This window comes from Rattus norvegicus, chromosome 1 (assembly GCF_036323735.1).
Source record: "Rattus norvegicus strain BN/NHsdMcwi chromosome 1, GRCr8, whole genome shotgun sequence".
Taxonomy (NCBI): Eukaryota; Metazoa; Chordata; class Mammalia; order Rodentia; family Muridae; genus Rattus; species Rattus norvegicus.
Genome location: NC_086019.1, coordinates 148,889,076 through 148,954,270, shown reverse-complemented (window position 1 = coordinate 148,954,270; position 65,195 = coordinate 148,889,076). Strand labels below are relative to the sequence as shown.

At 36.7% G+C, this 65,195-nt stretch overlaps 1 pseudogene; it reads left to right on the top strand.

The window, feature by feature from the left end:
• Positions 1 to 26,273: 26,273 nt before the first annotated feature.
• On the top strand, positions 26,274 to 45,378 carry Vmn2r116l-ps29 (vomeronasal 2, receptor 116 like, pseudogene 29; annotated as a pseudogene).
• Positions 45,379 to 65,195: the final 19,817 nt, after the last annotated feature.

Genomic DNA, 65,195 nt, shown 5'->3' with positions numbered 1-65,195 from the left:
CCTTCAGACTGTTGAATCTGTAGAAGAGCAAACAAGCTGTTGTCTTGTGTGAAGCTTTCCTCCAGAGGGGACTACAGACTCTTGTGTCTGTTTCTCTGTGTGCAGTATAACTCCATGAGATATTCAGTCTTCTGTGTCAGTTTCCTTGCAATGACCCAGAGCCTCTGGGAGTTCTTCAGAATGTGGTGTCAATTGCACAGTTGCTTCGTGTACAAAGGAAGACCTGGAATGCCTTCAAGCTGGTGTGTCCTGCATACAGTGGATCTTCCAGGATGTCTCTGGCTGTATAGTCAGATGCTCTGAGTGCACCAGATATCCTAGGATGGCTCAGGATGTGGTATCATTCTCTCAGTACAACACATCATTGACATGCATCAGGATATGGAGTCTTCTGAGGAGCACAGTAACTAGCAGTCTGTCCCAGGAGAAAGGAAAGCACATAGGAGGAATCGATTCTGTAGGCAGGGATTTTAAGGTGTTATGAGTCCTAGAGACCATTGTATTCCCAGTGGCAGCTTTGGGACTTTCAGAGAGTTCTTACCAAATGCTCTGCATGCTGTGTAACTTCTGGAATACCTCAATATATGCAAGTCTTGCAGTGAGTAGCATATTTATGAATTCTTAATTTTAGAGCTGGAGCATTGGAGTTCTATTAAGAAAACACTGCTCCCACCACCCACCCCTTTGGCAATGAGTTCAAGGCTCTTTCCAACTTTCTCTTCTATTAGTTTCAGTGTATCTGGTTTAATGATGAGACCCTTGATCCACTTGGATTTGAGCTTTGTGCAAGGTCACAAATATGAATCTATTTTCATTTTTTACATATTGATTGCCAGTTAGATCAGCACCATTTATTGAAGATGCTTTCTTTTTTCCATTTTATATTTTTGGCTTTTTTTGTGAAAGATCAGTGTGTATAGGTGTATGGTTTTATTTCTGAGTCTTCAATTGTATTCCATTGATCACCCTGTTTGTCTCTGTACCAATACCATGCAGTTTTTAATCACTATTTCTCTGTAGTATAGTTTGAGGTCAGAGATGATGATTCTCCCAGAAGTTCTTTTATTGTTATGAATTGTTTTCTCCATCATGGTTTTTGTCGTTATTGTTTTTTTACCATAGAAATTTGGGGGTTTTGATGGGTATTGCTTTGAATCCGTAGATTGCTTTGGTACTCTGGCCACTTTTTCTATGTTAATTCTACTTATACATGGGCATGAGAGATCTCTTAATTTTCTGATGTCTTCTTTGATTTCTATTTTGAGAGACCTGAAGTTATTTTCATACGATTTTTCATTTCTTTGTTTATAGTCACCCCAGGAAATTTATATTATTTGTGACCATTGTAAGGGGTGCTTTTTCCTAATTTCCTTACCAGCTTGTATCCCCTTGACCTCCTTTTGTTGTCTTTTTGCTTTAGCTAGAACTTCAAAGTAGCATATTAAATATATATGGGGAGAGCAGGCATCATTTTCTTGTCCTAGATTTAGTGAGATTTCTTCACATATTTCTCCATTTAAGTTGATATTGGCTGTTGGTTTACAATATGCTCATTTTCATGATCTGTCCAATACTTTTAACATGAAGGGGTGTTCTGTTTTGTTAAATGTTTATTCAGCATCTAAGGAAATGACCATGTGATTTTTCTTTGAGTTTCTTTTTTTTCTTTTTTCTTTTTATTAACTTGAGTATTTCTTATTTACATTTCGAGTGTTATTCCCTTTCCTGGTTTCCGGGCAAACATCCCCCTAATCCCTCCCCCTCCCCTTCTTTATCGGTGTTTCTCTCCCCATCCTCCCCCCATTGCCACCCTCCCCCCAACAATCTAGTTCACTGGGGGTTCAGTCTTAGCAGGACCCAGAGTTTCTTTATGTAGTGTATTACACAGTAGATTTTTGAATATTGGACCAACTTTGCATCCCTAGGGTGAATTTTACTTGATCATGTTAACTGATGATTTTGATATGTTTTGGGACTCTGTTTGAGAGAATTTTTTAAGTATTTTTGAATTGCTATTCATAAGAGAAACTGGTCTCAAATTTTCTTTTTTTCTTGGGTTCTTGTATGGTTCAAGTATTAGAATAATTGTGAATTCATAGATTGAATTAGGGAGTGGACCTTCTGTTACTATTTTCAGAAATAGTTTGTAGAGTGTTGTATTAGATATTCTTTGAATGTATGGTATAATTCAGCTTGAGAGGTTTTGAATGTGTTCTGCTTACTGAGGAGATGTGGGCACGTTTAGATCATTTATCAACTATTGGTTTAACTTTGGTATTTGTTAACTATCTAGGAAATCATCTATTTCACCTACCTTTCTGAATATTTTTTGAGTATAAGTTTTTGTGGTATCATATATTTTTTTGGATTCCCTCAGCTTCTGTTACATTTCCCCTTTCATTTCTTTTTCTTTTCTTTCTTTCATCGAATATTGTTTTATTTACATTTTAAATGTTATCCTCTTTCCTGGTTTCCCATCCAGAAACTTACTATGCCATACTCCCTCACCACTACTTCTATGAGGTTGGTCCTTCACCACTTCACCACTTCATCCACTCCCTCCCACCTCCCCAACCTGCCCTGACATTTCTCTATACTGGGGCATCAAGCCTTGACAGACCAAGAACCTCTTCTCCCATTGATGCCCAACAAGTCCATCCATCCCTGAGTTCTCTTGGGATAGTGGCTAAGTCCCTGGGACCTGTGGTGGGTCTGGTTGGTTGATATTGTTTTTCTTCTCCTGAGGTTGAAAGCCTTTCAGCTACTTCAGTCATTTCTCTAGCTCCTTCACTGGGGACTCTGTTCTTAGTTCAATAGTTAGCTACAAGCATCTGCCTTTACATTTGTCAAGCTCTGGCAGAGCCTCTCCGAGGACAGCTGTATCAGGTTCCTCTCAACATGCAATTCTTGGCAACTGTAGTATTGTGTGGGTTTGGTAACTGTATATGGTATGGATCCCCCAGTTAGGGCAGTTTCTGAATTTTGTTAATTTGGATACTGTCTCTGTGCCCTTTAGTTAGATTGTCTAGGGGTATACCTATTTTGTTGATGTTCTCAAAGTACCAGCTTTTAGTTTTTGATTCTTTGTATCATTCTCTTTGATTCTATTTGGTTGATTTTATTCATAAATCTTGTCTTTTTCCTGCCTTCTCCTCTTGAGTGTTTGCCTCTTTTCTTTCTCAAACTTTTAGTTGTGCAGTAAAGTTGCTAATGTTAGATATCTCTAAATTTGATACCAGGGCACTTAGTGCTATGAAAACTCCCCCTAACACTGCTTTGTGACCCTAAGTTTGGTTATGCTGTGTAATTATTTTCAGTGAATTCAAGGAGTGTTAGATAGTATTCTTTATATATCCAGACCAAGTTATCATTCAGTAGAAGTTACCATTTGTATGTGGATTTTCTTGTTCTTTGTTGTTGTTGATGCTGTTCTTGTTATTAAAGTCTCGTCTTAGTATGTCACCACATGGTAGGATGCATGGGATTACTTCAATCTTCTTGAATCAGTTAAGCCTTGTTGTGTGACCAATTATATGGTCAATTTTGAAGAAGGTTCCATGAGTACCTGAGAAGAAGGTATATTCTTTTGTTATAGAGTGAAATGTTTTATTCTTCACTCTAAAGAAAGAGCCAAATGGCACAAACTATTAAGTACTCCTGCCTGCTGTGACATGAACATGTCCCCTCTTTTTTATTACTTTATCAATGCTGAGATTAAAGGTCTGTACCAACTCACATGGTCTTAAGGTTTTCTTCCCTTAGAACTTGTTCTGTCCCAGAACAAGTTGAACTTGAACTCAGAGATCTGTTTGGCCTTATTTATTGGGATTAAATGTGTGTACTGCCATGCTTGTATCTAAATTTAGCTGGATAGGATCTTGCCCAGAATTCCCAGTTTCTTAATATGTTATGTTCTAGACCACAGTATTGGGCTCCATTTCACTTCCTTTAAAAATTGAATGAAATATTTCATATATTTCCTTTATAAGCTTGTTATGTTTTTTGAAAATGCTCTTCATGAAACTTAACTAGGGCACAAAGTCTCTGCTCAGCTTTTTGTAAGACCCCTTTATCACTGCAATTAATATACTATCTTTACCAGAAGTGCAGACACTCCTGAGAACCCAGAGTCGACATAAACTTTCTGCCCACATTCTACAAGGGGAAATGTCCTAATGAAATCTGTGCCCCCTGTGTACAGGGACCTAGCTGCAGCCAGGTGCTTGACTCTTCTGGCTTCTGCATACACGGAAAGCTGTAAGTCATTCACAGGGAGGACCTACACACCTAAGAACAGAGGTAATACCAAATATTCTGTTCTATGTGACCTGCCTGGTGGCATCCTTGACACACAAAGGCAGAAATCCTCTGGAACATGAAACTTCCAGTTTCTGGCTGTGTAACTAGAACTGAACTGAAGCAAAGCCACAGCTCCCTGTACAAAAATCACTTGGGGGAGAGAGCTGAACTCCCAAAAGTGTGGACAATCCTGATACCTCAGAACAGAATGCCACTACTGCTCACATCTGCCCACATTCTCATCTAAGAAGAAACTGCAGAGTGCCTTGGGATAGAGAAAGACAGGAGCAGTTTTACTGTGCCCAAAACTGAACTAAACCACTACCAAAGCTCCCTGCACCAAATGCTATGTAAGACAGAGCTGGATTCTCGCAAGTGAGGACACTCCTGAGAACCCAGTATCAACAAAAACTTTCTGCCCACATTCCTGACCCAAGAGGAAATTGCCGAGTACCAAATGTGCCCCTTGCACAGGGGCCTAGGAGCAGTCAGTAGCAGAACCCTTCTGGCTTCTGCCTGTGCTGACAGCCAAAAACCAGTTGCCAGGAACGACTACACCCCTGAGAGCAGAGCTCTCTGTTCCCAGATCCACCTGAGAGAAAACAGGATTAGAGGAGTCCTGTCACAGAGGTTTACTGGAAAGCCAAGCCACTTTCAGAGTCAGCAAGACAAGCCAACACCAGCGACAACCTGATGGCAAGAGGCAAGCACAGGAACCTAAACAACAAAATCCAAGAATATTTTGTAACCACAGAGTGCAGTTCTCCCACTAAAGCAAATATTGGATATCAAACATAGCAGAAAAGCAAGATTTAGATATAAAATCACATTTTATGATGATGATGGAGGACTTTAAAAAACATAAATAACTCACTTAAATACAGGACAACACATGTAAACAAATAGAATTCCTTAAAGAAAAAATGCAAAAAAAAAAACAAAACAAAACAAAAAAAACTTAAAATTACAGGAAAACACAACCAAAGAGGTGAACAAAATGGATAAAAATATCCAGGATTTAAAAATGGAATAAAGAAACCACAAAGGGAGACAACCCTGGGGATAGAAAACCTAGTGAAAAGATCAGGAGTCATAGATGCCAGCATCACCAACACAATACAACAGATCGAATTGAGATTCTCAGACTCAGAAGATATCATAGAAAACATCGATTCAAGGATCAAAGATAATGTAAAATGCAAAAGGCTCCTAGTCCAAAACATCCAAGAAATCTAGGAAACAATGGGAAGATCAAACCTAAGGATAATACGTATAGAAGAGGGTGAAGACTCCCAACTTAAAAAGCCAGTTAATCTTCAACAAAATTATAGAAGAAAACTTCCCTAACCTAAAGAAAGAGATGCCCATAAAAATACAAGAAACCTACAGAATTCCAGATAGATTGGACCACAATAAAAATCCTTCTGTAACATAATAGTCAAAACAACAAATGGTCAAAACAAAGAGCAAACATTAAAGGCAGTAATGGACAAAAGACAGACCTATGAGAATTATTACATCAGACTTCCCACCAGAGACAATGAAAGCCAGAAGATTCTGGGCGTATGTCATACAGACAAAAAAAGAACACAAATGATAGCCCAGGCTACTATAACCAGCAAAATTCACAATTAATTCTGAAGGGGAAACTACTATATTCTATGACAAAACTGAATTTACAAAATATCTTTCTACAAATCCAGCCTTACAAATGATAATATATAATATAACATATGGAAAACTCAAACATATGGAGGGAAACTATACCCTAGAGAAAGCAAGAAAGAAATCTCCTAACAGGAAGCAACAATAAATACTCCTTAATATCTCTCAAAATCAATGAACTCAATTCCCCAATAAAAAGACATAGACTAAGAGCCTGGATTCATAAAGAGGACCCAGGATTTTGTTACATACAGGAAACATACTTCAGAGGCAAAGACAGACACTATCTGAGAGAAAAAGGGTGGAAAACAAATCTCCAAGCAAATGGTGGCAAGAAAAAAGCTGGAGTAGCCATTCAAATATTGAATAAAATCAACTTTCAACCAAAACTTATCAAAAAAGATAAGAAAGGACACTTCATATTCATCAAAGGAATATTCTACACAGATGAACTCTCAATCTGAAATATCTACACTCCAAACAGAAGGGCAATTCTAATCATAAAAGGAACCTTACTAAAGCTCAAAGCACACATTGTAACTCACACAGTTACAGTAGGAGATTTCAACACTCCACTCTCATCAATGGACAAATCATTGAAACAGAAAATATACACACACATAGAGAAACTAACAGAAGTCAGGAAACAAATGGACTTAACAGATATTTATAGAACATTTCATCCTAAAACATAAGAATATAACATCTTCTCAGCACACCACAGTACCTTCTCCAAAATTGACCATATAATCGGTCACAAAACAGACCTCAACAGCTACAAGAAGATTGAAATAACACCATGCATCCTATCAGATGATGACAGACGAAGACTAGTCTTCAATAACAACAAAAACAACAAGAATCCCATGTTTACATGAAAGTTTAACAACACTCTACTCAATGATAACTCGGTCAAGAAAAAAATAAAAAAGAAATTAAAGACTTTTTGGAATTTAATTAAAATGAAGGCACAACATACCAAAACCTTTGGGACATAATGAAAGCAGTGCTAAGTGGAAAAATCATAGCTCTGAGTGCTTCCAAAAAGACACAGGAAATAGCATACATTAACAGCTTGACAGTATACCTAAAAGCTCTAGAACATAAAGAAACAAATGCTCCCAAGAGGAGTAGACTGCAGGAAATAATCAAAGTCAGGGATGAAATCAACCAAGTAGAAACAAAATGGACTATACAAAGAATCAAGAAAACAAGGAGCTCTTTCTTTGAAAAAATCAATAAGATATATAAACCCTCAACAAAATAACAAGGGGGCACAGAAAGAGTATCCAAATTAACAAAAACAGAAAGGAAAAGGGAGATATAACACCAGAATATGAGGAAATTCAGAAACTCAACAGATACTACTACCAAAGCCTATACTCAAGAAAACTTAAAAATCTGGAGGGAATGCAAATTCTGTAGACAAATACCATGTATCAGAGTTAAATCAGGAACAGATAAACCATCTAAACAACACCATACCTCCTGAAGAAATTGAAGCAGATATTAAAAGTCACCCATCACAAAAGAGTCCATGATCAGATGGGTTTTGTGCAGAATTCTATCGGATATTAATAGAAGACCTCATACCAATACTGTCCAAAATTATTTCACAAAATAGAAACAAACTGAGCACTACCAAATTCCTTCTATGAAGCCACAACTATGGTTATAACTAAACCACACTAAGACCCAACAAAGAAAAAGAACTTCAGACCAATTTTCCTTATGACATAAAAATAATCCATAAATTTCTTGCAAACAGAATCCAAGAGCCTATCAAATCCCAGGGATACAGGGATGGTTCAATATATGGAAATCCATCAAACTTATCTACTATATAAACAAGCTAAAAGTAAAAAAAAAAATATGATCAATTCATTAGATTCTGAGAAAGTATTTGATAAAATTCAACACCCTTCATGATAAAAGTCCTGGAAAGCTCAGGAATTCAAGGCCCATACCTAAACATATTAAGAGCAATAAACAGCACACTGGTAGCTATCATCAAACTAAATGGAGAGAAACTTGAAGCAATCCCACTAAAATCAGGGATTAGAGAATAACCATTGTCTCCCTACTTATTTCATATAGTACTAAATCCCTAGCCAGGGCAATCAGACAACAAAATATGGTCAAAGGGATACAAATAGGAAAGGAAGAAGTCAAAATATCACCATTTGCAGATGATATGGTAGAATACTTAAGTGACCACAAAAGTTCTACCAGAGAACTCCTAAACCTGACAATTTCAACAAAGTGGCTGGGTATAAAATTAACTCAAACAAGTCAGTAGCCTTCCTCTACTCAAATGATAAACAGGCTGAGAAAAGATTAGTGAAATTATACCAGTCACATTAGTCAAAAGGAATATAAAGCACCTCGGTGTGACTCTAACCATGCAAGTGAAAGATTTGTATGACAAGAACTTCAAGTCTCTGAGGAAAGAACCAGAGGAAAATCTCAGAAGATGAAAGGACCTCCCATGCTCATGGATTGGCAGGATTAAAATAGTAAAAATAGCCATTTTGCCAAAAGCAATCTACAGATTCAATGCAATCCCTATAAAAATTCCATCTCAATTATTCATAGAGTTAGAAAGAGCAATTTACAAATTTATTTGAAATGACAAAAATCCCAGGCTAGCAAAAACTATACTCAACAACAAAAGAACATCTGGGGGAATGACCACCCTGACCTCAAACTTTATTATGGAGCAATAGTTATAAAAATGTATGGTATTTGTACAAAAACAGGCAAGTAGATCAGTGGCCCACCTATGGTCAATTGATCTTTACAAAGGAACTAAAACAATCCAATGGAAAAAAATGATAGCCTTTTAAACGAATGGTTCTGTTTCAACAGGAAGACAGCATATAGAAGAATGCAAATGTATCCTTTCTTATCGCCCTGTGCACAGTTTAAGGCCAAGTGGATCAAGAACATCCACATCAGACTGGAAACACTCAAACTCATAGAAGAATAAGTGGGGAAGAGTAACAAGCACATGGGCACTGAGGAAAATTTCCTGAAAAAAAAACACCAATGGCTTATGCTCTAAAATAAAGAATTGACAAATGAGACCTCATAAAACTGTAATGCTTCTGTAAGACAAAGGACACTGTCATTAGGACAAAATGGCAAAAACAGATTGGGAAAAGATCTTTACCAATCCTACATGTGATAGAGGGCTAATATCCAAGAGAAACAAATAACCCCAGCAAAAATTGGGATACAGAATCTAAACAATGAATTCTCTGCTGAGGAATTACCAAAGGCTGAGCAGTACCTAAAGAAATGCTCAACTTCACTTAGTCACATGGAAAATGCAAATCAAATGAAACCTGAGAAACAAACTCACACCAAGCCAAATGGCTAAGGTAAAAACCTCTAGTGACAACAGAAGCTGGTTAGGATGTGGAGAAAGAGGAACATCCTTCCATTGGTGGTGGGATTGCAAACTAGTACAACTACTGTGGAAGTCAATCTAGTGTGGACATTGCATTACCTTAGAACCCAGCTATACCTTTCCTGGACATATACCCTAAACATGCTCCAACATATAACAAAGAAACATGCTCCACTAAGTTCATAGTAGCCTTGTTTATAATAGACAAAAGCTAGAAGGAACCCAGATGCCCTTCAATGGAGGAATAGATACAGAAAATGTGGTACATTTACACAATGGGGTACTACTCAACTATCAAAAACAATGACTTCATGAAATTAATAGGCAAATGGATTTAACTAGAAAATATCATCCTGAGTGAGGTAACCAAATTACAGAAAAACACATATGGTATGCACTCACTGATAAGTGAATATTAGCCCATAAGCTTGAATTACCCAAGATGCAATCCACAGATCACATGAAGCTCAAGAAGAAGGATGACCAAAAGGCAGATGCTTCAATCCTTCTTAAAAGGGGGAACAAAGTATTCATAGGAGGGGATATGGAGGCAAAAGTTGGAGCAGAGACTGAAAGAACAGCCATTCAGAGCCTGCCCCACATGTGATCCATATATAAATATATATATATATATATATATATATATATATATATATATATATATGATACATATATATATATATATATATATATATATATCCAACAAAGTAGAGAAGATTGATAAAGCTAAGTAGTGCATGTTGACAGGAGCTGGATATAGATGTCTCCTGAGAGATACAGCCAGAGCATGTCACATGCATGTCACATACAGAGGCAAATGCTAGTAGCAAACCATTGAACTGGGAATGGGACCCCTGTTGGAGAAATTCAGAAAGGATTGAAAGAGCAGAAGGGACTCCCAACTCCATAAGAACAAAAATGCCAACCAACCAGAGCTCCCACAGACTAAACCACTCCCCAAAGATTATACATGGACTGACCCATGGCTCCAACTTCATGTGCAGTAGAGGATGGTCTTGATGGGCACCAGTGGAAGGAGAAGCCCTTGATCCTACCAAGATTGGACCACTAGTGCAGGGGCATGTCAGGAGGGTGGGTGGTAAGGGTGTTACAGGGCAGGTGAAACACCCTCATGGGGGAGGGTGAGTGGTTAAGGGGCTTATGAACAGGAAAGCAGGAAAGAAAATGACATTTGAAATGTAAATACAGAAATATCCAATAAAATGATACATAAAATACATACATACATACATACATGCATACATACATACATGCATACATACATACATACATACATACATACATACATACATACATATCTTTACCTTAGAATCAGATACACTCTTCATACAAGGGCAACAAAGCAGGTATGTTCTTTACCAAAATACAAGAAAAACAGTCCCTATGCCACATAGTATAATTGTCCTCTGAAACCTCTTGGATTAGGTGTGCACAGTTTAAATCATTCACAGCAACAAGGTCTTCCACAATCCTACTAAGATGGCACATTATGTCCCAGTTAAAGCATTCCATTGCTTTCCAATTCCAAAGTCCCAAAATTCACATTCTTCTAAACAAAAGCATGATCTGGCCTATTACACCAACACTCCAGTCCCTGGTACTGCCTTCTGTCTTATAGTTTTAATAATGTGAACTGACACCATGTCAAAGACAACTCTTATAAGAAAAATATTTCCCTGGGGCTGCTTACAGATTGAGAGGGTCGGTCCATTATCATCAAGGTGAACATAGCAACATCCAGACAGGCATGGTACAGTAAGAGCTGAGAGTTCTACATCTACATCTGAAGAAAGCAACCAGAATACTGGCTTCTTGGAAGTTAGGATGATGATCTTAAAATACACGTGCTGTGACACACCTACTCTAACAAGGTCCCACCTACTCCAATAAGGCCACACTTTCTAATAGTGCCATTACCAGGGTCAAGCATATACAAACCAAAATACAGGTTATTTCCTTAGTCACTGTGGGCACAGTTCTGGGTAGGTAATTATGCTTGGTTTTTTAAAGGTAAAACATGGTTTGTAAGCAGAAGCCGTACAAAAATCTAGCTTACAAGTTAAATTAGACATAAAGCCCTTCATGACAGGAAATTATCTTGTCATAACTACTAGATGAGAAGGAGTCACTTTCCTTAAAGTTATAGGTCGGTTTGTAACAACAGAACTGGAATAAAATATAGAGAACATCAATAGGACTTGATTTTTTAAAAGATGTGATGGCATGAAGATGGGTATGTAAGACATCCAGCAGAAATTTAAGGAACTGAAGAATGTTGAATATATTTAAAATTAATGTTTGAAATTCCAAAGAATTAAGTGCACATTTTAATAATACCATAATTTTGAGATATAAAAGAATTTCTTCCTTTTCCCATTCCTTTACCCCTTTCAATGACTTCCCTATATATCTCCTTTCTCTATTTCAAATTAATGACTTCATTTTCTTAAAATTTTACATACTTATATACAAAATTACTTTTCTATGTATACACATTTAGTTTGATCAGTCTGTATAACATAGTTACTTGAATATAGGTTTTTGCAGTGGAATGTTCTATTTCTCCTGATTTCCAAATCCTTAGTATATGATAGTTAATTGTATAGCATTGAGGTCTTGTGGGTCTTATTTTTAGGCCATTTTAAATAGTTGTGTTTGTGAGACTTTACAGGTGTAGCTTCTGAAATTAATATGAGACTCAATTTAAAAACCAACTTCATGATCCTCTAGTTGTTAAATTCTTTCTTCTCCATTTTCTTCAAATAATTGAAGTTTACTCTAGTAAAGAAGAAACACTCACAACTTTGGAATTTGTAACTCACCCTAGTATCATTAACAAATTTCAAGTGAAATGATAGACAAAGTAACAATAGTATAGTAAAGATTCACTGTGAACTTACTGATCATTGGATTCTATTAAAAACATTTATGTGCAAATATGTCTATAGGTACAAATTCATGGAACACATTATTCCCCAATGAAATCAAAGATCTTATCATAGTAGTCCAGATATAATCCCAATAATTCCGTTTACTGAAAAAAGCCCAAGAATGCTTATATAGTTGCTATTAAACTGACTTTTGTTCAATGGTTATCTGCAACAATCCTCATATGTATCAGTAGGACTCTGGCAGAGCCTCTCAGGGGACACCCATATCTGGCTCCTGTCACCAAGTTCTTGGCATCAGCAATAGTGACTGGGTTTGGTGGTAGCATATGGGATGGATCTTCAGGTGGAGCAATCTCTGGATAACCTTTTATTCAGTCCCTGCCCCACACTTTGTCCCTGTATCTCCTCCCATAAATATTTTGTCTCCCTTCTTCTTGGACTTCATATCATCTATTCATTTTTTTCTTAGGTATTCCTAGCTGTTGGGATAATGTCCACTTATCAGTGAGTGCATACTATTTGTGTTCTTTTGTGACTGGGTTACCTCACTCAAGATGATATTTCTAGTTCCATCCATTTGATTAAGAATTTCATGTAGTCATTGTTTTTAATAGCTAAGTAGTACTCCATAATGACACAGATGAGGATGGTTCAACCATTGAATTGAACAAGGCACCACAAAGGAGGAGCTAGATAAAAAAACAAAAACTGAAGGAGCTGAAGGGGTTTACAGCACCATAGGAAGAACAACAATATCAACCAAACAAACCCCACCAGAGTTCCCAGGGACTAAACCACCAGCCAATGAGTACACATGGAGGGAGAGAGCCATGACTCCAGCTACATATGTGGCAGAGGATGGCATTGTCCAGCATCAATGGTAGGAAAAGTCCTTGGTCCAATGAAGGCTTGTTTCCCAATGTAGGGTAATGCCAGGGTGTTGAGGTTAAAGTGGGTGAATGGAGCATGTTCATAGAAGTAAGGGAAGGGGATGGTAGGGGAGAGGGTAGAGGGGGAAAAGGATAACATTTGAAATGTAAATTCATAAAATATACAAGAAAAATAAAACTATTTTTTTAGAAAAGTGTTTCATCAAAGTCTTGCTATTTGCAGATGATATAGTAGTATACATAAGTGACTACAAAATATCTACCAGCTGATAGATACCTTCAGCAAAGTAGCTGAATAAAAAAGCATCTTAAAGACATCACTAGCTGTTCTTTCTACAAAAGACAATCAGGCTGAAAAAAATTAGGGAAACAACACCCATTACAATAGACACGAATAATATAAAATACCTTGCTGTAACTCTAACCAAGGAAGTGAAAGATCTGTATGACAAATATTTCAAAACCCTAAGATAAAAAATGAAGAAGATACCAGAAGATGAAAATAACTCCCAAAGTCAGGGTCAGTAGGATTAACCTACTGAACATGGCCACCTTATCAAAAGCTATATACAGATTTAATGCAATCCTCAATAAAATTCCAACTCAATTCTTCACATCAAGAGAAAGAGTAATTCTCAACTTCATGTGGAATACCACCACCACCACCACCACCACCACCACCAACAACAACAACAACAACAACAACAGCAACAACAACAACAACAACAACAACAAACATGATAGTTAAAAGAATTCTCTAAAACAAAACAAATTTTGGGGAAGAATCACACCTGAAATCAAGCTGTATTACATAACAATAGTGTTAAAAACAGCATAGTATTGGTACATATACAGACAGGTTGATCAATGCAGTAGAATTGAAGATCCAGAAATAAACCCGCAGCTATAGTCACTTGATTTTTGACACACCCACATACTGTGGAAAAAATAGAGCATCTTCCACAAAGGGCATTCATCTAATTGGCAGTCTGCATCTAGAAATCCAGCAGTCTCAACAAACCTGGATCCCCAAGATCTCTTAGACACTGAGCCATTAACCAGGCAGCATACACTAGCTGGTCTTAGGATCTGCTGACAAGTATACAGTACAGGACTGCCTGTTCTGGCCTCCAGAAGAGAAGATGCACCTAACCCTTGAGATATTTGAGGTCCCAGAGAATGGGGACATCTAGTAGGGTTATGGGGACATCCTTTTGGAGATGGGAAGGAGGAATGAGATAAGGAACTGTTGGAGGGCAGAAAGGAATGGGAATAACTAGACTTTAAAAAAGGTTAAAGATACAAAATGGAGGAGGAGGAAGAGGGGGAGGAGGAGGAAAAGGAGGAGTAGGAAAGGAAGAGAAAGAGGAGAAACAGGAGGAGGAAGAGGAGGTAGATGAGGAGGAGGTAGAGAAGGAGGAGGAGGAGAGGAAGAAGAAGGAGGAGGAGGAGGAGGAGGAGGAGGAGGAGGAGGAGGAGGAGGAGGAGAAGAAGAAGAAGAAGAAGAAGAAGAAGAAGAAGAAGAAGAAGAAGAAGAAGAAGAAGAAGAAGAAGAAGAAGAGGAAGAGGAAAAGGAAGAGGAAGAGGAAGAGGAGGAAGAGGAAGAGGAAGAAGATGCAGCTATCACTCCTGCCAGTCTGGGCTTGATTTTCTTCTTTAAATTCAGTCTGACACTTTGCATGGATTTGAGTCAAGAAGAATAAAAACATCATTTGAGTTGTTCAAGTATCCAGTGTGTCTATTCTCTCAAAATCCCTTAGTAGATTCAAAATTCAGATAAATAACTTTTGTGTTGGCTCGAGACCCCATATGTACAACAATGCCAAGCAACCAGAGCTTCCAAGGACTAAGCCACTACCTAAAGTCTATACATGGACTGACCCTGGACTCTGACCCCATAGGTAGCAATGAATATCCTAGCAAGAGCACCAGTGGAAGGGGAAGCCCTGGGTCCTGCTAAGACTGAACCCCCAGTGAACTAGATTGTTGGGGGGAGGGCGGCAATGGGGGGAGGATGGGGAGGGGAACACCCATAAAGAAGGGGAGGGGGAGGGATTAGGGGGATGTTTGCCCAGAAACTGGGAAAGGGAATAACACTCGAAAGGTATATAAGAAATAATCAAGTTAATAAAAAGAAAAAAGAAAAAAAACAAATTTTATTCTTGAAAATGAGTTATTGCAGAACATTACTCCAAATAGAATGAATTTGTCTGTTTTGCACCTATGGTAAAGGACCAGTGAAGGTTTTATTCCTTTAATTGGCTATATTGACCAATAAATCTTCTCTTAAATATTGTCTAAATTTGACCTTGATGGTCTGCCTTCATAAAAAAACTTACTGTCCTTTAGAGCTCAATTTGATCTAATTATTGACTTTCCAGTCAGAAAAATGGAACTCTAAGTGATATACTGATTGTTTTATATTATGCAGTAAGATAACATTCCTACAATGGTTCAAATGGTTTATTTCTTCTTGCAACTCTGAGGGTTAGACAAGATCATAGTTACTTATGGCAAGTTGCCTTGTAATGACATTAAACTACAAGGCAGATGCAACACACTCAATTCAACTCCATAAAGTGTCTTTTATTAAATTATTTTATTTACTTACATTGAAATGTTGCAACGCTTACTGCTCTCTCTTCCCCAATTTTCTTATCCCACCCCCTTTCACTTTGTTTCTGAGGGGATGCTCACCCACCCTCACAACCCAAAATGACACCCACCAGCATTTCCTGCCTTCACTGCAGCAACAATTCAATTTCTATGGGATTAGGAATATCCTCTCCCATGGACGCCAGACAAGGCAGTCCTCTGCTAGATAGTTCCCATGAATCGGAGACCAGCTCATGTCTGCTGTTCAGTAGATGGCTTAGTCTCTGGGAATTCTGAGAGTTCAATGTTTGCTGATAAATTTGTTGTTCATGTAGTGTTGCAATGCCCTTCAGCTTTTCAATTTTTTTTTTCAAACTCTTAAATATAGTTCTCCATCCTCAGTCTAATGGTTGGCTAAGTATTTACCTCTGTCTCAGTCAGCTCTTGGTAAAGCCCCTCAGAACTCTCTAAGCTCAATATGACATTAGTAATATTTCAGGGGTTTGGTGCCTGTGCATGGGAGGGATTCCAGGTTGGAACTGTAATTGAGAGCTTTTTGTTCAGTCTCTACTCCAGTTTTTCCCTGTATTTTCTTTAGACAAGAACAATTCTGGATCAAACGTTTTGAAAATGGATGGTGACCCCATGACTATCAACTAGATGTGATATCTTCAGGTTTCATCTTGCATTATTCGGCATTTCAGCTAATGTTATCCCCATTGAGTCCTGGTTGCTTCTCACAACCCAGGTATCTGGGAAGGTTCCACTCACCCTGTAACTCCCATCACCCTAGAGTTACATATTTCCATTCATTTCCCCAGTCCTCTGAGCTTTTCTCAAGTCTCCTTCCAAATCTGATTCTACGCACCCCTTTTTTCCCCTTCCAAACTGCTATCCCACCTAGGTCCCTCACTCCGTTTGCCTACTGTGATAATTTTCCCCCTTCTAAGTAAGATTTAAGCATCCTCACTTGGGCCTTCCTCATTGTTAAACTTCATATGGTCTCTGAGTTGCATCATTCTGGTTATTATCCACTTATCAATGAGTACATATCCTGACTGTCTTTTTTAATCTGGGTTACCTCCCTCAGGATGATATATCTTAGCACCATCATTTGCCTGTAAAGTTCATAATTTTTATTAGTTAAATGGTACTCCACTGTGTAAATGAACCACATTTTCTGTATCCATTCTTCAGTTGAGGGACATCTAGATTGTTTCCAGCTTCTGGGTATTACAAATAAGTTGCTATGAATATAGTGTAGCACATGTCCTTGTGGTATGGTGGAACATATTTTGGGTATATACTCAAGAGTAGTATAGCTAGATCTTCAGTTAAAACTATTTCAGATTTTCTGAAGAACCATTGGATCAATTTCCAGAATGGTTATACCAGTCTACATTCCCAACAGCTATGGAGGAGTGTTTTTACTTCTCCCCATTCATGCTAGCCTGTATTGTCACTTGAGGTTTTTGGTTGTTGTTTTTGGTTGTTGTTGTTGTTGTTGTTGTTGTTGTTGTTTTACTTTGCTTTGCTTTGCTTTATGTCTTAGTCACTCAGGTGTAAGATGAATCTCAGGATCATGTAGATTTGTATTTCCCTGATGAGGAAGTATGTTTAACATTTCATTAAGTGCTTATCTGACAATTGAGATTCTTTTCTATGATTTTCCTAAAATATATTGTGAGTCTCTGAGCTGGGATTCTTTTTCTCTTCTTCCTAATATTCTTAGTGGTGGCCTTTTCATAGTATCTCTTGTGTTCTAGACGTTTTGTGTCAGGGATTTTTAAGAGTTACCACTTTCTTTGACCAATGTATCAATGTATCTACTGTTCTTGAGAGTCTTTCTTCCATCTCTTGTGTTCTGTTGGTTATGTGTATTTCTTTAGTTCTTGTTTTCTTGCCTAGATTTTTTTGCATCTCCAGGATTTGCTCAGTTTGCATTTTCTTTATTGTTTTAATTTCAATTTTCAAGTCATGAATAGTTTTATTGGATTTTTTCACCTCTTTGTTTATTCTTAGCTTTATCTAAGATTTTTTTCTTTCCTCATATTGTTTGTCCATGATTTCTTTAAGAGATTTACATAATACATCTTTAAGGGCCTTTATTATCTTCATAAAAATGATTTTAAGATCATTTTCTTGTGCTTTAGTTGTGTTAGGATATCCGGGGCTTGCTAGAGTAGAATCTCTAGGTCCTAGTCGTAACATATTGCCCTACTTATTATTCATTTTCATCTTATGTTGGCATATATGCATCTGGATTTGTGGTAATTTTAGGTTTAAGTGCATACTTATGAATTTTTCTTTGTTAGATGAATTCTTTCTTCATTTCTATATTCTCTATGGTTTTCTAGCTAGAGTCTCCTGTGATTCTGGAGACACAGGAGTAATTGGGTAATGTACTATGTCTCTGATAGGGTTTTAGTGGCCTGTGTCACTGCTTGAGCTTAGGGTTCTGGAGGTGCCTCTGGGATTCTGGGTTTCTGAAAATGGCATGCCTCTAGATTCCCAGGTAACAGTTTGGCCTCTGGTAAATAAGAGGACTGCTGCAGTTCTTGGTACTTGTATCATCTTTGTGTTTTGAGTGATGGTGTAGTCTTTGGGGTCTGAGGTACCAGCATGGCTTCTGAGAAAACAAAGGGATTTTGCTAGATTTATAGGCCAAGATATGAATGCAAGGGGAATATGTTCTGTTGGATAAATCTGGACAAATTCTGAGGAAACATTGTATGTTTGTAGGCAGGATCTTACTTTGATTTATAGATTCCAGCACAGCCTCTGGTAGAGCAGTGAGCTTCAATCAGAGATGTGAGTGAAGGGAAAGTGAATGGGAGGGGGGGGTTGTTTTCGAAGTTGGGCAGGTATTGAGGAGTGTTGGAGTGCTGTGAGTGTGTCTTACTTAGGTTCTGAGACAAGCATGGCCTCTTGTAGAGCAATTATGAGACTGTACAAGATTTCTTAGTTGTGATATGAAGATGAGGATATGGCAAGTTATTTGGAGAAGTTTAGTAGGCTCTAAACATAATAACATTTTATAATATTTTATATTATGCCAGAGACACCTATTTTCAACACACTTAATTTAAAACTTTTAGTATTAATAATCAAATAAATCATGTTTTCTGTGATTGTGCTTATCCACTCTAGCTATAATCACTTAGGTGGAGTTTTTGCTTAGGACAAAATTGTAGTCAATTGTTAATATAATATCCGTGAATAAAGTTCAAAGTAGAGTAAAATGTGTAGGATGGTGATTCAGATAATACAAAATGAAAAATTAAAAACAATGAAATTTTCAGAAGGATTGTTTATGTTGATTGCTACTCTCTCAAGTATATTCATGGGGATAATAAAAATCATAGGAGAAGGGAAATGATCATATTATTAATTTTATGAAACAATACTCAGAGTTACATTTAATAAGGAGAAATGATCCATAAATCTGTAATAAGTAATAAGTAATGGCGAAGGAGGATTGAAACCTAATAAGTATATGAAATCTGCTTGAAAAATGAATGTTAGCAATACTATGTCTCTTCAGAATCTGTGTCACCCAACATGTTAAAGGGGCTCTTTCTCTAACTGGAATTAAAGGTGAGGATATTTGTACTCCTTTCTTTTATGCACATTTAATTCTCACAAGTTAATATACCAAAATGCATCAATTATGCAAACTCTCTTGTTAATGGCAGTGGAAATTTTATATCTGAAATACATATAACTGAAAGTACAGGTACTTCCCACTTCCAGGTTTACATAATGACATGGCATAAAATGAGAAGGGTTCATGGGAATATTTTAAATTTTCCAGACAAATAACAAGTCAGAAGAACATGAGAATGCACTAATTACCATGTTAATACTGCTTTTTGTGAATTTGTCATCTTAGAATAAATGTCATAGGTATAAAAAAGTTTTATGTTATCCTAAACTTTTCCTTATTTTGTCTTCATAGAGCTGTTCATTATTTTTTTTAAAAGAGGACTGTTATATATACTAAAAATGTCCATCAAATATCCTAAATCATGTCTGCAAGTGAGTATATATATATATTATATATATATATATATATATAAAATAGAATGTGTGTGCTCTGTAGTTAAATAGTGTTATTATGTCACTCATATTGAGATAGATTCATCAGCATTAGGAGATGAATAACCGTTGTTGTCTCTAATTGAAGAGAGATAAATCATCCCACTTTTTCTACCAATGCAATTTTATGTTCTTTCAGAAACTTCTTCAAGACAGACTTGTCTGCCCAACTATATTTGTATGTATTTTTTCTCACAGTTGAGTAATCTGCACAGTTGAATTATACTCTTGAACAGTAACTTCTTCTCTAAGGAACTAAAAATTGACAAAAGGGTAGAACCAAAGAATCTATTTCCCCCATATGCTAAGATGTAGAAAAAATCTTCAGACCTTCACAACTTCAAATCAGAGATAATCCCTGTAAGTTGAAGTGGAACTGAACAAAATTTTTTACAAGTCTCCATTTGTGCCCAGAGCTGGGGCTGTTCAACTGCCCTCAAACACAGAACCTGCCAGCAGATAGCTGGTCTGCCAAGAGCACTCTACCTGCTAAGCCCACAGCCCACAGGAGATACCCCACTCTCTCTCCATTGACTGTCCAATCACAGGCTCACAGACTTACAAGTACACAGGAGGGACAAGCTCCAGTCAGAGACAACAAGACCAACTAACATCAGAGATAATCAGATGACAAGAGGCAAGCACAAAAACCTAACCAACAGAAACCAAGACTACTTGGCATGATCAGAAGCCAGTTCTCACAAAAGAGGAAATACTGGATATCGAAACACACAAGAAAAGCAAGACTTGGATTTAGAACCATATCTCATGATGATGACAGAGAACATAAAGAACAAAATAAATAATTCTCTTACAGAAATACAGGAGAACACAGGTAAACAAGTAGAAACCCTTAAAGCAAAAACACAAAAATCCCTTAAAGAATTACAGAAAAATACAAACTGGTGAAGAGATTGAAAAAAACAATCCAAGATTTAAAAATAGAAATAGAAACAATAAAGAAATCACAAAGGGAGACAACCCTGGAGATAGAAAACCTAAGAAAGAGATCAGGGGTCATAGACACAAGCACAAACAAGAGAATGCATGAGATTGAAGAGAGAATCTCAGGGGCAGAACATTACATAGAAAACATTCACACAATAGTCAAAGAAATTGCAAAAAGCTCCTAACCCAAAACATCCAGGAAATCCAGGACACAATAAAAAGACCAAACCTAAGAGTAATAGGTAAAGAAAAGAAAGAAGATTCCGTGGGATTGCTTCAAGTTTCTCTAGTTTTGTGTTGGCTACTGGTTTGTTGTATATTGCTTTTACCATATTTCAATATGAGCCTTGACTTCTTAATCTTTCCAGGCCTTTTAATATGAAGGGGGGTTAAATTATGTCAAGTGCTTTCTCAGCATCTAATGAGATTATCGTGTGTGTGTGTGTGTGTGTGTGTGTGTGTGTGTGTGTGTGTGTGTTTGTGTGTGCTTTATTTGTTTGTTTGTTTGATGGTTTCCATGGATGGATTTCCATATATTAAACTATCCCTGCATCCTGGGGTTGAAGCCTACATGATTATTATGGATGGTTGTTTTGATGTATTCTTCGATTCAGTTTGCAAAATTTTTGTTGATTGTTTTCGCTTTGATATTCATAAGGGAAATTGGTCTGAAGTTCTTTTTCTTTGTTGGGTCTTTATATAGTTTAGGTATAAACCTAATTTTGGCCGCATAGTAGGAGTTGCGTAGTGCTCCTTCTGTTTCTATTTTGTGGAATAGTTTGTACACTATGGTTATAAGGTCTTAAATGAAGGTCTGATATAATTCTTCAGTAAGCCCATTTGGTCATGGGCTTTTTTTATAAAAACAACAATATCAACCAACCAGAACTCTCAAGGACTAAACAACTAACCAAAGAGTACATATGGACAGAACCATGGCTCCAGCTGCATACGTAGCAGAGGGGAGCCTTGTTGGGGACCAATGAGAGAAGAAGCCCTTGTACATGCCAAGGTTGGACTCCTGAGTGTATGGCAATGTCAGGACCAGAGTAGGGCAATGTCAGAGGTATGGTTGGGGAGGGGGAACACCCTTATAGTAGAAAGGGGAGATGGAATTGGGGACTTATGGACAGGAAACTGGGAAAGGGAAAAACATTTGCAAGGTAAATAAAAAATGCCCAATACAAAAAGAAATAAAATAAGATTAAAAAAAAAAGAAAGAAAGTTTTCTGCCATGAATTGTATGCTGACAGGAGCCTGATATAACTATCTCTTGAGAGGCTCTGCCAGAGCATGACAAATTCAGAGGTGAATGCTTACAACCAATAATTGAACTGAGAATGGTGTCCCGATTGAAGGAGTTAGAGAAAGGATTAAAGGAACTGAAAGGGATTGCCACCCCACAAGACCAATTCCAATCAACCAGAGCTCCCACGACTAAATCACCATCCAAGGAATATACATGGACAGATCCATGAATCCAATTGCATGTGTGGCACCTGATGGCCTTATTGGGCACCAATGGGAGGCGAAGCCATTGGTGCTGCCAAAGCTCAATGTGCCAGTGTAGGGGAATGTCAGGGTGGCAAGGCAGAAAGCGGTGGGTGGGTGGGTGAAGGAACACCTTCATAGAAGATGGGGGAGGGGAAAGGGATTGAGATATATGGGTGTTAACCTGACAAATAGGAACACATTTGAAATGCAAATTTAAAAGAAAATCCATTGAAAAAAAGAAAGCCAATGAGGGTTTTTATATGAGACTGTGACTGCTAAGTTTGTCAGAAATTAAAAACATAAATGTATCATCATTACATCTACCTAAATACAAGCTGAACTAGGATGGAATCAATAGATATGCAAAAGTAGAGGAGAAATTTGTAACTCATCAACCATACAAAATAATCTACAGACCTCTAAGGAGAATGAGAAGACAAAAAGAATCAGCAACAACAACAAAAAACACAATAAGAATTTTAAATGCCATCCAGTGAACCCTGAAAACGTACATGCAAATAACCTATACAGACTGAGCAGGTACACACACACACAAACACACACACACACACACACACACACACAAATAAACACCACATCTACCACAACAAACAACAAAAGGAAGAAGAAAAATAATGAATAAATGAGTCCATAAACTTGAAAGAAAGCTGGAGGCAAAGAAATGAGGATATGACACAATTATATTTTTATGCTAAAAGAGCAAAAGTAATTAAAGATATATGTATTATTTTAAAATCGTATCTTAACTTTCTAATCTTTAATCCTTGAGCAAGCTCATCTAAGATCTACCATTTGATTTCTACATCACATCATTATAACAAACTAGACCAATTTGTTTTACCTATACAGTCCTTGGTGTGTCAAAATCCACAAGAGTGACAGTTTCGTCCTATTGCTGCATGAAATATGCCAGAACAGAAGACACCCAGAGGCCACAGACATAACTCATGAGCAACTACATGTTGAAGACATGGTAGAGAAAGGGAAGCAGAGCTGTTTCTGCACTATGAAGATAGGCAAGACAAGAGATGTAATTGTAGTGAGGAATAGCCTGATGAGATGCCTGCACTGACACCTGATGCCATGATAATGTTTGGGACCAAGCTTCCACTTAGGGCCAAGAATGGTTCATTCTATGTTGTTACTGCAGCAAATTGCTTTGTCTATGTCCATAGTCCTTCTCACCACCAAAGATCATACCATTGGTGCCATCTTGTGGAGGGCGAGTGTGGGTTCAGCATGAATCTTGAACATAAACATAGCCTCAGTTAGCAGTGTAGACCATGGATATTTATATGTTCTTATATGTCATGTGAGTGCATTCTCTTTAGATTTTACAATGATGACACCACAGTGAAATCAGATTCTGTAGCCGAGAACTAGAAGAGTATATCCTCATTTGGTGATGCCAGTATTGTTGTGAAACAAAAATAAGAATAAACACCTCTGCAAAATACGTACATATCAATGTTTGTTGTGAGCACATGAAGTAGTTTTCTCAGTAATATTTACAACATAAATTTAACAAACTATTATAATTAACATAAACTTTAAATTTTTGCATTCTGAGAGTCATAGATGAACGTTATGTTGTAATTAGCTCAGGAAATAGAACACATTAATACTTCTAGGGTATAATTATATGAACATAGCAAGAGACTGACAATTACAAAATGAAATTGAATATACTTTCATTATTAAGTCCTGAAAACAACTAGATAAAGACTCCTTATGACAAATGAATGTATGAAATTACCAAAAAATGGAGCCTGAAGCAAAAATTATTTTTAAATCATATATTGCAAGATAGTGTGACATACTCTTTCCTTACTCCTCATAGTGATGAAGAACTATCTAGAACAATAAAACATCAGAAACATAAAAAGAAGTCAAAGAGAAAAGTGAGGTTTAAATTCCATTTGACAATGTAACAGAATTAAAAATAATGAGAATGCTCTTTAACATTTCTTGATACCAGCTATAAAGGGTAAAAGGAAGAATTCATTTACAATATTTAAAAAAACACCTCCGTATAAATCTAAGAAGAAAAAGAAAAAAACCATCACATTAAAACAGTAACATCCTTGTCAGGTGAAATGATCTTAACTGATATTCCCAGAACTTGGAATATGAAATGCACAGGATGAGAATTCAAGTACTAACTAAGAAGCAGCAAGTATAAGGGCAGCCTGAATTAAAGGAGGTGCTTTCGAGTACCAACTGAAACATCAAAGCACTACAGAAAGAAATGTAAGGCTGTATGAACTGTAATAACTCCCTGTAGTGGTAACTCATCATTCTTAAGACTGAAAAATGATGAGGTTAACAAAGGATTGTACAGATGTAAGGAAATTACCATTTAGATTTCAGACAGAACACACATAAAATGTAAAAAGAACTCCAGTACATTAAAGGAAACATAAACAACTTACTAGATGATGCGTTCTAATCTCAAAGATAATTTAATTATTATATTAGTAAGCAGTTCACTACACTCTTAGAAAACACCTCATTATTGACACAAAAGAAACAAGTAGAGCAGTGCAGTATAACATAAAAAATAAAGCACATGCCACTATATATAAGCACAAAATGTCAAGCATTCCAATCAAATTTATTGAAACTGATTTCCAAAAATTAATAAAAATCAACCTAATTTTTAAAATTAATTTTTTACAATTAATATTGTAAAAAGGTTGTGACACTAGATTTTTCCATTTTGTGTTGAGAAAGAAAACATTTCCCTCCTAAGTAACAATTCCTACTTCCTAGTACATATATACTTTTGATATATATATATATATATATATATATATATATATATATATATATATATATAAAGACCTTCCATAAGAAATCATTACAGAAGAGAAAGATTTACGAAGGTTTAGCATTAACCTAAATGATATTCCAATCATAGTATTATCCAACACGTCTGAACATCAATGTAAATTCTGGTGCATGTCAGTTCATGACAATATCAACTAACTGCTTTTCCTTAGTGTAGAAATCTCATCAGTCTCATATTTCTGTGAAGAACCTCCTCTTTTAAGATGAATCTGTACATTCCCTCGTTGGTAATTCATAAAGCCACAACTACATATAGTTTCTTAATGAAAACAGAATAGTTCATTTATTAATTTTCGATGGACCACCAGATAACACATGATTTAATTACAAGCATAAAAATTAGAGAAAACAAATGCTATGATGAAAAAAGCTGATTAGAAGACTAATTCCTGGCTATTTTAGTAAATATTAATAAGAACATGAGTTTCCATGATCTTACTGAGATACTGATGGTCATTTTGTTTTCAGAATTATTCAAATTGGTTCTTTATTCAATACAAAATATTTGAGATAATTCTGTGTTTTTATCAGGTACTGCAATGTGTGTGAGGCACATAGTTGATGTTCTCTTGTTTCTGAACAGCAAATATGGGAGGTTACTACTGTCTGTATTGATCATCCATCTAAGTATTACTTGTAAGACTTAAAAAAGAATGGCATGTATTTTCCATTCCTCAGTTCCACCTTAAGCCCACTTTTGAATGAAGCAAACCGAGTCATCTAATTCAAATGGAGATCAGAGAAGTAGCTTAGTAAACTATGCATTTCAGAATATTTGCCAAAAGAGAGTCATGTCTGGGATTTCAATCTCCACTGACATAGGTAGAATAGTGAGCTAAACTGAGGAGAAGAATAACAGTAAGCAAAATTATCAACTCTTACTCAGATGCAGATCCCCAGGCAAGATAACACTTACAAATCCTCCAGGAAAGAAAAACAGTCTGAAAAAAAAAGTGTTAACAGTCATCAGTATATTCTCTAGGTGAAAGTACAGTAATAAAAAGAGAGACAATTGGGTACATACATGTAACATCCATCCATGGCATTTCATCATGTTAAACATTTGCTAAGGCTCATGGTTTGGGTGACATGATAGACATGTCTTCCTTGATTTTGTATTCTTGGTTTTAAAGGCTTCCTTGCTTTTCTGCACTTTGAATGACCCCAAGTGCTTTTTGAGAATAAAAGACAAGAATAATGAGGATGGAGATAAGGAAGTTGATTTTTTTCCATTTATGCTAAACATGGAACATGTGAAGAATGATCACTTTAGTGGAAATCTAGACAAGCAGTAAGTGCTTCTTTCATTTATTTACTTTTTATTAATTAATTATGTGAAACATATGTAATGTAGCTATTAAGATTTAGACCACTGATCTTTCAGTCTTTGATCTGTTTCATTCTCCTTCCCTACCTAAGATCTAAGTAATTATTTTTGTCTTACTGATGATTTTGCTGTTTCTAAAGGAGTATAGGATATTTCATTGTTTATCCTCCTAAATTCACATTTTTCAAATAAAATCCTGAAATAGATGTATGTTTTAACATGGTCCAGGAATGACACCCACTTTTAGTGACATTTCCTATTTCTAGTGTTATGCTTTCTCCTATAAACACATCCTCAAACACAACATTTATTCATTTTGTAGATGATGAAGTAAACAATGTTTCTGTGCTCTATTAGTATTTCATCTATCAGAAAAGAAGGCTGAATTCTTCAGCATAGAACAATGGTGAATTCAGCCTAGCCTATGGCTAAATGTCTTGAAATGATACTTTGGATTTGAGCAAATAATCTACATGCTATTTCTCTTCTGATGCATGAATTTTGCAGATGAAGTTGAGGATAGGAACAAAATATTTATTCATTATGAGAATTTTGTGCTTTCTTTTTCCCTCTGCTGTATTACATAGCACAGCCATATTTTTTGTGTGTTAATGACAGAATTTAGGATTCCAGGTTACAAATTCAAGAATCAGCCACTTCAAGAATTTCAGTAGAACTGTTGTTTCTCTCTTAGAATAAGGGATACCACTGCAAGCAATGACATCCTCATTCTCCCTTCAAACATCAGAATAAAATTCTTGCTTGTGATACCAGCTTACATGTAAGAGAGATGTAAGAAGTTTACAGTTTTGTCAAATTCCCAACACCGAGGTCATTGACTGATGTCAAATTGTCATATATCCTTTACATCTGTCTTAATTTTTTGTAGTATAGGATAGTTTATTCAGGACATGGGGAGGGGAGTTAAGAGGGTAGTAGTGAAAGAGAGAGAGGGGGGAGAAGAAGAGAAGAGAAGAGAAGAGAAGAGAAGGAAAGAGAAGAGAAGAGAAAGAGAAGAGAACAGTAGAAGAGTAGAGGAGTAAAGAAATAGAGAAGAGGCGTTGATGCTGGCCATGAGCATGTGTAGAGAAGAGGGGAAGGAAATGGGGACAAAAGGGACGAAGGGGGAAGAGGGTCGGAGCAAGAGAACAGGCGAGCAAGAAAGGAAGAGCCCTGTCTAATTTTTAGCTATATCTATTACATGTTTACTTCTCTTTCCAAATTATGCTAAATACAGAAAGTTGTATACTATGTGGATGTGCATAAATTACACTCAGATTTTTATGTTTCTTCATAATATTTTATTAATGAGTATATTGTATTTAAAATATGAATTGGATAATTCTGGCAATGTATTCTGGAACATGACAATAGAATTGTCACAAATTACACTGTAACATTGGTAATGGTAACTCCTCAACATAAGACATTATTATATGCTCCTCTAGTTGTCAGTGGACATATAGTCTGAGACATAGTTGGGTTTGTTCTCTAATAATATACCAAGGAAAGAAATTCAGAATTGAGTAGGATTCTGGAAACTGTAGAATAAATGAAAGAATATTCTCAGAGGAAATGAAGAATGGTGAAGTACCTTAAAATTCTCAATTGCTGTTTTATAAAACAAAAGCACCCTTAAGAATATTGAAGAATGAAAAATTATGGGGAAGTGGGTCATATTATTATATTGATTAAATTCATAAAATAGTATACATAGTGATATGGAATGTTGAGGAAATGTTATATCAATTCAATATCAGCCATAAATAAGAATGATTCAAGAAATTGTGAAGCACAGTTTAAACATAAAATTTTCATCAGTGATGAGGCTTATAAGTATTCTATCACTCAAAAACATGTGACATCCTGGACATTAGAGAAAAAAATTGGTCTTTCTGAGAGTCCAGTTGAGGATATTTATAAGTCATGCCTTTATTAAACATCGATCCTTGTCAACTGATGTTCCAAACAGTGTCATAATCTTTAAGAAGGGCACTGAAAAATTTATGTGTAATAAATCTATTCAGGATTACAAAGTTATAAGGCACAAAATAAGTCCCAAAGAAATGTTTTTTTCTCCTAATCAATGAGAGTTTAATATTGCAAAACAAAACAAAAATTTTGTATGTATATTTCTGTCATTGCCTTTTTGCAAATGTATTCTTTATAAGTTTAATACTTGTTATCAAAAAAAGATTAATATTACCACAATGGTCTTATGTGTACTGGAAATCAATAATCCGGATCATTTATTTATTTTGTTTTTAATATAAATTTATATTAATTAAATATAGGATTGCTGGATTTATTTCACTGATAAGTTTTTATTTATCTCATAAAAGATAATATACTGTTTTGAAAGTAAACTCCTCACCTACGTTTCTGTAGAGAGCCCCTAAAGAACTCATTTGTTTACCAATTAGAACTTTGTGTTATCCATACTTTAGTCTGTTATGGGTGTTATATCTTAGATGTATATGCATGTTTTCTATATTCCCAGAAAAAAAGTAAATCACATAACAATTGCTATCACAACAAGGAATCAATGTAATAAAAAGAGTTGCAGAAGAGTGAGTCTGTGGTCCTTTCTATGTTAGGAAGGCATGCAACCTAGTCTTAGAAGCCTAATGAAGTGTCAGGAAATTCTATTACACCTGTCCTTGATTGGACAGTGGGTGAAAATATATGCCTTTGTGGTATAGCAACCATTACATGATTATTGGTTTAGTTAATAAGACATGTAACTAATGCTATTCATCAGAACAAGTAGAGCTTTTGGGGAAAAACGCCAGGGTCGCAGTCTCCATCTCTCTGGTTTGACATGATATGTGTGATTGATTAGTAGGGCCTATTACATAAATACAGAAACTTCTGGAAAATAGTTTAGAAGTGTATTCTTTGAGATTAGTGCATAATGGTCAAAATTGTGTGACAGGAGCAGCTGAGGTTGTCATGGTCCATGTTATTTTTAGCTACAGAATCATGTAGGTCTAAGATGGCACTGAATCATGAAATTGTTTATATATTTGAAGAATTTCAATAAAAGAAATTGCTGAAATCATCTATCTTAGCCTATATCTTGCAAATAAATGAGATAAATGAAAGAATGAGGAAGAGATAGTAAATTCCATGCCATAAGACCACTTAGAAGGGGAAATGCAAAAAAAAAGAATAAAAAAATCATCATCATCAGCAGCAGCAAAACAACAACAGCAACATAAATAAAAAGTAAATATTGGTGGCCACAAACAGCCAGGTGGGAGCTTTTAGCATAGTCTGTTAAAACAAACTAAAGAAATCAAGAAATATGGAAACACCTGAACTGCTGGAAATAAGAAGACCTTTTAAATCAGCAATTAAATAGTTTATAACTTTGTTTATGACTTTGTAGAGCATGGAGGTGTAAGGTATCACTGTTACTTCTGTGAGGGGAGAAATTTGAGTTTAAACAGCATAAATCAGGCCCAGACTCCTTTTTCTTGCTTCCTACTTTTGGACAAATGCAAGCCTTAGCTATTTCTTTAAGAACCTGTATATATGTTTGATGCCATGCTCCTAACCATGATATTCATGATCTAAAACTATTTATCTCTAAGTAAGTCCACAATTAAATGCTTTGGTTTGTGAGTTGCTTCAATCATGTTGTCTTCATAGCCATAAAAAGTAAGTAAAACAGATTTTATATTTCCCTCCTGAAAAATAGTATGCTAGAGAAGGAGATCATTTGACCAGATAGGAACCAATAACTGAAAATAAATGGTGAGTCAATCGCTAACACTAGGGGACTCACGAACTATGGTAGTTAAAAAAGTTCAGCAGGGCGATGTTCTTCCTTATTTCTGGGTAGAAATGAACAGATTATATCAAAGCAACTTAATTAAGCAGAGCTTAAAAAGTGTAGAAAAGCTCCATTGAAAAACTCTAGGATATATAATTGTAGTGTCTCTGAATGAATAGGGATTGTCAAAAAATAAAATTACTCTCTCCAAATTATCCTTTTGTGACAAGCCTTGATCAGTACAAAAATAGTTGGTATAAATGGATGTAATTTTTGCATTCTGTATTAGACGTTTATTATTTTTTACTTTATTGAATTATTTTCTGTGGAAACTAAGGTAACCTCACAACTGTTCAGATCAGACCACAATGAAATTCAAAGTGATTCTCCAAGTTATCATTGTAAGCCCAGTGTTTGCTATGGGTTCATGGTTCAGGATGTTTCTTTCTCATGTCAGTAGGAAATGTTTTATTAAATAATCCATCAACCGAGTATTTGTTCATATTTAGAATTTAATGAAAATGAAGGTACAACATACCCAAACTTATGGGACACAATGAAAGCTGTGCTAAGAGGAAAACTCATAGCGCTGAGTGCCTGCAGAAAGAAACAGGAAAGAGCATATGTCAGCAGCTTGACAGCACACCTAAAAGCTCTAGAACAAAAAGAAGCACATACACCCAGGAGGAGTAGAAGGCAGGAAATAATCAAACTCAGAGCGGAAATCAACCAAGTAGAAACAAAAAGGACCATAGAAAGAATCAACAGAACCAAAAGTTGGTTCTTTGAGAAAATCAACAAGATAGATAAACCCTTAGCCAGACTAACGAGAGGACACAGAGAGTGCGTCCAAATTAAGAAAATCAGAAATGAAAAGGGAGACATAACAACAGATTCAGAGGAAATTCAAAAAATCATCAGATCTTACTATAAAACCTATATTCAACAAAACTTGAAAATCTTCAGGAAATGGATAATTTCCTAGACAGATACCAGGTACCGAAGTTAAATCAGAAACAGATAAACCAGTTAAACAACCCCATAACTCCTAAGGAAATAGAAGCAGTCATTAAAGGTCTCCCAACCAAAAAGAGCCCAGGTCCAGACAGGTTTAGTGCAGAATTCTACCAAACCTTCATAGAAGACCTCATACCAATATTATCCAAACTATTCCACAAAATTGAAACAGATGGATCACTACCGAATACCTTCTACGAAGCCACAATTACTCTTATACCTAAACCACACAAAGACACAACAAAGAAAGAGAACTTCAGACCAATTTCCCTTATGAATATCGATGCAAAAATACTCAACAAAATTCTGGCAAACCGAATCCAAGAGCACATCAAAACAATCATCCACCATGACCAAGTAGGCTTCATCCCAGGCATGCAGGGATGGTTTAATATACGGAAAACCATCAACGTGATCCATTATATAAACAAACTGAAAGAAAAAAACCACATGATCATTTCATTAGACGCTGAGAAAGCATTTGACAAAATTCAACACCCCTTCATGATAAAAGTCCTGGGGAGAATAGGAATTCAAGGCCCATACCTGAACATAGTAAAAGCCATATACAGCAAACCAGTTGCTAACATTAAACTAAATGGAGAGAAACTCGAAGCAATCCCACTAAAATCAGGGACTAGACAAGGCTGCCCACTCTCTCCCTACTTATTCAATATAGTTCTTGAAGTTCTAGCCAGAGCAATCAGACAACAAAAGGAGGTCAAGGGGATACAGATCGGAAAAGAAGAAGTCAAAATATCACTGTTTGCAGATGATATGATAGTGTATTTAAGTGATCCCAAAAGTTCCACCAGAGAACTACTAAAGCTGATAAACAACTTCAGCAAAGTGGCTGGGTATAAAATTAACTCAAATAAATCAGTAGCCTTCCTCTACACAAAAGAGAAACAAGCCGAGAAAGAAATTAGGGAAAAGACACCCTTCGTAATAGACCCAAATAATAAAAAGTACCTCGGTGTGACTTTAACCAAGCAAGTAAAAGATCTGTACAATAAGAACTACAAGACACTGAAGAAGGAAATTGAAGAAGACCTCAGAAGATGGAAAGATCTCCCATGCTCATGGATTGGCAGGATTAATATAGTAAAAATGGCCATTTTACCAAAAGCAATCTTCAGATTCAATGCAATCCCCATCAAAATATCAATCCAATTCTTCAAAGAGTTAGACAGAAGAATTTGCAAATTCATCTGGAATAACAAAAAACCCAGGATAGCTAAAGCTATCCTCAACAATAAAAGGACTTCAGGGGGAATCACTATCCCTGAACTCAAGCAATATTACAGAGCAATAGTGATAAAAACTGCATGGTATTGGTACAGAGACAGACAGATAGACCAATGGAATAGAATTGAAGACCCAGAAATGAACCCACACACCTATGGTCACTTGATTTTTGACAAAGGAGCCAAAACCATCAAATGGAAAAAAGATAGCATTTTTCAGCAAATGGTGCTGGTTCAACTGGAGGTCAACATGTAGAAGAATGCAGATCGATCCATGCTTATCACCCTGTACAAAGCTCAAGTCCAAGTGGATCAAGGACCTCCACATCAAACCAGACACACTCAAACTAATAGAAGAAAAACTAGGGAAGCATCTGGAACACATGGGCACTGGAAAAAATTTCCTAAACAAAACACCAATGGCTTACGCTCTAAGATCAAGAATCGACAAATGGGATCTCATAAAACTACAAAGCTTCTGTAAGGCAAAGGACACGGTGGTTAGGACAAAACGGCAACCAACAGATTGGGAAAAGATCTTTACCAATCCTACAACAGATAGAGGCCTTATATCCAAATTATACAAAGAACTCAAGAAGTTAGACTGCAGGGAAACAAATAACCCTATTAAAAAATGGGGTTCAGAGCTAAACAAAGAATTCACAGCTGAGGAATGCCAAATGGCTGAGAAACACCTAAAGAAATGTTCAACATCTTTAGTCATAAGGGAAATGCAAATCAAAACAACCCTGAGATTTCACCTCACACCAGTGAGAATGGCTAAGATCAAAAACTCAGGGGACAACAGATGCTGGCGAGGATGTGGAGGAAGAGGAACACTCCTCCATTGTTGGTGGGATTGCAAACTGGTACAACCATTCTGGAAATCAGTCTGGAGGTTCCTCAGAAAATTGGACATTGAACTGCCTGAGGATCCAGCTATACCTCTCTTGGGCATATACCCAAAAGATGCCCCAACATATAAAAAAGACACGTGCTCCACTATGTTCATCGCAGCCTTATTTATAATAGCCAGAAGCTGGAAAGAACCCAGATGCCCTTCAACAGAGGAATGGATACAGAAAATGTGGTACATCTACACAATGGAATATTACTCAGCTATCAAAAACAACGACTTTATGAAATTCGTAGGCAAATGGTTGGAACTGGAAAACATCATCCTGAGTGAGCTAACCCAATCACAGAAAGACATACATGGTATGCACTCATTGATAAGTGGCTATTAGCCCAAATGCTTGAATTACCCTAGATGCCTAGAGCAAATGAAACTCAAGACGGATGATCAAAATGTGAATGCTTCACTCCTTCTTTAAAAGGGGAACAAGAATACCCTTGGCAGGGAAGAGAGAGGCAAAGATTAAAACAGAGACTGAAGGAACACCCATTCAGAGTCTGCCCCATATGTGGCCCATACATATATAGCCACCCAATTAGACAAGATGGATGAAGCAAAGAAGTGCAGACCGACAGGAGCCGGATGTAGATCGCTCCTAAGAGACACAGCCAGAATGCAGCAAATACAGAGGCGAATGCCAGCAGCAAACCACTGAACTGAGAATAGGACCCCCGTTGAAGGAAGCAGAGAAAGAACTGGAAGAGCTTGAAGGGGCTCGAGACCCCATATGTACAACAATGCCAAGCAGCCAGAGCTTCCAGGGACTAAGCCCCTACCCAAAGACTATACATGGACTGACCCTGGACTCTGACCTCATAGGTAGCAATGCATATCCTAGTAAGAGCACCAGTGGAAGGGGAAACCCTGGGTCCTGCTAAGACTGAACCCCCAGTGAACTAGACTGGTGGGGGGAGGGCAGCAATGGGGGGAGGGTTGGGAGGGGAACACCCATAAGGAAGGGGAGGGGGGAGGGGGATGTTTGCCCGGTTACCGGGAAAGGGAATAACACTCGAAATGTATATAAGAAATACTCAAGTTAATAAAAAAAATATAGAAATAAAAAAAAGTTATTAAAAAAAAGGAACATGGAAGTAAGTCTAAAGGAACGAACTGTTGTAAAGGACAAGGAATATAGTAAAATTGTGAGAGCTGCCCTGTATTATAATGCTACAGAGAAGTCCTCACAATGTTTATGACAAATTCTTCCAACAGTCTGTCTTTCTATATAAAAAAGCTACGGGAACTTTGAGGGTATTTGGTATACTGGCAGATTTACATTCACCATCATTGTCAAGCTCCCTGTGCTTTATCTAACTTGATAAAGAAAACTGTTATATGAAATTGTGACAGAAAACATCAAGAAGCTTTTGGGAAGAATAATACCTTTGTAGGACAAAGTAAACCAGCATTCTGCAGTACCACTTGTTCATTACGGCTAGAATTGACCAAAAGTTCAGAGGGATATAGCAGAGATCTACAGATAAAGCAATCTTATCAAATGTTTTCTACATGATTTGGTCCCATTTCTGGAAGGAAGTTAAAACATAAAATTAATAAGCCATCAAATACACCATTAAATAATACAACACAAGAGATGGAATTTATAATTGGTCTCCATCAAATGAAGTTAAATACAGAATACCCAATAAATTGATCGACTAAAGATTTTCTGAATAAATCTCTTGGTAGTGTACAAAATTTACTTTGCAAATGTGGTGATCTCAGCTATCAAAAACAATGACTTTATGGAATTCATAGACAAATGGTTGGAACTGGAAAATATCATACTGAGTGAGGTAACCCAATCACAGAAAAACACACATGGCATGCACTCATTGATAAGTGGCTATTAGCCCAAATGCTTGAATTACCCTAGATGCCTAGAACAAATGAAACTCAAGACGGATGATCAAAATGTGAATGCTTCACTCCTTCTTTAAAAGGGGAATAAGAATACCCGTGGCAGGGAATAGAAGGCAAAGATTAAAACAGACACAGACGGAACACCCATTCAGAGCCTGCCCCACATGTGGCCCACACATATACAGCCATCCAATTAGACAAGATAGATGAAGCAAAGAAGCGCAGGCCGACAGGAGCCGGATGTAGATCTCTTCTGAGAGACACAGCCATAATACAGCAAATACAGAGGCGAATGCCAGCAGCAAACCACTGTAAACCCGCTGTAGGAATCAGAGAAAAACTGGAAGAGCTTGAAGGGGCTTGAGACCCCATATGTACAACAATGCCAAGCAACCAGAGCTTCCAGGGACTAAGCCACTACCTAAAGACTATACATGGACTGACCGAGGACTCTGACCTCATAGGTAGCAATGAATATCCTAGTAAGAGCACCAGTGGAAGGGGAAGCCCTGGGTCCTGCTAAGACTGAACCCCCAGTGAACTAGATTGTTGGGGGGAGGGCGGCAATGGGGGGAGGATGGGGAGGGGAACACCCATAAAGAAGGGGAGGGGGGAGGGGGATGTTTGCCCGGAAACCGGGAAAGGGAATAACACTCGAAATGTATATAAGAAATACTCAAGTTAATAATAATAAAAAAAGAGCAACAATGTGTGGGGGAACTGGTTTAGGTACCAAGAAAAAAAAAGTGTACAAAGGAGTAAGTGATTGTGAGGAACGAGGCTGGACTATGGTCAAAATGACTTTCATTGACCTAAAATTTTCAAAGAATAAAAGGAAGAGAATAACCCCTTTATCTCAGGTCCAGCAAGTAGTAGAAGTCTTTTTAAAAAATTGCAAATTTTGAGTCTAAGTTGTGGCCTATTCCTTCTCCTGCATGTTCTAGCTGTCTCTAAATGGCACAGGTCTAAAACCTCATCACTCCTGATGGTGACCTACTTCCCATAGCACACCACCCTCACATACAATGGTCAGAATCAGCTTAAAATTTACTGAAGGTTCTGGGAAGTACCTTAAGTAATACAAAGAGTCATGAAGCCCATAAAACATTGAATGAAATGCTGGCCATTTTGTTCTTAAAATGTCCTGTAACCAATGGCTTAGGAGATGGCTCAGTATGTAAAAGCATGAAGAGCACACATTGCCACAGTGGGATCTTATCTTCAAAGCAAACTTTCCATTTTAGGTGTAGGAATCTGTGTACACTTATGCCTCTCTGCTCTGGAACAATCTTTAAACAAGAAGATATGTCCAATTGACATTACTTGTAAAGAAAAAAATAAATTTTCTCCAATGGAATCTCTCTGGTTAACTAAATATACTTAAGGCTAGGCTTCATGTCAACAGTATATGACCAACACAAATTAAATTCAATGATATTTTTGTAAAAAAAAACAAAATACATCATTCCATAATTTAATATCAAATATGATAAGGAAAACTACATTTTATTACTATAATTCCCTATGTATATTTTCTTCATTTATAAAATCTATATGAAAATAGGCAATACATTTGCAATCCTGAGTTAAGTTTCTGTCTTGAAAAAATGTCACTTCAGGATTTGTATATTAGTACTGAGATTTGATTAACTGTGATTCTATGTTTCTGTTTTACAATTCCTTTTTTCCATATCTTGTCTCAGGGAAATCCCCACTGCTTTTTCATCAACTACCTTTTTATTTCAACTTTTACTGTTAGAAAACATGACAACTGTGCTTCTGTCTATGACTTGTACATCTATTTAAACCAATATTCTATACATTGTTTTCCAGTTGACATGACTGTATTGTTCTGAGTAGGGAAATAATGATCTTCTTGGGCCTCTACCATACTTTTCCATCATTCATCTATTGGCAGTTAACATAACTTTACTTCAACTTTTAACCAGTTTGTAAAGTGTAGAATGAAAAGTCTAGGAGGTAATTGTATAGTGTTTTTGTTTCCTCTGTTATTGTATGGAAGATTTGTAGAGCCACATCACATTAGAGTTCTTTTTTCCTTTTAACTAAAATCTAAAGAATTATTCAGACGTGTTGCCTCATGGATGTCTCATGATCACTGCATTAATGAATGATTTTTCACACAGGTACACAGCTTGTGCTATTTTAAAAACTTTTCTTTCATTGCTTGAGAATTTAATGTATTGTAACCAGAAAACCTTCACACCCTTACCACAATTCTCCAATATTATTCATATTCCAAAATCATTCAACTATGTGGCTTTCTTTTGTTTAAATGATCCATGCCCAATTTGCATTTCCAAAATGGTATCAGATATGGTAACTTCCACAGGACCAAGGTTTTCTAATGAGTGAAAAACCTAAAAAAATTAAGGAAAATAGACCTTCCCTCTTCTGCCATCTATTAGTTCTATAATTTCATCATTGGTAGTCAAATGCAGAAAGGAAGGTCTGCCTTGGAACCATATATGTATAAAAACAACCTCATCTCTCTCTCTCTCTCTCTCTCTCTCTCTCTCTCTCTCTCTCCCTCTCTCTCTCTCTGTCATATACATATATATGTGTAAAAATTTGATGGTTTTTATATATCCCACATGCATGCATCTGTGAAGGTTGCAAATTTATTAATATATAGAAATTAAAAGTGAAGTGACATGAAAGGGTTAAACTGGAGTAACACAGGGAATAGAGGAAAAGGATTGAGACTAAATTTTATAATTAAAATTAGTCCATACGTTAGAAATAGATATTATCATTTAAAACATAATGAATTGGAAGTTTTCACAGAACATGAGGATAAAATTACAAGGAAAAAACATTCCAAACCAGCTTTTAAAACAATGAGCAAATTATTGAAAATTGAAACTTTGCAGAAAACAGCAACATTAATAGTCTAAATGAATAGCTCGATTCAAGAACTCAAAGTAAAAAGATAACACACATCCTTCCCTCTCACAAAATGGCAAGGAACTAAGCAGAAAACTATAATATATATATATATATATATATATATATATATATATATATATATATATGTGTGTGTGTGTGTAAAATATAGATAATATAATTAGTTTAGTCAATTTGATACCAATTACACATCCTTATAACTGTGCCTAGTTATGTGTATAAGCTATACAATAATCATTCAAAAAAGAAAGGCTGGAACGAATGCCAAATAAAAGCTTTACTAAAAATGACTGAAATATAAAATCATTTAAAATAAGAATATGAAGATACTTTGTACAATAATATTATATAAAATATATCCTTGTAAAATATCTTAAATAAAAACAAAGAAATCAAATGCTATAATATTTCATAAGAACAAAGGTACACTATTCAGAAATCAGCAATCATTGACCTAGGATCAGAGATATGAAATCCAGTTAAATGAGTGGATGGAGCACATTAATAACAATACACTTTATATATTCCCACGTTCCCCCAGATCCTATACTCAGAAGTGCATAAAAAAGGAGAAAAGTGGAAGAAATGAAAGAAGGATTTTTATTATTCTTGCATTATCTATGAATACATAAACTTCTATGAGATGTTGAAAAAAAGATCTTATTTCCCATTTCTCATACTTACAACAATTTTATGGCTTAAGGCACTTCATTTATGTGGAATGAAGCACCATGCATTCAGGAGACAGTATATCTCCTTCACTTTCCACATACGTTAAACACAAGAATTCCAAGAGTATGATAATACTAGACAAGAAGTTAGGCAAAAGCTGCCTTATGTTCTATAATCTACTCATCATGTTCACAGATAGCAAAAGAAAACTTTAGGAAAATTCCAGATGACAAAATGTCACTTTTGTAAAGTCAACACAAAGCCATTTTTAAAATCCTTCCATTCTTATACAGTACAGTAACAGAATTTGTTTCACCACAGAAATATAAATATGTAGAGAGATGATGCAGAGCATAATTCGCATTCAGAGTGATTTGAGATTATCACATTTATAGCATAACCTTTAATGAATATTGTGATTTGCTTTAGGTTGACAGCTAAGAGCATACACTTGATTTTATCTCTTTATTTTGCTATTGAAGAAATCAATAGGAACCCTCAGGTTTTACCCAATTTTTCTCTATTGGTTAAGGTTGAATGTAACTTATTGACTGGTTGGTTTATCCTCAAGAAGAGGTGATTATTTTCCTAACTTCGACTGTAGAAACCAGAGAAGATACTTAATTGTATTTACAGGACCTACGTGGCTACCAACTGCCATACTTCGACCATTCCTCTACATCTCTAGAACTCCTGAGGTGAGGTTGGGTAGTTTGGGTTTAATGAAGTATTACCTACTTTAATGCTGGTTTTCTTAGTGCTTTAGCAGACTGGAAGGCAGAGTTTGAATTTATGTGTTATTTGATCCATAGAATTCAAAGCATAAGCATTCATACACTTTATAGTGTATATATCCGAACTTTATTGAAAATAGAGGAAAGAAGCAGTGGGAATATAAAATGTTTTACTAGAAGAATAAGTTCATTTCTACTATTTAAGAAAACCACAATGATTTGTATTTTAATAATGAGATGAATAATTTGCACTTTCCAACACTTCTAGATGTTGTTAAACATACATAGGTATTAAATTAAGATGTGTGTATTTCTTCTTCAAGATTGAATGTTTTATTTATTCATTTTAATGTACTTTAGCTTTACTATGGGCCATTTCACCCTCTTCTCAATAGCTATAAACAATTTCCTTATGTGTACCAGATGGCTATCAAGGATATGTCTATAGCTATTGGCATGGTGTCTTTGGTGATTTATTTCAGCTGGAACTGGGGAGGACTGATGATTTCAGATGATGACTCAGGACTTCAATTTGCCTCTGAATTGAGAGGAGAAATGCAAACATGTGACATCTGTTTAGCCTTTGTGACTGTTATCACATATGACATAAAACTATTCTTCGCAATGGCTGATACATATTATAATGAGATTATGATGTCTTCATGAAAAGTTGTTATAATTTATGGAGACAAAGATTCTCCTCTACAAGTAATCTTTAGTCTAGGGCCGTTTGTAGACATTCGGAGAATCTGGATTGTTACCTCACAGTGGGATGTAATTATAAGTAATGGAGAATTCCACTTCAACTCTTTCCACGGTACCCTCAGCTTTTCACATCATTATTCTGAGATATCTGGTTTTAAAGAATTTATACAGGCAGTGCATCAGTGCACCCTTTAAATTACAGTAACACTATTTCTCTTGCTAAATTATGGTGGTTGAATTTTAATTGTTTTTGGCCATCATCTAATTGTAAGAAACTGAAAAAATGTTCAAGAAAAATGCTACTGAAATGGTGATCTAACAACCAGTTCGAAATGACCATGAGTGAAACAAATTATAACCTATACAATGCTGTGTATGCTGTGGCCCATCCACTCCATGAGTTAATTCTGCAGAAAGCAAATATACTGTCAAGTAATGTTGAGAAAGAACTGGAGTTTGATTCTTTGCAGGTAATGTATCTTTATTTAAATAGACACCCAAAGACAGCATGGCCCTTTTTAAAGATATATCATTCACTGATAGCTATCTGGGACAGAAATGGTTCATGGCTATTCAGAAGAGAAAGAAATAGCCTTTAGTAAAGATGCTGAATAATAGAAAGTAAGAACAACTTAAATAATATGCTGCTCAATGTAGAATCATTGAAGTGAGTTCATTGATGTGAACAATAAACTCTATAACCAACTATCTAGGAATATTTTCCACTAATGTGGTGATTACTTTACTCCTTCTTGGTTTATAATACAAACTACATTGGTACTATCAATTATTATTCTTACAAAACTGGCACTAAAGTCACCATTTGACAATAGATGCAAAAATTTTGTACAGAATATGATGACTATATAGAAATTTTATGCATTTAACAGCTGAAAAAGGAATAACTTTCAGGCTTCTTTAGGAACTCTTTTTTTAAAAGAAATAGTTTCCTGCACTATATTATTTTTATTTTCTAATTAAATAGGACAAAGCGTCTACATGTTTGTTCAAGTTGTCAAACTATTGTTTACCAATATGTCAAATTGTTCCTAAATAAAATCAAGTAATACTTCCACTTTTGAAGAATTGAGACTTCAATTATTTCTGCTGTAAGATACCACTAATGACAGAAAGTGGTGAAGAAATCTGCAGTACTCTCCAAGCATATCATTCACTGTACATGTTTTAGTGTACTCACTCTAGTGACTAATGGGAATTTCTAAACTTTGCAATGTTTACATGAATTTTTGTTACTCTTAAAAAGTGAATATGCTTAATAAAGTTATAGTTTGTAGACAATTAAAACCCAATGGAAATCTACAGTTCATATTTTCTGTCTTAATGGATATGTATAGTTAAACTAAAATAATAATTGTGTTTTAGGTCCTCTCTTCCCTGAAGAACATCCAGTTTGTAAATCCAGTTGGGGCCCTAGTGAACCTGAATCAGAAAGAAACTTGAATGTGGATTATGATATTTTCTATACTGGAGATTTTTTACAAACTTTTGGAATTAAGATGAAAATAGGAAAGTTTTTCAAATACTTCACACATCCTCAACATTTGCTTATGTCAGACAAAATGGTAAACTGGGCCACAGATATTACACAGTACTCTATATGTAAGAATTTTAATCTTTTGATAGCATTGTTCTTCCACATTGAATATGAATTTTCACATAGAAATTTGTTCATTAACTCTCCATATTCCTGTTTTCTTTTTTGATTTGTTATTTTTTCAAACTGTTTTATACCCAAACGTGTGTGCATCTATGTGTACATACATATATGTAATATACATTTAATAACACATAAATCAGAATAAATTCAGAGTAAATATCACAAGTATTATTGAAATACATTTTTATTTAATATTTGTCTGTAAAAGAAGGTCTTACAATAGCATCATGTTCTAAATTCTTGTAAGTCCTACACAATAACTAAAACTCTGTATTGTTAATCCATGTGTTTTTTTTTCTCAGACTGTACCCTCAATATGCAGTACACTTTGTAGTCCAGGATTTAGAAAAATCTAAAAGAGGGAAAGGCTGTCTGTTGCTTTGATTGTACCCCCTGCCCAGGGAATGAGATTTCCAATATGACAGGTAAGAATGAATTCATTAAAACTCTTCACTGGATTGACTAACTTCTCCTATCGTTGCAAAATTCACAAGGAATTTTCTATGGAAACTTAAATGTTTATTGTCATCATTAAATGAAAGGATTAATATTGCTCCTTGAAACAACACACACTTCTTTGTTTCCCATACAATTTGACATTATCTAGAACCATTGCACATAATAATTATCCTGGAAACTCCTTTAGAGTACTAAACTATGCCGTTTATCCTTAGAACTTGGCAAGAGAGTTTAATTTTTCTCATCCCAAAAACAGTGGAATTGTATACCCTTGTTTTTGAAGTCAAGGGCTATGTGATAGTGTGTTGATTCTCAGAAATGCTGTATCTTTTTTGAGGAATAAAGAGTTTTGTAAGGTGTCCTGTGATAGATGATGCTGAGTATAACTCAGGTTGTATTTTAAGTTAATCTCTAGTTTAACTTTACATTCAGAAGCCACCATGCATGAGTCTGAATTAATGCTTTTGTTATAATTTTAGGAGAGCAATGTGTACATCTACAATTAGGATTAAATAGGTTGTAGTATCTTCATTGGGGCAGGGATTCAATGAAAATCGTGAAAGTAATGTTTACTTCAATATATTAAGCACCAATGAATGGTAATACCTTCTAAGTGATTCAGAGACCATAGAAATATATAAACATAGAATTTTATTTAAATTTCTGGACAGTGTATAACTAAGAGAAATGGTTTAAATGTGGAAATTATGGAGAATGGTAAAATTCAGATACAGAAAATTTGCAATGTAATGTGAATTATTCTGGATAGAGAAAACTACTACATGTATTATAGGCAATACAAGCAAATATAGCATTTTGTGGCATATTATATAAAATTTAATAAACTCTTAGATAATCAGATGAAATTATGGCATTAATATCAAGAACAAATGAAGAGTAAACATTTATTTTCTTAATGTTTGTTGAACATGAAGATTCTACTATGAAATGTTTTAAGATTTGCTCACTTTTGGGGTATATAAGGAGAATTTTAAAAACATATTGAATTTACTATATTTAATAAGGATATAAAAGTAGAAAATTTTGTTAATTTTAAAATAATTATTCTGGTAGTTTAGATGAGACCATTTTGAACATTATGAGAGGACAGAAATAACGGCAGCAGAATGTACCCTCTTAGATGGAAAGATATCATCACTTTCAGTCTGATTATTTAAGAAAATGAGATTGAAAGAAACTTGACAATATTATGGTGAAAATAATAATGATACCAGTGGAAAGGACATCACTCTCCCATTTAGTATTAAGTGACATATATATCTTCTTGAAAGATGGAAAGTTATCTTATGTTGCTTAATAAATATCATACCTTTGAGATCACTGACTGTCAAATATCAAAGATAATATTAATAGTGGTAAATACTGTGCAGTGTCAAAATCCGTACAGTCAAATATAAAAACAAGGTAATATTTTAATGTGTATACTTGGCTGATAATTTCTTTAAAACTCCTCTGTTTTCTTTGGCTTGATTAGAAAAAAAATAATACAAAATATTAAATTGTCATGTATATCTAAGGAACCCCATGAATACATTGATATTTGAGTTCTATCTTTTGATTGATAGCCTGATGATAACATACATGTAAGCACAGTATGCAGTCTAGAGCAATATGAATTATACATATGGGCATCTGTGAATTATACATTGCAATTTATTTTCTTATCATAGCCAAAATTTTCTTTCATATTACCTACAATTTTCTTTCAACTCTGATTATGTAAAAATGATAAAGAATTATGTTTGCTTAATCATAAATGAGTTCATAGAAATCTAATATCAAGATTAATTGTTATGAGCAACCACATTTAAATTACTTTCATGGGGAAGGTCAATTTGGCTAATTCAGTTTGATTCATTGATAAGATATATTAAATTCCTAATGTATAGATAAATCTTTGAATAATAGAGTAATGTGAATCCTGATGATATAACTTTCTTTCTGTACCAGACGTGGACTATTGTATCAAATGTCTAGATAATCAATATGCCAACTCAGAAGGAACTCACTGTCTCTCCAAATTTGTGACATTCCTGTCTTTTGAAGACCCCATAGGAATGACTCTGGTGTGCTTGACACTAGGCTTTTCTGCTCTCACAGCTGTTGTATTTGGTATCTTTTTAAGAAACCAAGACACTCCCATTGTCAAGGCCAATATCCGAGCTCTCAGCTACTGCCTGCTCATCTCACTCATCTGTTGTTTTCTTTGTTCTCTTCTGTTCATTGGAAAACAACATATGGTCACATGCATCATGCATCAGACCATATTTGCAGTTGTGTTTACTGTTGCTGTCTCTACTGTCTTATAAAAAACAATTACTGTCATACTGGCCTTCAAGTTTACTCTTCCTAGTAAAAGGATGAGATGGCTGATGACATCAGGAACATCAGCCTTAATCATTCCCAGATGCACCATGATCCAACTGATCATTTGTGGAATCTGGCTGGGAACTTATCCACCATATGTTGATAGTAATGGGCATATTGAACATGGCCATATTTTGATTGTTTGCAACAAAGTTTCAGTTATTGCCTTCTATTGTGTCCTAGGATACTTGGGTTCTATTGCACTGGCAAGTTTCACTGTAGCATTCTTAGCCAGGAATCTTCCTGATACATTCAATGAAGCCAAGTTCCTGACATTTAGCATGCTGGTGTTCTGTAGTGTCTGGCTCACTTTCCTTCTTGTCTACCATAGCACCAGTGGCAAGGCCTTAGTCATTGTGAAGGTATTCTGCATCTTGACCTCCACTGCAGGACTATTTCTCTGCATCTTTGCTCCAAAATGCTACATTATTTTGTTAACACCTAAAAACAACTCTTTTCACAAGTTTAGGCACAAATGCTAATGTTTAAATTTCTCATTGAATTTAATTAGTATTTTCCATAGGAAGACCACATAGCTGGTTCTAATCATAAAATATGAGGTTAAGTAGCAAGATTTGTTTCAATGCACCATTTTTTGTTTTTAAAAATAAGCTTCTTATTAAAATTCTAATATTTGACCCAAACCTCAGTTCTCATGAATAAAAACCGTTGGATCAAAAATTGCTTCATCTCTAAAACTGGCTTCCTCTAATCCTTTTCTTTGAGTTAATTGTTCAATTCACTGGAATTAGCTCTTAGTTTTATGAATATTCTATTCTATCATATCCAGAGAAATCATGTATCATTGTTGCATTCCATAATATATATTGGTTTTATATATACATATATATGTGTGTGTGTGTGTATATATATATACATATATATATATATATATATATATATATATATATATATATATATATATATATATAACATTTTCCACTCTTCTATAATTCTACAGAGGACTAGAGCTCTAGCATATTCAATGTTTCCTTTAGTAAACAGCAGTTAATTACCCAGAATAACTCAACTTGCATCTAATGAGCAATAAAGTAAATATTCAGGTAATTATACACATCTACGTCAGTTTTGGAATTTTTAATATCTTTAATTTTGTTTAGGAATTTAATAAAATACATTCTGATCACATTAACTTCCATCTAAAAATAGTCCAAGATACAAATCATGTCTTAAATATACTACTATATCATGTTTTTATATGCTACAGAGAAGCTCTTAGATATGTCATCTTCCCCTGAGCCAAAGGTAATCAAGAAGGATCCAAGAATTAAATAAAACATATTCTTCCTATCTTAATATTTACCAAATGAAGAACCTGACACATTTCTCAGTCATTTTCTTTTCTGAAATATTTTGGAACTTAACTTTTGCTACCTATAGATAGACTGTTTCCAAAGAAGAGTAAATGTCTTAAATTTTACTAAAGCAGGGGAAACCTAAAAGGACAAAACAAATGAATACCAAGAGATGTTAAATTGTAGCTTTCTATCTGTTGATGATCAATGGAGGTTTTCACAATAACACATTACTATTTAGATCAACAACTGTGGTAAGTATATTTGGGCCTTAAAAATAAACTTTATTAAGGCCTATAAGATGGCCTAGATGTTAAGAGAACTGACTAATTTTCAAGAGAGCCTAGATTAATTTGGTAGCACAGACATGGTAGCACTGAGTTATCTGTAATTCACAGTCCCTCAAAATCAGCAGACACTCTCTTCTGGCTTGTACACTCATCTCTCTTCAGCCTTCACATGCTACACACAATCCAGATAGATAGATAGATAGATAGATAGATAGATAGATAGATAGATAGATAGATAGAGATATAGATATATTGCATGTGTTTGTGTACCACACAAAATAGATCTTTTATTTTAAAAGTAAATGAGTAATAAACAAGTATATTAGATTTAAACATTCAGTACAATCCTGTAACTATAGTTATTTTTAACAGAAGCCACTTGACACAACATATTTCTGAGCAAATAATTTCAGCTAAGTTATTATATCATTTAGCACATAAAAATGAAAACTCAAACCTGAAGAACAAAAGCTGAGCAAATATATAAGACTATGTGATATGTTTCCTTATTGGGGGGAGGGCAAAGAAAAAAGAATATTTTTAATTATCTATGTTTCATTCACTTTATATCCTGAGCACAGTCCCATGCTCCTCTCTACCCTGTCCTACATTTATGAATCCTTCCCCAAATTGATATCTTTCTTTCTCCTCAGAGAAGGGGAGCCCCCTTTGGACACCATCCAAAGGCAGGGAGTAAAGACTGAGACAGCTGCTATTTCATTTGTTAATGGAACCATATGACCACCAAGTTTCCCATTTGTTTCAAATGTGTAGGTGGTCTAGGTCCACCTCCTCCATGTTCCATGTTTGGTTACCCAGGCTCTGTGAGATGCCATGGTCCTAGATTAGTTAACTCTCTGGGTCTTCTTATGATGCCCTTGACCCTTATTATTTCCTCACTTTCATTTGCTACTCTTCAAAAAGATGTGCTAGCCTCTGCCTGATGCTTGTCTATGGATCTCTACATCAACCTCCATTCACTGTTGGGTGAGGCCTCTAAGTAGACACTTATCTTTTAGTGTATCATCCGTAGTGTGACAGTTTGGCCCTCTCACATTGAATTGGTCTTAAGTTGTGGGAATAATTGGTTGGTTATTGTGCTCCAGCTTTCTCCCACACATATTGCAAGAAAGACCAAGAGGAGGTAGACAGGTTTTGTTTGATAGTTTCTTTTTTCTCTTTTCTGAGATTGCATTTTTAATTTATATTGTAAATGTTATCCCCTTTCCCAGTTTCCCCTCCAGGAATTCACTATCACACCAGACCCTGATTCTATGAGGGGGCACCCTCACCCACTCATCCACTCCCTCCCACCTCCCCACCCTGATAATTTCCCTACACTGGTGAATCTGGCCTTGACTAAGGGCCTCTCCTCCCATTGTTGCCTGACAATGCTGTCCTCTTCTACATTTGCAGATGGAGCCATAGGTCTAACCCTGTGTTTTCTTGGGATGGTGGTTTACTACCTGGGAGGTCTGGGGGTTCTGGTTGTTTGAAAATGTTTTAAGGATGGATTGGTCTCCCTACTTCCTCTGGAAATCCTACTTGGTTACAGGAGGTGGCCATTTTAGTCTCGATATTACCCACTGGTATGAATCTAATTGAGGCTCTTAACAAAGACTCCCCATATCCTTTTCCCTGAGAAGCCTTGAGCTAGTCATTACTGAAACTCCATTCTCACTCTGTCCCCACCGACTTCCATCTAACTCCCAAGCCCCTCTCATCCCCCTTCTCCCTTCATATGATCTTCATCCCAATTCCCTTCTCACCATCTCTCCTCCCCAATTTCCTCTTGTCATCCACATCAGATGTCTATTTAGTTTCCCTTTCCAAGTAATATTTAAGCATCTTAACTTGGTATCCTATTATCCAGTTACTTTGGGCCTTAAAATTGTAGAATGTTTATCCTCCATTTAATAGCTTCTACATGTTCATCTCCAGTTGAACCAACACCATTTGTTGAAAATGTTATCGTTTTTCACTGTATGGTTTTAGCTCCTTTGTAAATGATCAAGTGACCATAGTTATGTGAGTTCATTTGTGGGTCTTCAATTCTATTCCATTGATCTTCCTGCCTGTCTCTGTATCAATGCCACAAAATTTTTATCATGATTACTTAGTAATACAGCTTGAGGTCAGAGATGGTGACTACACCAGGAGTTTTATGGTTGAAGACAGTTTTTGCGATCCTGGGTTATCTGCTATTCCAAAAGAATTTGAAAACTGCTTTTCTAACTCTGTGAAGAACTGAGGGGAGGGGGAGGGGTTAGGGCGATGTTGGCCTGGAAACCGGGAAAGGGAATAACAATCGAAATGTAAATAAGAAATACCCAAGTTAATAAAGATGAAAAAAAAAAGAACTGAGTTGAAATTTTGATGGGGATTGCATTGAATATCTAGATTGCTATTGGCAAGATGGCCGTTTTTACTATATTAATCCTGCCAATCCATGAGTATGGAGATCTTTCCATCTTCTAAGATCTTCTTCAATTTCTTTATTCAGAGAATTGAAGTTCTCATACTGATTTTCTCTTGCTTGGGTAGAGTCACAATAATGTATTTTATGCTTTTGTGACTATTATGAATGGTGTTGTATCCTTAATTTCTTTCTCAGCTTGTTTTTCTTTTGAGTAGAATGTTTTGTTTGATTTAACTTTATATCCAGCAACTTTGCTGAAGTTGTTTATCAGGCTTAGTAGTTGTCTGGTGGAACATTTTTCGTACTTTAACTATACTCTCATATCATCAGCAAGTAGTGATATGTTTGTGTCTTTCTTTCCAATTTATATACATTTTACTGCCTTTTGTTGTCTGATTGCTCTGGCTAGGCCCTCAAGCACTGTATTGAATAAGTAGGGGGAAAATGAACAGCCTTGTCTAGACCCTTATTTTAGTAGGATTGTTCAAGTTTCTCTCCACTTATTTTGATGTTGGCTAGTAGTGTTTTCTTTATTGCTTTTACTATGTTTAGGTATGAGTCTTCAATTCCTGAACTTTCCATGACTTTTAATATGAAGGGGTATTGAATTCTGTCAAATGCTTTCTCAGCATCTAATGAGATGAACATTTTTTTAAATTTGTTTATATAGTGGATTATATTGATACTTTCCTGTAGATTGAACCATCCCTGCATACCTGGGATGAAGCTTAGTTGACCATAATGGATGATCACTTTGATGTGTTATTTGATTTGATATGTAAGAATTATGCTGGGAACTTTTGTGTAGATATTCATAAGGGAGATTAATTTGAAGTTCTCTTTCTTTGTTGGGTCTTTGTGTGGATTTGGTATAAGCATAATTGTGACTTCATTTTGTGTAATAGTCTGGACAATATTGGTATTATGCCTACTATGAAGGTCTTATAGAATTCTCCACTAAATCATCTGGTCCTGGGCTTTTTTCTTTGGTTAGGAGAATTTTAATGCCTGCTTCTATTTCATTAGGAGTTATGAACTGTTTAGATGGTTTTCCTGATCCTAATTTAACTTTGGTACCCTGTATCTATCCACAAAATTGTCCATTTAATCCAGATTTTCCAGTTTTGGTTACTATAAGCTTTTGTAGTAGGTTCTGATGATTTTTCTTCAATTTCCTCAGATTCTGTTGTTATGTCCCCCTTTTCCTTTCTGATTTTGTTAATTTAGATACTCTTTTTGTGTCCTCTTGTTAGTCTAGTTAAAGGTTTATCTATCTTGTTGATTTTCTCAAAGAACCAGATCCTGGATTTGTTGATTCTTTGTATAGTTCTTTTTGTTTACACTTAGTTGATTTCAGGCCTGAGTTTGATTATTTCCTGCCTTGAACTCCTCTTGGGTATATCCACTTCTTTTTGTACTAGAGATTTTAGGTGTTCTGTTGAGCTACTAGTATATGTTCTCTCCAGTTTCACTTTTGAGACACTCAGAGCTATGAGATTTCCTCTTAGCACTGCTTTCATGTTGTCTCATAATTTTGGGTATGTTGTACGTTCATTTTCACTAAATTCTAGGAAGTCTTTAATTTCTTTCTTTATTTCTCCTTGACCAGTTTTCTTTGAGTATAGCAATGTTCAATATCCATGTGTATGTGGGTGGGATTTCTGTCATTTTTTTTGTTATTGAAATCTGCCTTTATCCATGCTGTTCTGATTGCATGCATGGGATTATTTCAATCCTCTTTTTTCTGTTGAGTCCTGTTTTGTGACTGATTATATTGTCAGTTTTGAAGAAGATACCATGAGCTGCCATGAAATAGGTATATTCTTTTGTTGTAGGATTAAATGTTCTGTAAATATCTGTTAAACTCATTTAGTTTATAACTTCTGTTAGTTTCTCTATGTCTCTGTTAAGTTTTCGTTTCCACGATCTGTCCATTGCTGAGACTTGGGTGGTAAAGTCTCTCACTATTATTTTGTGAGGGGTAATGTATGCTTTAAGCTTTATTAAGGTTTCCTTTATGAATGTAGGTGCAATTACATTTGGTGCATAGATATTCTGGGCAGTGAGTTCATCTTAGCAGATTTCTCCTTTGATGATTATTAAGTGTCCGTCTATCTTTTTTGATAAGTTGTGGTTAAAAGTTGATCTTATTGACCATTATAATGACTATTCCTGCTAGTTTTTTGGGGGCCATTTGCTTGTAAATTTGTTTCTCATGCATTTTCTCTGAGGTAATGTCTGTTTTTGTCAATGAAGTATGTTTCCTGTATGCTGGGTCCTCTTTATATATCCAGTCTCTTAGTATATGTCTATTTATTGAGGAATTGAGTCTATTGATGTTAAGAGATATTAAGGAATCTGATAATTTTTCCTTTTATTTTTTCTTAGAGTTGGAATTATGTTTATGTGCCTCTCTTCTTTTAAGTTTGCTGCAAGAAGATTATTTCTTGACTTTTCTTGTGTGTAGTTTCCCCCCTTGTGTTGGAGTTTTCCATTGATAATCCTTTGTAGGGCTGGATTTGTAGAAAGCTATTGTGTTAATTTGGTTTTTCATAGAATATCTTAGTTTCTCCATCTATGTTAATTGAGAGTTTGGCTACATTTAGTAGCCTGTGTGGACATTTGTGGTCTCTTAGGGTCTGTATGACATCTGCCCAGGATCTTCTGGTTTTCATAGTCTCTCTTAAGAAATCTGGTATAATTCTGATAGCTCTGCCTTTATATTTTACTTCACATGTTACTCCTACTGCTTTTATTATTCTTTCTTTGTTTTGTGCATTTTCTGTTTTGACTATTATGTGAAGAGAGATCCAATCTATTTGGAGTTCTGTAGACTTCTTTTATGTTTCTGGGCATCTCTAACTTTATGTTAGGGAAATTTTCTTCTATAATTTTGTTGAAAGTATTGACCGGCCCTTTAATTTGAGAATCTTTCCATATATATATATATATATATATATATATATCTTTCCATAATATATACATGTATATTATCCTTAGGTTTGATCTCATTATGTCCTGGATTTCCTGTATGTTTTGTGTTAGGCGCTTTTGCATTTTGCATTTCCTTTGATGTTTGTGTCAATGTTTTCTATGGACTCTTCTGCCCCTGATATCCATTCTTTTATCTCTAGTATTCTGTTGGTGATGCTTGTATCTATGACTCCTGATCTCTTTCCTATGTTTTCTATCTTCAGAGTTGGATCCCGGCCCGCAGCAGCTCTCTGCCACCAGTCCCCGTGAGAGAGAGACCCAACCGCCTGGTCAGGTGGGCACTCCTGAGGCTGCAGAGCGGAAGAGACCACCAACACTGCTCACCCCTGCCCACATCCCTGGCCCAAGAGGAAACTGTATAAGGCCTCTGGGCTCCCATGGGGGAGGGCCCAGGAGCGGCAGGACCCCTGTGCCTGAGACACCACCAGAACCAGAAGGAAACAGACCGGATAAACAGTTCTCTGCACCCAAATCCCGTGGGAGGGAGAGCTGAACCTTCAGAGAGGCAGACAAGCCTGGGAAACCAGAAGAGACTGCACTCTGCACACACATCTCGGACGCCAGAGGAAAAAGCCAAAGACCATCTGGAAACTTGGTGCACTGAAGCTCCCGGAAACGGCGGCACAGGTCTTCCTGGTTGCTGCCGCTGCAGAGAGCCCGTTGGTAGCACCCCACGAGCAAACTTGAGCCTTGGGACCACAGGTAAGACCAACTTTTCTGCTGCAAGAAAGCTGCCTAGTGAACTCAAGACACAGGCCCACAGGAACAGCTGAAGACCTGTAGAGAGGAAAAACCACACGCCGAAAGCAGAACACTCTGTCCCCATAACTGACTGAAAGAGAGGAAAACAGGTCTACAGAACTCCTGACACACAGGCTTATAGGACAGTCTAGCCACTGTCAGAAATAGCAGAACAAAGTAACACTAGAGATAATCTGATGGCGAGAGGCAAGCGCAGGAACCCAAGCAACAGAAACCAAGACTACATGGCACCATCGGAGCCCAATTCTCCCATCAAAACAAACATGGAATATCCAAACACACCAGAAAAGCAAGATCTAGTTCCACAATCATTTTTGATCATGATGCTGGAGGACTTCAAGAAAGACGTGAAGAACTCCCTTAGAGAACAAGTAGAAGCCTACAGAGAGGAATCGCAAAAATGCCTGAAAGAATCGCAAAAATCCCTGAAAGAATTCCAGGAAAACATAAATAAACAAATAGAAGCCCATAGAGAGGAGACACAAAAATCCCTGAAAGAATTCCAGGAAAACATAAATAAACAAGTAGAAGCCCATAGAGAGGAGACACAAAAATCCCTGAAAGAATTCCAGGAAAACACAATCAAACAGTTGAAGGAGTTAAAAATGGAAATAGAAGCAATCAAGAAAGAACACATGGAAACAACCCTGGATATAGAAAAACAAAAGAAGAGACAAGGAGCTGTAGATACAAGCTTCACCAACAGAATACAAGAGATGGAAGAGAGAATCTCAGGAGCAGAAGATTCCATAGAAATCATTGACTCAACTGTCAAAGATAATGTAAAGCGGAAAAAGCTACTGGTCCAAAACATACAGGAAATCCAGGACTCAATGAGAAGATCAAACCTAAGGATAATAGGTATAAAACAGAGTGAAGACTCCCAGCTCAAAGGACCAGTAAATATCTTCAACAAAATCATAGAAGAAAACTTCCCTAACCTAAAAAAAGAGATACCCATAGACATACAAGAAGCCTACAGAACTCCAAATAGATTGGACCAGAAAAGAAACACCTCCCGTCACATGATTGTCAAAACACCAAACGCACAAAATAAAGAAAGAATATTAAAAGCAGTAAGGGAAAAAGGTCAAGTAACATATAAAGGGAGACCTATCAGAATCACACCAGACTTCTCGCCAGAAACTATGAAGGCCAGAAGATCCTGGACTGATGTTATACAGACCCTAAGAGAACACAAATGCCAGCCCAGGTTACTGTATCCAGCAAAACTCTCAATTAACATTGATGGAGAAACCAAGATATTCCATGACAAAACCAAATTTACACAATATCTTTCCACAAATCCAACACTACACAGGATAATAAATGGTAAAGCCCAACATAAGGAGGCAAGCTATACCCTAGAAGAAGCAAGAAACTAATCGTCTTGGCAACAAAACAAAGAGAATGAAAGCACACAAACATAACCTAACATCCAAATATGAATATAACGGGAAGCAATAATCACTATTCCTTAATATCTATCAATATCAATGGCCTCAACTCCCCAATAAAAAGACATAGATTAACAAACTGGATACACAACGAGGACCCTGCATTCTGCTGCCTACAGGAAACACACCTCAGAGACAAAGACAGACACTACCTCAGAGTGAAAGGCTGGAAAACAACTTTCCAAGCAAATGGTCAGAAGAAGCAAGCTGGAGTAGCCATTCTAATATCAAATAAAATCAATTTCCAACTAAAAGTCATCAAAAAAGATAAGGAAGGACACTTCATATTCATCAAAGGAAAAATCCACCAAGATGAACTCTCAATCCTAAATATCTATGCCCCAAATACAAGGGCACCTACATACGTAAAAGAAACCTTACTAAAGCTCAAAGCACACATTGCACCTCACACAATAATAGTGGGAGATTTCAACACACCACTCTCATCAATGGACAGATCATGGAAACAGAAATTAAACAGTGATGTCGACAGACTAAGAGAAGTCATGAGCCAAATGGACTTAACGGATATTTATAGAACATTCTATCCTAAAGCAAAAGGACATACCTTCTTCTCAGCTCCTCATGGTACTTTCTCCAAAATTGACCATATAATTGGTCAAAAAACGGGCCTCAACAGGTACAGAAAGATAGAAATAATCCCATGCGTGCTATCAGACCACCACGGCCTAAAACTGGTCTTCAATAACAATAAGGGAAGAATGCCCACATATACGTGGAAATTGAACAATGCTCTACTCAATGATAACCTGGTCAAGGAAGAAATAAAGAAAGAAATTAAAAACTTTTTAAAATTTAATGAAAATGAAGGTACAACATACCCAAACTTATGGGACACAATGAAAGCTGTGCTAAGAGGAAAACTCATAGCGCTGAGTGCCTGCAGAAAGAAACAGGAAAGAGCATATGTCTCCCTTTGTGATTTCTATATTGTTTCTATTTCCATTTTTAGATCCTGGATTCCTTCACATGTTTGGCTGCATTATCCTGTAATTTTTAAGGGAATTTGTGTTTCCCTTTTAAGGGCTTCTACTTGTTTACATGAGTTTTCCTGTATTTCTTTAAGGAAGTTATTTATCTCCTCCTTAAAGTCCTCTATCATCATGATAAGATGTCGTTTTAAATCCAAATCTTGCTTTTCCAGTTTGTGGGGATATCTAGTATTTGCTTTGGTGGGAAAATTGGGCTCTGATTATGCCAAGTAGTGTCAGTTTTTGTTGCCTATGCTCTTGTGCTTGCCTCTTGCCAACCTGCTCTCTGTGATGTTAGCTGGTCTTTTGTCTCTGACAGTGGCTTGAAGTCCTGTAAACCTGTGTTTTGGCATTTCTAGAGACTGACTTTCTCCCTGTAGGATCTTGGTACAGAGAGCTGCAGGACTGGTTTAGCTCAGGCCACAGGCAGAAACCAGAAGGATCCTGCCCCAGACTTTCCCTGGGTTCTTGTGTCCTGACAGCTTCAGGCTGGTCCTCAGAACAGAAGTGTTGGTCTTATTTCTGCTCTCAGGTGTGTCATAAACTCCTGGAAACAGGATTTAATCTCTAGGCACAGGCAGAGACCAGAAGAACCAGAGACCAGTCCCTGACTGTTCCTTAGTTTCTCTGTCAGAATAGTCTAGTGGGATTCACCTTGTGCCAAGAAGGTGAGCAGAAATCATGGTGTCCCCTGAGCACTCAGGATTGTCTTTACTTCTGAAAGTTGAGCTCTCTTTCCCATGGGATTTGGGTCAGGGCTCTGTGGGATTGGGTCAACTCCGGGAACAGGCCCAGTCTGTACAAAGTTTTATTTATCCATACTTCAGTTTAGGGTCATACATGTTGTTTTCAGTTTCTGACAGTTACAAATAAAGCTTCTATTATCAGAATTGAGCAAATGTTCTTCTGGGTATATACCCAAGGGTAGTATAACTGTGTCATGAGGTAGTGCTATTTTAAATTTACAGAGGAACAAGCCAATTGATATCCAAAATGGTTGTACAAGTTTGATCTACCACCAACACTGGAGGAATGCTGCCCTTGCTCTGTATCTTACCCAGTATGTGATCTCATTTGAGTATTTGTTCTTAGTTTTGATCTGCTCTTCTGATAGAGGTAAGATGGTATCTCAGAGTTGTTTTGATTTTCATTTTCCTGATAACTCAGGACATTGAACGTTTCTTTAAGTACGTCTGTGTCATTTGTGATTCCTCTGCTGAGAATTCTTTTTTATTCTGTATCCATTATTTAACTGGGTTATTGTAGTGCTGTTTTCTACTTTCTTGAATTCTTTATAAAGTGGATATTGGCCCTTTGTCATATGTAGGTCTGGCAAGAGCCTTTTACAACTTGTAGGCTGACATTTTGCCCTATAGTCAGTGTCTTTTGCTGACAGAATCTTTTTAATTTCAGAAGGTCCCATTCAACAATTATTAATCTTACAGCATGAGACATTGTTCTGTTCAGGAAGTTGTCTCCTGTACCAGTGAGTTCAAGGCCATTCCCTAATTTCCGCTCTAATAGATTTAGTGTGTCCAGTTTTATTTTGAGGTCTTTGGTCCACTTTAACTTAAGTTTTCTATCTGGTGATTTAGGTATAGATCTGTTTCCATTCTTGTACATGCTGCTATTCAGTTAGATGTTTTCTTTTGTTGAACATTATTTTTTCCATTGTACAGTTTTCCCTTCTTTGTCAAAATTAACTCTCCATAGATGTCTTATGACACCATGTTCAACGGACACCATGGTCAAGGAAACTCTTTTAAGGACAAAATTTAATTGGGGCTCGCTCACATGTTCAGAGGTTCACTCCATTATCATAAAGGTTAGATCACAGCAGCATTCAGAAAGGAATGGTAACAGGCCAAGGTGAGAATTCTACATCTTCATCTGAAGACTGCTAGCAGAATATTGACATCCAATAGCTAGAATGAGAGTTTTAAACCCCACACCCTCAGTGACAAACTTCCTCCAACAAGGACAAACCTACGACAATAGTGCTACTTCCTGAGTCAATATTTACAAGCCATCACAATAGATAAGTGTGTTTATTTCAGGGTCTTAAATTTTATTCTATTAATCAGCCTGCCTATTCATATACTACATATAGGTTTCTTATTGCTCTGTAGTACAGCTGACGGTCAGGAGTGATCATACCTACAGAAGTTTTGTTAATACTCAGGACTGTTATAGCCATCCTGGTTTTGTTGTTGTTGTTGATGATGATGATGCTGTTGTTTTATTCTTCCATATAACTTTAAGAATTGACCTTTCAAGGTTTGTGAAGAGCTACCTTGGAATTTTGATAGGAATTGCATCGAATCTGTAGATTACTTTCATTAAGATTATTACTATTATTATGTTAATCCTATCAATCCATGATTATGTGAGTTCTTTTGATGTTCTGATAAAGTCTTCATTTTCTTTCTTCAGCAACTTGAAGTTCTTGTCATACAAGTCTTTCACTTTTGTAGACTGAGTTACACCAAAATCTAATGAATGCTGTACTAAGAGAATATTTAATGGAAATGTCTTATACCAGCAATTTTAACATATATCTGAAAACTGTGGTTAAATAAAAAGAAGAAGCACACATCTGAGAAATAGAATAATCAAAATTGGAACATAAATCAATAAATAAGAAACAAGTAAAACAATGAAAAGAATTAAGAAATACAAGAGCTGGTTCTTTGAGAAAATCAAGAAGATAAACAAATCATTCAACCAAGCTACTTAAAAGACAGGGAAACTGCATCCAAGTAAACATAATCAGAAATGCAAAGGGAAACATAAAAACAGACTGCAAAGAAATCGAAGAATCATTAACTCTTACCTCAAATGTCTTTACGCCACAAAATTAAAACATTTTAATGAAATTGATGATTTTCTGGACAAGTAACACTTAAAAATGTTAAATCAAGATCAAATAACCTATTTGAACAGCTCTTATAACTCTTAGGGATTAAAAAGCAATTATAAAATTGCTCCCAACCAAAAAAAGGTTAGGCCCAATACAAATACTCCTTAAAGTATTCCACTAAAGAAAAATAAAAATACCACAGCAAAATTCATTTTATCAGTTCACAATCACCCGGATAATTGAACCACACAAAGTCAACAAAAAAAGAGGATTCCAGATCAACTTCTTTTCTAAACATATGTGCAAAAAATTCAATAAAATACTTGCAAATGGAATCCAAACAAACATCAAGATCATCATTCTCTGTGATCAAATAGGCTTCATCCCAGGGAATCAGGAATGTTTCAATTAAAAAAAATCAATCACTGTACTCTAGCATGTAAACAAACTAAAAGAAAAAAAATCTATCTTATTATCTCATTAAATGTTGCAATGGCCTTTCACAAAATCCAAACCCTTTCATATTAAAAGTCTTTGAGAGACCGGATAAACAGTTCTCTGCACCCAAATCCCGTGGGAGGGAGAGCTGAACCTTCAGAGAGGCAGACAAGCCTGGGAAACCAGAAGAGACTGCTCTCTGTACATACATCTTGGACGCCAGAGGAAAACACCAAAGGCCATCTGGAACCCTGGTGCACTGAAGCTCCCGGAAGGGGCGGCAGAGGTCTTCCTGGTTGCTGCCGATGCAGAGAGCCCGTGGGCAGCACCCCGCGAGCAAACTTGAGCCTCGGGACCACAGGTAAGACCAACTTGTCTGCTGCAAGAGAGCTGCCTGGTGAGATCGGGACACACAGAGGCAGAGTTCATCTAGGACCGGGCACGTCCTGTGTTTGCCAGAGGTCCCACGCCCGCAGATCCCGGCCCGCAGCAGCTCTCTGCTCCCAGACCCTGTGGGAAAGAGACCTCACCGCCTGATCAGGTGGGCACTCCTGAGGCTGCAGAGCGGAAGAGACCACCAACACTGCCCACCCCTGCCCACATCCCTGGCCCAAGAGGAAACTGTATAAGGCCTCTGGGCTCCTGTGGGGGAGGGCCCAGGAGCGGCAGGACCCCTGCCTGAGACACCGCCAGAACCTGAAGGAAACAGACCAGATAAACAGTTCTCTGCACCCAAATCCCGTGGGAGGGAGAGCTAAAACTTCAGAGAGGCAGACAAGCCTGGGAAACCAGAAGAGACTGCTCTCTGTGCACACATCTCGGACACCAGAGGAAAACACCAAAGGCCATCTGGAACCCTGGTGCACTGAAGTTCCCGGAAGGGGCGGCACAGGTCTTCCTGGTTGCTGCCGCTTCAGAGAGCCCGTGGGCAGCACCCCACGAGCGAACTTGAGCCTCGGGACCAAAGGTAAGAACAAATTTTCTGCTGCAAGAAAGCTGCCTGGTGAACTCAAGACACAGGCCCACAGGAACAGCTGAAGACCTGTAGAGAGGAAAAACTACACGCCCGAAAACAGAACACTCTGTCCCCATAACTGACTGAAAGAGAGGAGAAAACAGGTCTACAGCACTCCTGACACACAGGCTTATAGGACAGTCTAGCCACTGTCAGAAATAGCAGAACAAAGTAACACTAGAGATAATCTGATGGCGAGAGGCAAGCGCAGGAAACCAAGCAACAGAAACCATGACTACATGGTATCATCGGAGACCAATTCTCCCACCAAAACAAACATGGAATATCCAAACACACCAGAAAAGCAAGATCTAGTTTCAAAATCATATTTGATCATGATGCTGGAGGACTTCAAGAAAGACGTGAAGAACTCCCTTAGGGAAACACAGGAAAACATTAATAAACAAGTAGAAGCCTTCAGAGAGGAATCGCAAAAATCCCTGAAAGAATCGCAGAAATCCCTGGAAGAATTCCAGGAAAACACAATCAAACAATTGAAGGAATTAAAAATGGAAATAGAAGCAATCAAGAAATAACACATGGAAACAAACCTGGATATAGAAAAACAAAAGAAGAGACAAGGAGCTGTAGATACAAGCCTCACCAACAGAATTCAGGAGATGGAAGAGAGAATCTCAGGAGCAGAAGATTCCATAGAAATCATTGACACAACTGTCAAAGATAATGTAAAGCGGAAAAAGCTACTGGTCCAAAACATACAGGAAATCCAGGACTCAATGAGAAGATCAAACCTAAGGATAATAGGTATAGAAGAGAGTGAAGACTCCCAGCTCAAAGGACCAGTAAATATCTTCAACAAAATCATAGAAGAAAACTTCCCTAACCTAAAAAAAGAGATACCCATAGGCATACAAGATGCCTACAGAACTCCAAATAGATTGGACCAGAAAAGAAACACCTCCCATCACATAATAGTCAAAACACCAAATGCACAAAATAAACAAAGAATATTAAAAGCAGTAAGGGAAAAAGGTCAAGTAACATATAAAGGCAGACCTATCAGAATCACACCAGACTTCTCGCCAGAAACTATGAAGGCCAGAAGATCCTGGACTGATGTCATACAGACCCTAAGAGAACACAAATGCCAGCCCAGGTTACTGTATCCTGCAAAACTCTCAATTAACATAGATGGAGAAACCAAGATATTCCATGACAAAACCAAATTTACACAATATCTTTCTACAAATCCAGCACTACAAAGCATAATAAATGGTAAAGCCCAACATAAGGAGGCAAGCTATACCCTAGAAGAAGCAAGAAACTAATCGTCTTGGCAACAAAACAAAGAGAAAGAAAGCACACAAACATAACCTCACATACAAATATGAATAAAACGGGAAGCAATAATCACTGTTCCTTAATATCTCTCAACATCAATGGGCTCAACTCCCCAATAAAAAGAAATAGATTAACAAACTGGATACGCAACGAGGACCCTGCATTCTGCTGCCTACAGGAAACACACCTCAGAGACAAAGACAGACACTACCTCAGAATGAAAGGCTGGAGAACAACTTTCCAAGCAAATGGTCAGAAGAAGCAAGCTGGAGTAGCCATTCTAATATCAAATAAAATCAATTTTCAACTAAAAGTCATCAAAAAAGTTAAGGAAGGACACTTCATATTCATCAAAGGAAAAATCCACCAAGATGAACTCTCAATCCTAAATATCTATGCCCCAAATACAAGGGTACCTACATATGTAAAAGAAACCTTACTAAAGCTCAAAACACACATTGGACCTCACACAATAATAGTGGGAGATTTCAACACCCCACTCTCTTCAATGGACAGATCATGGAAACAGAAATTAAACAGAGATGTAGACAGACTAAGAGAAGTCATGAGCCAAATGGACCTAACGGATATTTATAGAACATTCTATCCTAAAGCAAAAGGATATACCTTCTTCTCAGCTCCTCATGGTACTTTCTCCAAAATTGACCATATAATTGGTCAAAAAATGGGCCTCAACAGGTACAGAAAGATAGAAATAATCCCATGCGTGCTATCGGACAACCACGGCCTAAAACTGGTATTCAATAACAATCAAGGAAGAATGTCCACATATACTTGGAAATTTAACAATGCTCTACTCAATGATAAACTGGTCAAGGAAGAAATAAAGAAAGAAATTAAAAACTTTTTAGAATTTAATGAAAATGAAGGTACAACATACCCAAACTTATGGGACACAATGAAAGCTGTGCTAAGAGGAAAACTCATAGCGCTGAGTGCCTGCAGAAAGAAACAGGAAAGAGCATATGTCACCAGCTTGACAGCACACCTAAAAGCTCTAGAACAAAAAGAAGCAAATACACCCAGGAGGAGTAGAAGGCAGGAAATAATCAAACTCAGAGCTGAAATCAACCAAGTAGAAACAAAAAGGACCATAGAAAGAATCAACAGAAGCAAAAGTTGGTTCTTTGAGAAAATCAACAAGATAGATAAACCCTTAGCCAGACTAACGTGAGGACACAGAGAGTGTGTCCAAATTAACAAAATCAGAAATGAAATGGGAGACATAACAACAGATTCAGAGGAAATTCAAAAAATAATCAGATCTTACTATAAAAACCTATATTCAACAAAACTTGAAAATCTTCAGGAAATGGACAATTTCCTAGACAGATACCAGGTTCCGAATTTAAATGAGGAACAGATAAACCAGTTAAACAACCCCGTAACTCCTAAGGAAATAGAAGCAGTCATTAAAGGTCTCCCAACCAAAAAGAGCCCAGGTCCAGACGGGTTTAGTGCAGAATTCTATCAAACCTTCATAGAAGACCTCATACCAATATTATCCAAACTATTCCACAAAATGGAAACAGATGGATCACTACCGAATACCTTCTACGAAGCCACAATTACTCTTATACCTAAACCACACAATGACACAACAAAGAAAGAGAACTTCAGACCAATTTCCCTTATGAATATCGATGCAAAAATACTCAACAAAATTCTGGCAAACTGAACCCAAGAGCACATCAAAACAATCATCCACCATGACCAAGTAGGCTTCATCCCAGGCATGCAGGGATGGTTTAATATACGGAAAACCATCAACGTGATCCATTATATAAACAAACTGAAAGAACAAAACCACATGATCATTTCATTAGACGCTGAGAAAGCATTTGACAAAATTCAACACCCCTTCATGATAAAAGTCCTGGAGAGAATAGGAATTCAAGGCCCATACCTGAACATAGTAAAAGCCATATACAGCAAACCAGTTGCTAACATTAAACTAAATGGAGAGAAACTTGAAGCAATCCCACTAAAATCAGGGACTAGACAAGGCTGCCCACTCTCTCCCTACTTATTCAATATACTTCTTGAAATTCTAGCCAGAGCAATCAGACAACAAAAGGAGGTCAAGGGGATACAGATCGGAAAAGAACAAGTCAAAATATCACTATTTGCAGATGATATGATAGTATATTTAAGTGATCCCAAAAGTTCCACCAGAGAACTACTAAAGCTGATAAACAACTTCAGCAAAGTGGCTGGGTATAAAATTAAATCAAATAAATCAGTTGCCTTCCTCTATACAAAAGAGAAACAAGCTGAGAAAGAAATTAGGGAAACGACACCCTTCATAATAGACCCAAATAATATAAAGTACCTCGGGTGACTTTAACAAAGCAAGAAAAAGATCTGTACAATAAGAACATTCAAGACACTGAAGATAGAAATTGAAGAAGACCTCAGAAGATGGAAAGATCTCCCATGCTCATGGATTGGCAGGATTAATATAGTAAAAATGGCCATTTTACCAAAAGCGATCTACAAATTCAATGCAATCCCCATCAAAATACCAATCCAATTCTTCAAAGAGTTAGACAGAACAATTTGCAAATTCATCTGGAATAACAAAAAACCCAGGAGAGCTAAAGCTACCCTCAACAATAAAAGGACTTCAGGGGGAATCACTATCCCTGAACTCAAGCAGTATTACAGAGCAATAGTGATAAAAACTGCATGGTATTGGTACAGAGACAGACAGATAGACCAATGGAATAGAATTGAAGACCCAGAAATGAACCCACACACCTATTGTCACTTGATTTTTGACAAAGGAGCCAAAACCATCCAATGGAAAAAAGATAGCATTTTCAGCAAATGGTGCTGGTTCAACTGGAGGTCAACATGTAGAAGAATGCAGATCGATCCATGCTTATCACCCTGTACAAAGCTTAAGTCCAAGTGGATCAAGGACCTCCACATCAAAGCAGACACACTCAAACTAATAGAAGAAAAACTAGGGAAGCATCTGGAACACATGGGCACTGGAAAAAATTTCCTGAACAAAACACCAATGGCTTACCCTCTAAGATCAAGAATCGACAAATGGGATCTCATAAAACTGCAAAGCTTCTGTAAGGCAAAGGACACTGTGGTTAGGACAAAACGGCAACCAACAGATTGGGAAAAGATCTTTACCAATCCTGCAAGAGATAGAGGCCTTATATCCAAAATATACAAAGAACACAAGAAGTTAGACCGCAGGGAAACAAATAACCCTATTAAAAAGTGGGGTTCAGAGCTAAACAAAGAATTCACAGCTGAGGAATGCCGAATGGCGGAGAAACACCTAAAGAAATGTTCAACATCTTTAGTCATAGGGAAATGCAAATCAAAACAACCCTGAGATTTCACCTCACACCAGTGAGAATGGCTAAGATCAAAAACTCAGGGGACAACAGATGCTGGCGAGGATGTGGAGAAAGAGGAACACTCCTCCATTGTTGGTGGGATTGCAAACTGGTACAACCATTCTGGAAATCAGTCTGGAGGATCCTCAGAAAATTGGACATTGAACTGCCTGAGGATCCAGCTATACCTCTCTTGGGCATATACCCAAAAGATGCCCCAACATATAAATAAGACACGTGCTCCACTATGTTCATTGCAGCCTTATTTATAATAGCCAGAAGCTGGAAAGAACCCAGATGCCCTTCAACAGAGGAATGGATACAGAAAATGTGGTACATCTACACAATGGAATATTACTCAGCTATCAAAAACAACGACTTTATGAAATTCGTAGGCAAATGGTTGGAACTGGAAAATATCATCCTGAGTGAGCTAACCCAAACACAGAAAGACATACATGGTATGCACTCACTGATAAGTGGCTATTAGCCCAAATGCTTGAATTACCCTAGATGCCTAGAACAAATGAAACTCAAGACAGATGATCAAAATGTGAATGCTTCACTCCTTCTTTAAAAGGGGAACAAGAATACCCTTGGCAGGGAATAGAGAGGCAAAGATTAAAACAGACACAGAAGGAACACCCATTCAGAGCCTGCCCCACATGCCCATACATATACAGCCATCCAATTAGACAAGATGAATGCAGCAAAGAAGTGCAGGCCAACAGGAACCGGATGTATATCGCTCCTGAGAGACACAGCCAGAATACAGCAAATACAGGGGCGAATGCCAGCAGCAAACCACTGAACTGAGATCGGGACCCCTGTTGAAGGAATCAGAGAAAGAACTCGAAGAACTGGAAGGAGCTCGATACCCCTTATGAACAACAATGCCAATCAACCAGAGCTTCCAGGGACTAAGCCACTACCTAAAGACTATACATGGACTGACCCTGGACTCTGACCTCATAGGTAGCAATGAATATTCTCGTAAGATCACCAGTGGAAGGGGAAGCCCTTGGTCCTGCTAAGACTGAACCCCCAGTGAACGTGATTGTTGGGGGGAGG